This window comes from Gossypium arboreum, chromosome 5, assembly GCF_025698485.1.
Source record: "Gossypium arboreum isolate Shixiya-1 chromosome 5, ASM2569848v2, whole genome shotgun sequence".
NCBI lineage: Eukaryota > Viridiplantae > Streptophyta > Magnoliopsida > Malvales > Malvaceae > Gossypium > Gossypium arboreum.
In genome coordinates this window covers 78,513,341-78,585,429 of record NC_069074.1, presented here as the reverse complement: position 1 = coordinate 78,585,429, position 72,089 = coordinate 78,513,341, and the positions used below count along the sequence as shown (strand labels likewise).

General features: G+C 38.0%; 4 non-coding genes across 4 annotated transcripts; all 4 read left to right on the top strand.

The window, feature by feature from the left end:
* The first annotated feature begins 36,023 nt into the window (after positions 1–36,023).
* Positions 36,024–36,130, top strand: LOC128293495 (small nucleolar RNA R71). The gene has a single exon (XR_008283676.1). It is a non-coding gene; the product is annotated as a small nucleolar RNA R71 (small nucleolar RNA).
* Positions 36,131–48,776: 12,646 nt separating this feature from the next.
* Positions 48,777–48,883, top strand: LOC128293562 (small nucleolar RNA R71). Its single transcript, XR_008283743.1, has one exon. It is a non-coding gene; the product is annotated as a small nucleolar RNA R71 (small nucleolar RNA).
* Positions 48,884–51,308: 2,425 nt separating this feature from the next.
* Positions 51,309–51,415, top strand: LOC128293499 (small nucleolar RNA R71). The gene has a single exon (XR_008283680.1). It is a non-coding gene; the product is annotated as a small nucleolar RNA R71 (small nucleolar RNA).
* A 5,979-nt stretch (positions 51,416–57,394) lies between these two features.
* Positions 57,395–57,501, top strand: LOC128293512 (small nucleolar RNA R71). Its single transcript, XR_008283693.1, has one exon. It is a non-coding gene; the product is annotated as a small nucleolar RNA R71 (small nucleolar RNA).
* Positions 57,502–72,089: the final 14,588 nt, after the last annotated feature.

Below are 72,089 nucleotides of genomic sequence, written 5' to 3'. Positions count from 1 at the left end.
ATCTCGTCTAGAAAAGCCCGAAGTGTCTCTAGACCGGCCTAAGCCATCTCTAAATTTCTTTGATGATCGTGGGAAGGGCTTCCTCAAGACCTCTTCTGAAACTCCCTTGCTCCCACTTCACTTTTCTTTTCTCCATCTTGAGCTCCTCGGCTTTGCACGCTCGCTCGACAAGAGCCACAAACTTTCGGATTTCCAAAATGCCAACATACCGCTTTATATCATCATTCAGTCCATCTTGAGCGTTTACATCACGACTTCGAAGAAATGCATTCAGCAGCGTCTGGCTAAGCCTCACAAATTTTCGTTCGTAGTCGGTAACCGACATGGAACCTTGTTTAAGTTCAAGAAATTCCTTCCGCTTTTGATCCATAAATCTCGATGATATACTTCTTTGAACTCGGTTAGAAAGAACTCCCAAGTTACATGCTCCCTAGGCACTGTGAAGTCGAGTACTCCACCAATAGTAGGCGGAATCGCGTAGCAAGGAGATAGTACACTTTAAGCATTCATCGGTGTACATGATAGCTCATCGAGCACCGGATAGTGTTGTCCAACCAAAATTCAGCTTGCTCGGCATCGTCGCTATCCGTAGCTTTAAATTCAATAGCCCCATGTTTTGAATTACATCATTGGGGCTTACTTGACCTTATTTGGTCGATTCGGAGGTATTGTAGGTCGGGGTTGCATTAGTCGGGAATGGAGGTTGTGGAACAGTAGTGTTAGTTCGAATGTATTGGTTGAACCAATCATTCCTCACGCTATAAAAGGCTTGCTTAGCCTCTTCATTCGGATTACTAGCAATAGGTTGAGAGTCCGTCGTTGTTGTCCCTTGCGCGGAGCAAAGCGCCACACTCTCCACATTATCACTATTGCTCGGTTGGGATCGGGATCCATGGCTATAAACAAACACAATTTCAAAATGTCGAAATAACCACACTATCAATTATCACTTAATGGCATGTATAGCTAGACCCCAAACATATCACGGTAGTCCTAGGATCGACTAAACCTTAGCTCGATACCAATGAAATTGTAACACCCGAACCCGAGACCGTTCTTTGTGTCGGACACGAGGGTTAACAAGCCAAAACCACTTATGGCACCGACCAATTTGACATTTCGAGCAAGTGGAAAACTGCGTTCTTGTCGCCTTTAAAAGTGTATCTCGAGTTTCACAACTCGAAACAAATTCGTAAATTTTCCTGAATTTAGACTCATATATCCATCCATGGATTTATTTCTAGAATTTTTGGTCGGGCCAATTGGTACAGTTTATTAGTTAAAGTCACCCATGTTACAGGGGTCGACTACACTGACCTTCGCGCGTTACAACTTGAATATCTCTCTGTAAAGGGTTTCAATACTGATGCCATTTGTTTCTAATGAAACTAGACTCAAAAAGAAATCTTCACATATAAGGCATGACTATTCATTCTGGATAATTTATGGTAGATTTTCAAAGTCACGACAGGGGACCCAGAAGCCGTTCTGGCCCTGTCTCACGAGAACTTTAATATCTCTCGATATACTGTTCATATGATCATTTCGTTACTTTCATATGAAAATAGACTCGTCAAGGTTCGATTGAATAATTTATTCACTAATTAACACCATTCCTACAAATTTTGGTGATTTTCCACATCCACGTCCACTGCATTTGGCAGCATCTTTTTAAGGTAGACTTTACCTATATTGTAGTTCCCATGGACCAACTATAGTCTAGTCATACTTAGGTCCAACATATGATCATATTTAGCCATTCCAATGGCTGATCATGTGACCAACTCTCTCATTCCAAACCATAATCACATCATGAAACCAAATATAATTACAAACCACATATGGTCAAATTCCATACTCCACTTTTACGAACCATTTTCGCATGGCCACACATATACATCACAAGTACTTAAAACAACCGAGAGTAGTCCTATACATGCCATATCCAAAACTCAACTAAAGGAGTACCAAAAGGGCTTTGATAGTGTGGTTGACTTCAACTTCTATGATCCCAAATCCGATCGCTAACGAGCAAAATCTATAAGCAGAGAAACAAAGAAACGGAGTAAGCAATTTATGCTTAGTAAGTTTGAGCCATAATATACACACAACCAAAACATAGCATTCAAGTAGCTAAACAATAATTCATATGCACAATTTCTCAAAGACATGCTTACTTCACAATCCCAACTCTTATATTCATACACAAATAACGGCCTAGTTAATGCCGATAGCTCATTTATCATTAGAGCGAATATTCATACGCACTTACTCATAGTGTCGAAGCACACACAAAACATACCTTGTTGTTGGGAATTTCACAAGTGCATTAACTGAAAATTTTCCAGCAAGTTCAAAGTTCTCGAATCACATACCTTCGGAGTTTATCCGGATATAGCTACTCGTTCAAACGCCTTGGGACATAGCCCGGTTATGGTAACCGCACAAAGGCCTTGGGACTTAACCGGATATCACAATTTGCACAATTGCCTTGGGCTTAGCCCGTATCACAATTTGCACAATTGCCTTCGAGCTTAGCCCGGATATCACTCGAACATTCATACACATCTTTGTTTCAATTTCATAACACAACTTTTATGCACAATTCCCTTAGCAAAAATATCATTTCTACTCAATGGCCACATACAAAGGCACAAATTGATTGCTTATTACTTCATTCAATCGAATCAAAATCTAAGTTTCGATACTTGAAAACTTACCTCGGACGTGGTCGAACGATTTCGACGGCTATTCGACGACTTTTTCCTTCCCCTTATCGGATTTAGCTCCCCTTTGCTCTTGAGCTTAATTTAACAAATAAATTGGTTTTATCATTTGAGCATCGAAAGAGGAATTCAAGATACCTAGCCAATATATATGCTCATTAGGCATCAAAGTCACATATGTACGAAATCACGAATCGAACTCAACACATTAGTTAATATTCCTCTTAGCCGAATTTTCTAAGCCAAGAATAGGCATCAATATGCTTGCCTCTAACCGAATGCATGCACACCAATTTCCCTCATGTGGCGAATATGCATGTCCATGTTGAGGCCAATTATGCACTTAATACCACACAAAACAGCATGCATTTTACTAACTAACGCATTACATATTGTAGCTCAATACACATCTCTCATGTACTTCATAACCAAACATCATCACAAGCAAATATATACCTTGAAATAGTATATATGTCATGCCAATACATCATGTGCAAACATGTATACACATATAGGTGCAAGGTAGAATCTCAAGGGGTTCATACCCATCCAAACACAAATTTTACCAATCAAGTAACAAGCATAAATCATGCTCATGAATGCACCATGGCCGAATACATCACAACCATACTCTTTCAACTTCGGTCATGGTTAAACAAAGAATTCAATGTCTTACTCAAGATTGCTACAAAGAAATTTCAAGAGTAGTCAATCCATCATTGCATGCATCATTAGCAAGCTTCACATTTAGCATGCAATGGCTTCAACACAATAACAACCTTGGCCAAATACCATTTCCATGGCATAACAAGGATTTGAACCATGGCTAACATGAACATCAAGTTAGCAACTAAAACATGCATGAATCTCATGACACAACCTCATACATACCTTAATCTTGATGCAAGTATAGCCAAAATTTCCTTCTAGATCTCTTCTAAACAAAAAAATGGAGCAAAAATCCCTCCTTCTTCCTTAGTTTTGGCTCAAAGAAAGGATGAACAAAATTTTTCTTTCTTTCTCTACAACTCACGGCAATGGGGGAATACCACACTCACACACATTTTGTTTTTCATTCTTTTCTTACCCATACACCTTTGTTTATTATTTCTCCCTAATGCACCAACAAAACATGTTTCATGACATGTTTTGCCCATCCTCTCTTGCCATGGCCGCCACTTCATGTTGGGGGAAATTTGACATGCAAATCCTTATTTTTGCATGCATGAGCAACTAGTCATCACACATTTCCCCATCATACTTTCAAAGTTCACTACTAGGTCCTTTCTAGTGAAATTCACATTTATAACACTAAATCGAAACATCAAAAATGTCACACACAAATTAACACATATCATAGGCATCAAAATAAATTTTAAATTATTTTTATGCCTCGGTTTTGTGGTCCTGAAACCACATCCCGACTAGGGTCAATTTTGGGCTGTCACAAACACTGATAGAAACAAAATGGACAAACCATCTACGTATGATATAACTGAGCTAACGGATGAATCCAGAAGTAAAACCTAACCCCTTTAAACTGAACTAGAAATTTTGTGCATATTAGTGTATATAATGTCAATGAGTAGCATAAAATTTATTTTTTCTTAAAATCATCTAAATTATTTTCCGAGCACTTTGAAAAACAAAAAAAGGGGCTGAAACAATGTCGGTGTCGCAACACTGAATCTCTATGTAGCGAAACTACCCATAGACTCAAGAAATCAAGAAGTTTTTCTTGAGGTCACAACACAGTACCTCGATGTTGCGACACAGTAGCCAGTATACCCCAGACTCAAAATTTTCAAGGTGTGTCGCGACATCAGCATCCTGTCAGAGGTGTTGCAACACAAAACCCCTGTGTCACGACATTACTGTAAATTTCTATAGGGTCGACCTAACCCATTGTGTAACCCGTCAGCTAAAAACCTTTTTAACCCGGTTTTAAATTCAAAATACCCTATAAAATACCCTAATTTTTAAACCTAAAAACATTTTCAACATAACTCTAAACTACCCCTAAACTTCATACTCTCTCAAACTTCCTTATACACTAAGCCATTCTTCTACTAAAATATTATTTTTGCAATTTCTTTTTGTATTTTAGTGGATGCAGGAACTATCGTGAAACATTAAAAGAAACCACAACAACAAAAGCATTTCAAGAAATCCAAAGCAAACAATCAAGGTTAAGGGTTCCTATTCATATTTTACTATTCCATTGAATTGTTTCCATATCGAATATGCCTTCAAAAAAATCTAGGAGAACTAATGAACCTAAATCATCAATGGTTGTCAACCCCTCTAATTTCGTTATTTTGCTTTATGTTATTTTGTAGATAAAATAGGTATGCATTAGGACATGGATATACCATCACATGAAATGATGCATTAACGACCAAAAAGTTTGGGTTTTTGTAATATCCTAAAATTGGGCTTAGGGTTTTAAGGGTATTTTAAGGATTTTAGTTAAGTGAGCTCGGGAATTTCGTTAGTACGGTATTTAGAAATATTTGTGTCTATGACATTTTAAAAATTAAATCAATATTGAAAAAGGTGCCCAAAAACTTTCAATTTTGAAATGAGGACTGATTTGTAAAAGGGGCAAAATTATGTATGTTTAAGAAGCAATTAAACCAAATTTTAAATTCAACCTATTTTTCTCTTCTTCTACAGTAAACACACCAAAACCCCTTCCCTTTTTATGGTTACTATTGTCCCTTACTCTCCCAAGCCTCCCTTATTCAATTTTGTTTTACAAACCTTAATTCTTTTGATTTCAACCATTCCCCAAGCCATAAATCTTCATAGTGTTTCGAGAAAAACATCCAAAAACACCATAAATTTCTCTATTATTGAATTTTTGGGGTTTTCAAGTTTTCGTCAACTAAGATAACAATTCAATTCTAAATTAGTTTTAAGTGTTATTTGGTCTTTTAAACTGAATTTTTGGCCATTAAATCGCATGTACTGAATAAAAGCTGAAAATTGGGTCATTAATGGTGGATTTTGGGGTTTTGGGTAAAAACATGGTTTCAAAGTGTTTTTCAATTATTTTTGAATTGATTATAAGGTTTCCAAACTTACTTTAAAGTTTCGCTGAAGATTTCCAACGTTTTAATGAATTTTTGTGAAAATCGCCATAAATATGTCAAAAATTTTGATACCATGAATTGGGTAGTTTTGCATAGATTAAAGGTTGAGAATTTTTCGTAGGTGAATAATTAAATGAATGGAATCAATTTTAGACAAAAAGATGAAGTATAGACTGAGATAATTGGAATTCATGTTTGCTATGTCAAAGGTTTCAGTTACATGAAAACTTAACTTAGACTTGTATTTTGATTGTTTGAGGTGAGTCCTTAGTTGATTGTTGATTGTATTATTATGTGATTTATTGGGTTTAAGCTTCGAATCCGTTAGGACCTTCTAGAAGTTAAAGAAAGGCTAGTTTGAGTTTTCAGCATTTTGACAAAAGCTTCATTGGTGAGTGTTTAGAATCGCTGCTTGTGGACATGATTCATTGTGTTAATTGGGAATTTAGAAGTAGCTTAAACCTCTACTCTAAATTCTAAGTGTAAGCTTCCTCATACCCATGTTTAAACTGCGTAATATGTGTTTTTATGTAGTGGAAATGAGAACTAAGATGTGATGTTATGATATGAGTATATACTTGTGATGACTATTGTGAGAGTGAAAATATGGACATGTTATGCATATCAAATGACAAAGATTATGTTGTGCTTCTAATGTGATTATGTGGTGATAAAGTACAGAAAATGAAAAGTAATTATGTGTGTTAATTACGGATATTTTGGCCTTTTGAACTTTGAAACCATTGGATATAGTTGGCATGCCATAGGATTGTAAGTACTCACCTATACATGTTGTGTTTTAGGGGCGTTAAGGCCCGGGACAGATTTGGAGAGATAAGGGAATGTGAGCTAAGCTTCATTTAGCGGGATATGTTTGGTATGTTGAAGAGTGCTAATTATATGCTATACTTTTTGGGATATGTTTGACTCTATGAGTCATTTGGTGTGTTGGAGATCCGTGTATCCGATGAGTGGTGATAGAGCCCATTTTTACGTTTCATAGCTCAAGTGCCAAATTATCAAAAACATTTTTATGAATATTGTGATATGTGCCTATATGATATGTGATTATTATGCAAAGGAATTAAGGAATAATGCATGAATAAATAATTTGACTTTAAATGTTGGGATATTGTAATTGTGCTAAATAGTTGTTTCAATAATGCATGATGACATGTTTGCATGGTAGTTATTCTAATCAATCACTAAGCCTGTAAAGCTTACCCACTCCTTTTTAAACCAGTACATTTTAGTTGTGTTCTAGTGCGAGCAGTGTGGTTCCACGGGAGTGATCCAAGCAAGACCTTAGCATTATTTTGTAGGTGTTATTTCTTCATTTTTGTTTTAGGGAAATAAAGATAATGTGGTAGACTTTTTGCTGGTTTTTGCCATGATGTTTAGGATGTTTTCATGACTTTATTACTTTAGAAATTTTGAATATTAATCTTGCTATATCATCTTCTTTCTTGGACATTATTATGTTGTTTTGAACTATTAATGTAGATGTTTTAATGTTCTGTTGGTAACGTGATGGTTGTGTGCTATATTGGTATAAGTTAGAATGTTCTGAAAGCTTAAATGTCTTGTATTTTTTTGGTTTGGAGAAGAGGTATCGATATTTTGGTTTTAAAAATGATACCTCTGTAATATTTTGATGTGTAGGAAGTCAGTATGGTAAAATAATATTTTGAGGTATCGAGTATCGATACTCAAGGTAAAATAATGATACTTTAATAAATGTACTGATAAATTCTAGAATTTGATTTTTAGATGAGAAACAGAATGCTCTTTTGGTATCTATTTTCCAATTTTTATCGATACCATTTAAAAGAAATATCGATACCTTTGTTTCAATATTGATACCTACGTGACTTCTTTTGGAATTTTATTAAATGGTCCCTATGCATGTTTAGTTATTATTGTAAGAATATTTGATGTATGTTTAGCATGTATTACTAATAATTGGAGTAAGTTTGACTTAAAACTAGTGCATATGCCAAAATAAAAGGGTGTTGCTCAATAATGAAATAATCTATAATGTGTGTGATGTATGACGGTGGTGTGATATCATGATATCTAGGCTCGACGATCGAGTCGGGTACAGAATGTTACATTTGGTGGTATCAAAGTCTAAGTTCAATAACACTCAGACCTAGGTGATTGTTGTGAGAACTAGGGTTATGAAACCCATGTGTCCAAATTTCTCTGTTTGTTTGTAATTGTTTGGAAATATCTTTGACTGAATTTCATGTGGGGTAGGAATGGGAACACATTGCCTTAATCCTAAATTTTTCTTGTAGGAATGTGACTTGGATCATTTCCCAGCACTCACACCCTTGTTTGCTTGTTTGTGTGTTAGATATGCCTCATAGACGTGTTAATGTGAGAGCTAGCACACAAGAGGATGGTATATCATCTACACCTCATTTGCCACCGCGTAGAGTGAACTTGATGAGGGTGTAGGCCCACTGATTGAAACAATAATAAAGCACTCCAGCGGATTACTGGTGCTAACCCTACTCCTAAACCTATCAATCCTACGATTGTTAATCGAAGGTTGTTAATTGAACGTCTGTGGAAGTTAGGCGGTAAAGAGTTTTCTGGGGTAAAATGTACCATAACTGAGTACTGGTTAGAAGGAGTTGAAAGGATCCCTTAAAAGATGTCTTATTCTAATGAGGAGAAGTGTGGTTGTACTGTGTTGTACTACGTATCTACTCGACTGTGAGGCTTATCATTGGTGGAAAACGATTAAGAAAGGTACAACTACTGATCGTTTGACTTGGGGTTACTTGAGGTTTTAAAGAGAAAGTTTATGGGCGAGCAGTATATGAAGGCTCATAAATGTGAGTTTCTAGATCTAGTTCAGGGAGATTTGTTAGTAGCTGACTAAGAAGTGGAGTTTGTGTGACTTAGTCAGTATGCTCCTAAGATGGTTCTGGCTGAGAGGGACTATTGTAAATGGTTTCATTTTTGGCTTAATCATGAGATTTGGGTTTCTTTGGTAGCTCAGAACGCGGAGATGTTTGATGAGTTAGTGGAGAAAGCTAAAGCAGTTGACGAGACTTTGGCTGAGCTATCCCGTTCTATGGTTTTTGAATTTGGTAAAAGGAATTTTTATAGTGCATATGGGAGACCACCTAAGAGAGGGGGTGATAGCCAATGTAGTGTTATGGTTTGTACTGGTGGTTCACTGGTGGTTCTAAATGGCCACTTTGTGCACACTATGAATGTAGGCATCCTGGTGAGTGTAACCAGATGACATGTGGTTGTTTTAAGTGTGGTTTGAAGTAACATTTTCTGAGATTGCCCAAATAGAGTATAGGTTTCACAGACTAAGAGTTCGGCACTTGCTACTGTACCTGCTAGAGGCAGTGGTCGAGATAGAGGTAATGGGAGACTAGTTGGGTAGTGAATTATTGCTTATATTGTTGCCTTACAGGTTAAGTCTAGAGGTCTAACTCAGGTTTATGCAAGGTATCAGGATCGACTGATGTCATTACCGGTACTTTCACTTTATAGTCTACTCCATTGTTTCTTTGGTTGATTTTGGTTCTACGCATTCATATATCTTGAGTGAATTGGCTTGTGAGTTAGGGATTCATGCAAAGCCTATTGATTTGGGTATGACTATTATTAGTTCTTTTTGCAATAGTGTGGTAGTGAATAAAATTATCATAGATGCCCACTTATGATACAAGGGTAGATTTTCTCTATTGACCTTATGGAATTGCATTTCTATGATTTTGATTTTGAAACGAAATGAATTACTTTGAGGAATAGTGATAGGTTGGAAATTGTTATTGGTGGTGAAAGACTGGGATTTATGTCTAATGTGGTTTCAGCCATGAATGCTAAGAAGATGATGGAGAAAGTTTGTGAAGCTTATTTGGCTTGTGAGATGAATTTGGTTAGTAAAGAGTTGAGAGTTCAAGGTACTTGACGTGTTTCCTGAAGAGTAACCTAGTTTGCCACCAAAACGTGAAGTTGAGTTTGGTATTGAGTTTTATCTTGGTACTGCACCAGTGTTTATTGTGCCCTATCTCATGGCATCAAAAGAGCTCAAAAAGTTGAAGATTCAATTGCAAGAGTTGCTTGATAGAGGGTTCATTCAACCTAGTGTATCTTTGTGGGGTGCACTGATTTTGTTTGTGAAGAAGAAGGATGGTACAATGTAGATGTGTATTGAATGTAGATAGTTGAATAAGCTAACCATTAAGAATAAGTATCATTTGCCTTGAATTGATGATCTGTTTGATCAGTTCTAAGGTGTAACAGTGTTTTTGAATATTAATCTTAGATCTAGGTATTATCAGTTGAAGACACATGAGCGCAATTATCCTACTCATGATTTGGAATTGGATGTTGTGGTATTCGCTCTTAAGATTTGGCGCCATTACTTATATGGAGAGTACTGTGTTATTTATATGAATCATAAGCATTTTAAGTATCTCATCACCGCAAAGGAGTTGAATTTAAGGCAAAGGTTTTGGATTGAGCTTTTAAAGGATTATGATTGTGTGATAGAGTATCTTATTTTGGTCATTGAGTTCATTGGTTTTTTATTGCCCTTGATTTCCTGGCAAGGTGAATGTTGTTATTGATGCTTTGAGTAGAACTTCGATGACGGAGTTGAGTTGGGAATTATGTTTGGGCATTTGAGTTTAGCTAGTGATAGTGCTTTCTTAGTTGAACTACAAGTGAGGTCGACTTTGTCACAATAGATTAAGGAGAAATAGTTGTTAGATAGAGAGTTGTTAAAGAGGATTCAATAGGTTAAGCAATGTGTTAAAGGATGTTTTGATGTTGACAGTGAAGGAATATATTGTGTGTGCCACATGATGTGGATTTGAGGCAAGTGATTCTTACCGAGGTGCATAGTAGCCCTTATACTATGCATCCCGATAGTGGTAAAATGTATTATGATCTTCGAGAGATTTACTGGCAACATGGGTTGAAGCGTGATGTTACGACTTTTGTGACTCAATGTTTGGTTTGCCAGAAGGTAAAGGTAGAGCATCAATTTCCTTCAGATTTGTTGCAACCGATTGCGATTCTTGAATGGAAGTGGGAAAGGACCACTATAAACTTTTTTTTAGGTTTGTCATTGACTCCGATGAAGGATTCAGTGTGGGTGATAGTTGATTGGTTCTCAAAGAATGCGCATTTCTTGACTGTGTCTATTACCTATTCTTTGCAGAAGTTGGTAGAGTTGTATATTGCTGAAATTGTACATCTTCATGGAGTTTCAGTTTCTATTATTTTAGATAGGGATCCGGGTTTTACTTCATGGTTTTGGAAGAGTTTGCAAAGAGGCTTTGGGGTCGAAGCTTAGTTTTAGTACGACTTATCACCCATAAACTGATGGTCAGTCCAAATGGGTAATTCTAGTTTTAGAGGACATGTTATGAAGCTATGTGATTGAGTTCAGTGGCATTTACCATTAGCAGAGTTTGCTTACAACAACAGTTTTCAGGCTAGTATTTGTATGGCACCGTTTGAAGCATTGTATGGTAGGAAATGTAGAACTCTTTTGTGTTGGAAAGAATTGGATGATAAGCAACTTGTTGGACCAGATTTAGTTCTTGAGACAGAGGAGAAAGTGAAGTTGATTTGTGAGAGATTGAAAGCAACATCTGATAGGCAGAAATCTTATGTGCAGTTGAAATGTTGAGATATCGAGTTTCAAGTTGAAAATAAGGTGCTCTTGAAAGTTTCACCTTGGAAGTAAGGTTTGGAAGGAAGGGCAAATTGATTTCAATGTATGTTGAACCTTATGAAGTTGTTGAGAAGATTGGTTCGATAGCCTATCGACTCAAGTTGCTACTAGAGCTTGAGTAGATTCATGATATTTTTCATGTGTCTATGTTACGGAAGTATTGTTTGGATTTTTCGTATGTTGTGCCAGTAGAGGAGATTAAAGTCTGAAGAGACCTAACCTATAAGGAAGAGTTGGTTGAGATTCTAGCTCGTGAAGAGAAGGTTCTACAAAACAATAGATTTCTATTGGTTAAGGTTTTGTGGCGCAACCACCAGACAGATGATATGCTCGTCGCGATAAGTTATTGAAAATTTATAATTTACCGTTCTTGAAACTAGCTATTTTCACGACAAAGGCAAGCGCACCTTATCGAACAGTAGTATAGTTTATGGCAAGACCAGAGTGTCGAACCTAAAGGAACCAAGAGTACTAGTATTAACTTTCTTTTTATTATCTAGCCTAAAAATAAAGGGTTTTGTTTATTTAAACTAATTAACTAAACTAAGAACGCACAGAAAGAAAATTGGGAAAAACTTTTGAGAAAACTGATTGATTAAGACAATACCCAAGGAAAAATCCACCTAAACTTCACTTGTTATTTGACTCTAAATCAGACGATTTATTCATTTGACTTTATCCGTAGAAATCCCTAATTTATATTATTATCTCTCTCAAGACTAAAAATGTCTAACCCTAGGTTGATTAATTGAAATCGCTTTCTAATTAACTCCCTAGTGTTGCATTAGGATCTATAGATTCCCTTATTAGGTTTCACCCTAATCTGGCAAAATCTTGTCACCCTATCTCTAGGCATGCAAGCAACTTCGCTTAATTATGTTAGACCTACTGTTAGATAGGGACTTTTCCTCCTCTGAATAAGCACATCAGTACTTGAATCAATATCCTGGAATATTAAAACAAGATTTAATAATTCATAATTAAGAACAAGTCAAATATTTATCATACAATTCAGATAATAATAACAAGATCTATCTTAGGTTTCATTCCACTTAGGTATTTAGGGGGTTTAGTTCATAATTATAAAAGGGAACATCTCAAAAGAATAAAGATAACAAAACATAAAGAAAACCCAAAACTTCTGAAGGAAATTAAAGGGAGATCTTCAGTCTTGACGATGAATCCGGCTTCTGAGATGGATCAATTGGCTTTCCTTGAGTAATTCCTTGCCTCCTACTCTATGTGTCTCTTCTAATCCTCCTCTAGTGTGTTTAAATAGGCTTTAGAATGCCTCCAAGCCCTTAAGAGTGGCCTTTTCCAAATAGAATTAGACTTGGGCTCGATAGGGACACACCCGTGTGCAAGTACTTCAAAACTGTGCTCAAGGCTATTAAATAGACTCGGGTGTGTGGTCTACCCGTGTAATTCATGTGTCGATTCTGTCAAATTAACACGACTGTGTAGTCTACCCGTGTGAGGAATTCCAGGCCGTGTTGATTTTCTACGTTGACCTATTTTCTCCGTTTTCGGCCTATTTCAAGCTCTATTTACTCTCCTATGCTCATCTAAGTATAAAACATGAAGTTAAAGGATTAGGAGCATTGAATTCACCAAATCTAAGGAAAAATCAACCATAAATGTGCTAAGCATGGGATAATAATATGTATAAATTATGGTTTATCAAATACCCCCACGCTTAAGCGTTTGCTTGTTCTCAAGCAAAATCCTCAACTTACAATCAAAATTCATTTTTTTTCAACTTATAATTCCTATCAATAATATCTCAAAATAATCTATAAGTAATCATACATTGAGAATTCAACTAGAAGAATATCAAAGTTTCAAACATTCCAAGTTGAGCATTTTATCCCGAAAACATAGGTGTCTCCCCTCATCTAAGTGATTACCTTTGATCAAAATATCACAGAGTTTAACAGCCTCACAAAGATTCACTCAAATCATTCGAGGTGTTTAAGGACAACAAGTTAAGCACTCAACAGTCAATATGAAAAGTTATTACCATAGGCTTGCATGAAAATCAACTCCCCATCACTATAATTGAAATGGTACACCAATCAAAAGGTCTTTAGAGGGTTGTAATCATGGCTTTGGTTAGGGGGTGTGGTCACAGCTAAAAGAAAAGGTTAGAATCGAGATTGAATTGAAAATTTACTTAACTAGAAAAATAACTAGTCATCACTTGAATACATGTGAGCTTCTTCTCAAAATATGAAATTAAACATTTAATTTCAATAACAACGAAGTACTACTAATGTATGTATGTATTGTAATTTTTTTTTAAGAACAAGTCAAATAATAAAGTCTGACTATCAAAAATAAAACATAGCTAAGCAATTTTTTCAAATCAAATCTCGACAAAAATAGGGATCAAATTAATTTAGGGATTTCAACAATAATGGATTATGGGTTAATATTAAGGGTAAATCAATGAATGGGTTATTGGGCTCAAGGGGGTTTAGTAAGGGTTAATTGTGAAGGTAGGCTTTTATGGAGTAAGTGGGTTAAACCTAAATGCCTTTATCATCTTGACATATCAAATCAAAGGTGTGGTTTTGACATGCATAATCAAGCAGGTTCTAGAATGACAATTCAATATTAACGTACTCAAAGCAACAATAAAAGTGAACATGAAAGAAATAATAGATGCTCTAAAGGCTCAAGATCTCACAAAAAATTGTGGCTTTTTTATGTTTAAACCTGTGAATTTTAACTCAAGATAATACCTAAACTTGGGGAAACAACCTAAAAAAATTTTAATTCTCAAAAATCAACATATCATGCTTGATACTCTAATTCTTTAAAGTTTAAACAATCAATGCATCAACGCCTATGTTTTAATTCAAGACATATGAAAAAATCATAAATTAGTCAAAATTTATTCTAATAGCGATATGAGAAGATCACATGATAATAAGACAAAATTCAAGGATTAATGATAAGTATGCTGAAAAATATAGATATATAATCATAAGATAAGGAGAGAAGTGAAACTTTCTAAATGATGAATGGATTCCTTGAATTGGAGTTACGGAGAATAATTGACCAAAGCAATGATGAGATTGGAGGAGGATACTTTATTGGTGGTAGAGGTTGGGTTCCACAACCACAGTGTTCGGCGAAGAGGTTATCGTGGAGAACCTTTTCCAATGGAGTTGCAAGTTCCTAAGTAATAGTAAGCTTTGGAGCTCTTTATATTTATGATAGAATCAGGAACTTTTTAGGAAATATAAAGAGGCATAATTACTCATAAAGAAATAGCTGAAAGTATAAATTGTTCGATAAAAATTATAAAACCTAAAAATGAAATAGTATTAAAGGAAAATAAAATAAAAAGTACTTTAAGAAGATAAATAAAGATAAAAGTGAAAATAAGAATAATAAATAAAAAGTCTTTAAACATCGTCATCGTTGGACGATTCGCGAGGTGGTGGCGGCGATGAGATGTGAAGGTGCTGACAAATCTAATGTAGAGTAGCATCAATGTGATCAAAGCGCTGAAAACACTGCTGCTCAAATCGAGTAAGGCACTTAGAGATGTCAGAGTATGAAGCCGCCGCATGAACTACACGATGGATGGGTGGTGGCTAAGACGATGGGTCCTCGTGACGTGGAGGGACATCATCAGTAATGTCCTTTGGGTCTTCCTCCTCGACTGACTGGACCAGGCAGTACTGGGGAGGGTCAACTCCACATCGTCGCTCGATCATCCTCATATGTAGCATACTCGAGATGCCCTGTTGGGACATCTGACCAATGATTGTGAGGGAAGATGCTTGTGCCGCCGTGTTGAGAAGACCGAAGTGCCGTGCCAATTGAGTCACATAGGGGCCAATGGAGATGACTCCCTTCCTATGCCGCTCCGTCTGATGGCGAATGGCTAATAAACATAAATTATACATATTTTTACCCCATGTTTAATGCGTTTTATGGATGATTTTCCAATAGAATTGGTGAATTCGATGCTCCTAATGCTTTAATTTCATGTTTTATACTTAGGAGAGCATAGGAGAGAAAAAAGAACGAGAAACGGGCCAAAAACAGAGAAAATAGGCCAGAGTGCGAAATCAACATAGCCTGGACCTCCTCACACGGGCAGACCACATGGCAATGTCAATTTGGTAGGCTCGAGCACGGCCTGAAGTAATTGCACATGGGCGTGTCCCTGCCGAGCCCAAGTTGAGTCCAATTCAGAAAAGGCTAATTTTGAGGGCTTTTAGGCATTCCAAAGCCTATAAATACACCCTAGAGGATGAAGAAAAGGAGACGGAGAATAGGGAGTAAGGAATTACTCCAAGGAAGCCGATTGATCCATCTCAGAAGCCGAATTCATCATCAAGACTGAAGATCTCTCCTCAATCTCCCTCCTAGAGTTTTGGGTTTTCTTTATGTTTTGTATTCTTTATTCTTCTGAGATACTTTCTTATTTAGTTATGAACTAAAACCCCTAAATACCTAAGGGGAATGAAGCCTAAGACGAATGTTGTTATTATTTTTTGAATCGTATGATAAATATTTAACTTGTTCTTAATTATGTGTTTTTAATTCTTGTTTTGATATCCCAGGATACTGATTCAAGATAAGCTCTTATTCAGAGTAGGAATAGGCGCTGTCTAAGAGTACATCTGTCATAATTAAGCGGAGTTGATTGTGCGCCTAGACATAGGGTGACAAGATTTTGTCGGATTAGGGTGAAACCTAATAAGGGGATCCATAGATCGAGTTAATGCAACCCTAGAGTGCTAATTAGAGAAAAGTCTCGATTATTCAATCTAGGGATTAGACGTTATTAGTCTTGAATAGGGATAATAACATAACTTAGGGATCTCTACAGATCAAGTTGAATGAATAAATCGTCCGATTTGGAGCCAGAATAACAAGTAAGGTCTAGGTGGATTTTTCCGTAGGTATTGTCTTAAGTCAATCGATTTTCCCCAAAAGCAATTCCCCGATTCTTTTCTTTTTGAGTTCTCAGTTTAGATAATTAGTTAATTAAAACAAAAACCTCTTTATTCTTAGGCTAGATAACAAAAAGATAGTCATTACTAGTACTTTTAGTTCCTTTGGGTTTGACAATCCGGTTTTGCTAAAACTATACTCCTGTTCGATATGTACACTTGCCTACATCCCGATAATAGTTAGTTCAAGAATGAGTAATTATAAATTTTTAAAACCTATCACGAGATCACGCGATCAATGGCAAGGGAAATGAAATAGGCAAGGTCGAAGATGTGCCCGTTCGCCATTCTCCATAAAAAGAAGGTGTCGTGAGTGTTAATGATGCCGGTGCTCTCTCGCTACCCTGTCAGACTGTGGGCTAAGATGGAGTGTAAGTATCGCAAGGATGGAGGGAGAGCCGATGCCTTGGAGCGGCTAGGATCATAGGTGGCCGAGGCAGGTATGAGGGCTTGCCAGCATTTTGACGGAAAGTAGTGGATGTGGCGATGGAGACTGTCACAATCATCGTCATCATGAACTCCTCTGTGTATAGTCCCAGTGTGACTCCGAACTCAGGGACGCTCAACTGGCGAACTAATCCTCTGAGATGGAACTAGACCGTTCTAGGATCGTCGAACTTTGTCATAACAACTTGGAGGTGGAAGATCGAACAGAGTTCGAGTGTGAGCTAGAGGTACGTCGGCTTGACTATATCAAAGAATAGCCCCCATGGGTCAATGGTCAGAAGGACTCAAACTGCATCAGCCAGTTGGATTTGTTCAAGTGCGGCCTAGTCAATGCAACAGCCCACACCTAGGTGTCGGGCCCGTAGTATCTAAAAAAGTTCCTCCTGTGGTCCCGAGGGAAACTGGAGGAATGGGTGTCTGATATCCGCGGTAGGACCCGAGGATGACACTCCTCCTTTCCTCTTCTTCGAAGTAGGGATAGCAGTTTTCTTACCCCGTGGGTTTGACATGGTATCTGCAATGAAAACATGAAGTTATAAGAAAAATCTACAAGAATGGCAAAACATGCAAGTATGTTAAAACTAAATAACAATATTTCATGGGGGTTTTTTGACTAAGGGGAAAATCTACTAAAAAACAACCAAGTCCTAATAGATATATCAAATCATTATTATGAATATAAATACGAGAATGATGCTAAAGGAAATAACTAGTGGGTGCATGCATGTGGGATTGATAATATGAAATATGGTGTAGGTAAGCATGAGATCCATGGAAACAAGAAAAATAATGGATGAATGTAGCATAATGTATCGACTAAAATGGAAAATTTCTAACAAAAGGCAAAAGCATTAAAACCATGAATATTACTCAAAATAGTTAAATAAAACAATAAAATTAGTAAAATGAAAGAAGATAATAGAGAGGAAAGAGTAAACAAACACAATAGCTTGGTAGAGGGAGGAGTTTGGGTCATCCATAGTGGTGCTGTGGTCAGCGCACGAGCATGGCAGGGAGGGCGTGTGAAAGGACTTCGGTGGCTAGGGTTTGATGTTTGAGGAATGGCATGATGAATAGTGGGGGTTTATATAGATTTCCCACAGCCGTGTGCCCTAATTTTAGCCCGTGTGTATTGTGATTTTCAAATTTGGGCGCATCTGAAATTCAGCCCACGCCCGTGTCCTTTGGGCGTGTTGGTGCACACAGTCGTGTTGCATGGCCGTGTCCTACTTCATTCGCTTCTCCCACACCCGTGTGTATAGGCACATGCCCGTGTTGTTTTATCAGTCTTGAGCATGGGGCGTGGGCACGGGCGTGTCACGCCCGTGTTGTTTTATCAGTCGTATCGCTCGACCGTGTCGCCTCTCGTGGTATGCACACGGCCTATGGCACACCCATGTGCCTGGCCGTGTGGATTAAAAAACTTGTGTTTCATGGACTCAGTTAGTGATTAGATGTTAAAAAATAAAATTTAAAGAAGTTAACACCGTTAGTGCTCGGGTTGCCTCTCGAGAAGCCCTTATTTATAGTCTAAGCTCGACTTACCTCTCTGTTGCGTGGTCATGGTGGTGAATTTACCTTAAAAGGTTTTAAACGAGTATTATTTACCTTAAAAGTGTTGAATTTGGGATGAATTACCTCGGCTGTACCATATGGAAAAATGTTGAGTACCGTAAGAGGGATTGCTTCCTTATTTTCAGAAGTGGCAATGCGAGGGTCTGCTGCATCTAGTAGTACTTTGTCTCCAACCTTAAGTTGATTTGGTGAAATATTGAGCTCGTCATAGCGTGGTTTTGGTTTATCGTGTGATATTGGTGTCTGTGTCTGCTATTCATCTAGTTCCTCGACTTGTAGCCTTCGTTCTTCATAGGTAGTTCCCTTGTCGTTACTCGAACATGGCTCCTGTGTGCTTTTTGAACGTGTTTCCTGCAAAGAAGGTTTCACCACATGATCAGTATTAGTAGTAATATTTATACAATCACCCTCAACGTTTGATATGTTACTTGAATTACGAGCTTAAAGAGTGATTGTTTCCTCACCCACACGAAGTGTGAGTTCACCTGTACCAACATCAATTATCATTCTAGCAGTTGCTAAAAAGGGCCTTCCTATAATTAAAGGTACGTTACTGATACGTGATACTCGTGACAGGTTTTAAAAATTTATAATTAATCATTCTTGAAACTAACTATTATCACGATGAAGGCAAGTGTACCTATCAAACAGTAGTATAGCTTTAGCAAGACTGGATTGTCGAACCCAAAAGAACCAAGAGTACAAGTAATTACTTTCTTTTTATAGTCTAGCCTAAAAATTAAGGGATTTGATTGTCTAAATTAATTAACTAAACTAAGAGTGCACAGAGAAAAATTGGGGAAAAACTTTTGGGAAAATTCGATTGTTTAAGACAATACCCAAGGAAAAATCCACCTAGACTTCACTTTTTATTTGACTCTGAATCAGACGATTTATTCATTTGACTTGATCTGTAGAAATCCCTAAGTTATACTATTATCTCTCTCGAGACTAATAACGTCTAACCCTAGGTTGATTAATTGAAATTTCTTTCTAATTAACACCTAGTGTTGCATGAACTCGATCTATGGATCCCCTTATTAGGTTTCACCCTAATTCAGTAAAATTTACCATCCTATCTTTAGGCGTGCAATCGACTCCGGTTAATTATGACAAATTTACTCTTAGATAGGGTCTATTCCTCCTCTGAATAAGAGTATTAACTTGAATCAATACCCTGGAATATTAAAACAAGAATTAAGGACACATAATTAAGAACAATTCAAATATTTATCAAATAATTCAGATAATAATAACAAGATCCGTCTTAGGTTTCATTCCCCTTAGGTATTTAGGGGGTTTAGTTCATAATTATAGAAGAAAACATATCAGAAGAATAATGAATACAAAACATAAAGAAAACCCAAAAAACTTGAATGGACATTGAAGGGAGATCTTCAGTCTTGATGATGAATCCGACTTCTGAAATGGACCAATCGACTTCCTTTGAGTAATTCCTTGCCTCCTACTCTGCGTCTCTCTTCCTAAGTGCCTACTCAAGTGTTTAAATAGGCTTTAGAATTCCTAAGAGCCCTCAAAATTGGCCTTATCTAAATAGGGCTATACTTGGGCTCGGTAGGGACACACTCGTGTGACACGCCCGTGTGCGATTACTCCAGCCCGTGGTCAAGGCTGTTGAATAGGCATAGGCGTGTAGGCTACCCGTGTAAGTCGTGCTTCGATCCTTCCAAAGGGACACGCCCGTGTGAGGAAGTTCAGGCCGTGTTGATTTTCTATGTGGGTCTATTTTCTCCGTTTTCAGCCCATTTCTCGCTCTTTTTACTCTCCTATGCTCACCTAAGTACAAAACATTAAATTAAAGGATTAGGAGCATCAAATTCACCAAATCTAAGGGGAAACCATCCATAAATATGCTGAGCATGGGATAAAAATATGTATAAATTACGGTTTATCAAATACCCTTACACTTAAGCGTTTGCTTGTCCTCAAGCAAAATCCTCAACTCACAATCAAAATAAATTCTTCTTAATTTACAATCCCTATCAATAATATCTCAACATAATCCATAAGTAATCATACATTGAAAATTCAACTAAAGGTACATAAAAGTTTCAAACATTCCAAGTTGAGCATTTTATCATGTAAACATAGGTGTCCCCCCTCATCTAAGTAATCACCTTTGATCAAAATATCACAGAGTTTAACATCCTCACCAAAGATTCACTCAAATCACTCAAGATGTTTAAGGACATCAAATAAAGCACTCATTAGTCAATATGAAAAGTTATTACCATAGGCTTGCATGAAAATAAAATCTCCACTACTATATATTAAGATGATACATCAATCAAAAAGGTCTTTAGAGGGTTGTAATATGGCTTTGGTTAGGGGGTGTGGTCATAAGCTGAAAAAAAAGGTTAGAATCGAGATTGAATTGAAAAATTACCTAGCTAGAAAAATAACTAGTCATCATTTGAATATAAGTGAGCTTATCTCAGAATATGGAATTAACACTTAAGCTCAAAAATGATGAATTACTACTAATATGTGTTGAAGTATATATATATATATATATATATATATATATATATATATATTTTAAGAACAAGTCAAATACATAGAAGAGCAAAACATAGCTAAGAAATTGGTTCAAATCAAATCTCGACAAAAATAGGGATCAAATTAGGGGATTTCAACAATAGTGGGTTATGGGTTAATATTGAGGGTAATTCAATTAAAGGTTTGTTGGGCTCAAAGGGGTTCACTAAGGGTTAATTATGAAGGTAGGCTTTTGTGGAGTGAGTGGGTTAAACCTAAGTGCCTTTATCATCTTGACATATCAAATCAAATGGTGTGGTCTTGACATGCATAATCAAGTAAGTTCTAGAATAACAAATCAATACTGACACACTCATAACAAAAGTGAGCATGAAAGAAATAAAATATGCTCTAAAGGCTCAAGATCTCACAAAAATTATGGCTTTTTGATGTTTAAACTTGTGAATTTCAACTCACGATAATACCTAAACTTAGGTAAACAACATGAAAGTTTATAATTTTTCAAAAATCAACTTATCATGCTTGATTCTCTAATGACTTAAATTTTAAACAATCAATGCATAAATGTCTATGTTTTAATTCAAGACATATCAATAAAAATCATAAATTACTTAAAATTCATTCTAATAGTGGTATGAGTGATTCACGTGAGAATAAGATAAAATTCAGGGATTTCTAATGATGATATGAAAGAACCCCCACACTTAAGATGTACATTTCCCTTAATGTACAAAGATAGATATATTGAAAAATATAAATAAATAATCATAAGATAGGGAGAGAAGTGAAACTTCCTGAATGATGAATGAACTCCTTGATTTGGGGTTATGGAGAATAATCGGCCAAGGCAATAATGAGAGTGGAGGAGGATACTCCGGTGGTGGTAGAGGTTCATTAGTCCATAAGTCCTACCCCAAAAGAATGTTATATCTAGTGGTAGCTATGGTCGTGGTCGAGCAAGACATGGCAGTTGTGGAGAACATTTGCCAGTAAAGGTTTTAGTTCCTATGTGATGATGAGTTTTGGAGCTCTTTATAACTGTGACAGAACCAGGAACTTTTTAGGAAATATAAGGAAGCATAATTACTCGTAATGAAATAGCCGAAACTATAAATTATTCAATAAAAATTATAAAAACTAAAATTAAAATAATAATAAAGGAAAATTAAATAAAAAGTACTTAAATAAGATAAGTAAAGATAAAAGTGAAAATAAAAATAATAAATAAAAAGTTTTTAAACATCGTTATCGCCGAATGGTTCGCGAGGTGGTGGTGGTGATGAGATGTGGAATGTGATCAAAGCCCTGAAAACACTGCTTCTCAAATCGTGTAACGTGCTTAGAGATGTCAGAGTATGAAGCCGTCGCATGAACTGGACGATGGATGGGTGGTGGCTGAGATGGCGAGTCCTTATAACGTGGAGGGACATCATCAGTAATGTCCTCTGGGTCCTCCTCGGTGGATTAGACGAGGCGGTACTAATGAGGGTAGGAGCCACGTTGTTTCTTGATCATCCTAATGTTTAGTAAGCTCGAGATGCCTTGTGAGGACATCTGGCCGATGAGAGTGAGGGAGGATGATTGTGCTGCTGTGTTGAGGAGCCCAAAGTGCCAAGCCAATCGAGTCACATAGGGCCTGATAGAGATGACCCCCTCCGATGTCGCTCCGTCTGGTGGAGAATGGCGAGGGCGATGAAGTAGGCGAGGTCGAGGACATGCTCGTTCTCCATGCTCCATAAGAAATAGGTGTCGTGGGTAGTGATGACGCCGGTGCTCTCTCGTCGTCACGTCAAAGTGTGAGCCAAGATGGCATGTAGGTACCTCAAAGATGGAGGGAGAGTCGGTGCCTTAGAATGACTAGGATCGTAGGTGGCCGAAGTAGGGACGAGGTCCCTCCAACACTTTGAAGGAGAGTAGTGGATGTGGGGGTGAAGAGTGTCGAGTTCATTGTCGTCCATCAACTCCTCTGTGTATAGCCCTAGTGCAATCCTGAACTCGGGTACGCTCAACTAGGGCACTAGACCACCAAGGCAAAATTTGACCGTTCCAGGATCGTCGAAGTTGGTCATGACGGTCTGAAGATGGAACATCGAGCAAAGTTCCAAAGTGAACTCAAGATACGTCTGCTCGACAATCTCAAAGAAAAGCCCCCACAGGTCATTCGTTTGGAGGGCTCGGACCGCGTCAGCAAATTAAATCTGTTCAAGTGCTGCCCAGTCAATGCAGCAACCCAAACCTAGGGGTCAGGCCCGAAATGTCTAAAATAGCTCCTCTTGGGGTCCCAAGGGGAACTCGAGGAAAGAGTGACGGATCTCACCGGTAGGACCCGAAAATGACCTACTCCTTTCCTCTTCTTCGAGGCGGGGACAACAGTCTTTTTACCACGTGAGGATGACATTGTATATCTGCATTGAAATGTCAAAGTTCAACCAATATGTCCCAAGAATAGCATGGAAAAACAAAACTAAATAGGAATATTTCTTGAGACTCACGTACTAGATGAAGTAAACAAAACTAAAACAACTAAAGTAAATATATTAAGTTATTAAAATAGGACTATGAGAATAATGCTACGAGAATATCTAATGCATGAGTGCACGTGGATAAGCATAAAATCCATGGAAATAAGAAAAATGGATAAATGTAGTATGAAAAATGGCAATATTCTTTAATGACAAGCATGAGTATTATTATTCTACTATGAATATTCACTTAAGATAGTCAAATAGATCAGAGAAATCATGAAATAGGCAAAATATTTAAAGAAAATAGAGAAAAAAGAGTAAACAAACGCAAAAGAGAGAAGCTTGGGTCGTCAGAAACAATGTTATAAGCGGCACACGGGTGTGGCAGGTAGGGCGTGTGAAGTTGCAGTGGCTAGGGTTAGGGATTTTTGGGGACGAAATTTTGAATAGTGAGGGGTTTATATAGATTTTGGGGCACACGACCGTGGGCCATGCCTGTGTGCCCTAATTTTTTCCCGTGGTTTCGCGATTTTTAAATTTAGGTGCATCTAACATTCATCCTACGCCCGTGTTACTTGGACGTGTGGGTTCACACGGCCGTGTCGCACAGCTGTGTCTTACTTCGTTCGCTTCTCCCACGCCCGTGTATGATAGCCCACGCCCGTGTTAGTTTGATAGTGTCGACAACGGAAGATGGGCACGGGCGTGTTGAACACCCGTACTAAATTAACAGGTTGGCCCACGATTTCAAAACACGGTCATGTAGCACGCCCGTGTTGATTTGGCAGTTTCGCCCATGGCCTTATCACACGGCCGTGGAGACTTATCGCATCCAGTGTTGGGGAAAACGTTTTGCCCTATTTTCACACGGCTATATCGCACGGCCGTGTCTCCTCCTATGGTGTGAGCATAGCCTATGACACGCCCATGTGCCTAGCCGTGTGGATGGGAAAACCCTATTTTTCAAGATTCAGTTATTAGGTTAGATGTGAAAAACTAGAATTTAAATAGATCATTACTGTTAGTGCTCGGGCTGCCTCCCGAGAAGCTCTTATTTATAGTCTAAGCTTGACTTACCTCTCTGGTGTGTGATCACGTGGCTCGAGGTTTAAGATGAGTATTGTTTACCTTAAAAGTTTCGAATTTGGGGTGAATTACCTCAACTGTACCAGATGGGAAAATACAGAGTACCGTGAGAGGAATTTCTTCATTAGGTTCAGAAGTAGTAATGCGAGGATCTACTACATCTAATAGTACTTTGTCTCCAACCTTAAGTTGATTTGGTGATGTATTGAGCTCGTCCTGGCTCGGTTTCAGTTTATCGGGTGTTCTCAATTTTTGTGTCTGCCATTCATCTAGTTTCTCGATTTGTAGCCTTCATTCTTCATAGATAGGTCCTTTTTTATTGCTTGAACATGGCTCTTGTAGGTTCTTCAAACTTATTTCTTGCAAAGTAGGTTGCACCACATGGTCAATTTTAGTAAAATGATTTATACAACCACCTTTAATTTCTGATGTGTTACTCGAATTATGAGCTTAAAGGGTGATTGTTTCGTCTCCCACACGAAGTGTGAGTTCACCTGTGCCATTATCAATTATTGTTCTAGCGGTTGCTAAAAAGGGCCTCCCTAAAATTAAAGGAACATTACTATCCTCTTCTATGTCTAGAACAATGAAATCAACTGGGAATATAAATTTGTCAATTTTAATGAGTACATCTTCAATAATCCCCCTAGGAAATCTGATTGTTTTATCGGCTAATTGAATACTCATCCTAGTTTGTTTGGGTTTCCCAAGACTAGTTGTTTAAACATTTTGTAAGGCATGACATTGATACTAGCCCCTAAATCAGCCAAAGCATTATTAACATCTAAGCTACCAATTAAACAGGGAATCGTAAAACTCCCTGGATCTTTAATTTGTTGGCCAGTTTATTCTGTAGTATGGCTGAGCAAACCACATTCAGCTCTACCTGTGACGCCTCATCCAACTTCCGCTTATTTTTTAAAAGCTCCTTTAGAAATTTAACTGCACTTGGCATTTGCGAAAGGGCTTCAATAAAGGGTAAGTTAATATGTAGCTTCTTTAATAATTTAAGGAATTTACCGAACTGTTCTTCTGTGCGGTCTTTCCTTGTCATGTTTGGGTATGGTACACGAGGTTTGTACTCTTTACTTACCGGTTTCTGGTCATTGTGGCCCACCTCACCCTTACCTTTACTTTCCACAATTTCTTGCCTCTATTCTGGTTCAAGTGCAACTAACCCTTCCTCATCTTGAATTTGCATTGATTTGCTCCCTTGGGTTAGATTCAGTGTTACTCGGCAGGCTACCTTGTGGTCGTTCAGATATCAATTTAGCGATATGGCCTATTTGAGTTTCGGGCCCTTGGATCGATGCTTGTTGATTTTTAAGTGTTGTCTTTGTATTCTAAAAATGAGTTTCTGACACTAAGATGAATTTTGTTAGCATCTCGTCAATGTTCAACTTTTTCTCTGTTGGTAGGGTGGTTGTTGGAAGCCTGGAGGTGGTGGTGTCGCTGATTCCGTTGGCCTCCCCATGAGAAATTTGGGTGGTTCCTCCAACCGGCATTGTAAGTATTACTATAAGGATTATTTTGAGATCGAGGATTATTACACATGTAATTTAACTGCTCGTTCTCCATATTGTGGCCATAGGGTGGGTGATACGTGATATTCGTGACAGGTTTTAAAGATTTATGAATGAATCGTTCTTGAGACTAACTTATTATCACGATTAAGGCAAGTGTACCTATTGAACAGTAGTATAGTTCAGCAAGACTGGATTGTCAAACCCAAAGGAACCACGAGTACTAGTATTTACTTCCTTTTTATTATCTAGCCTAAAAATTAAGATGTTTGGTTATCTAAACTAATTACTAAACTAAGAATGCACAGAAAGAAAATTTGGGAAAATATTTTTGGGAAAATTCGATTGATTAAGACAATACCTAAGGAAAGATCCACCTTGACTTCACTTGTTATTTGACTCTGAATCAGACAATTTATTCATTTGACTTGATTCGTATAAATCCCTAAGTTATATTATTATCTCTCTCGAGACTAATAATGTCTAACCCTAGGCTGAATAATTGAAATCTCTTTCTAATTAACACTCTAGGATTGCATTAACTCAATCTATGGATTCCCTTATTAGGTTTCACCCTAATCCGGCAAAATCTTATCACCAAATCTCTAGGCCTACGATGAACTCCGCTTAATTATGACAAATTTACTCTTAGACAGGGTCTATTCCTCCTTTGAATAAGAGCTTAACTTGAATCAATATCCTGGAATATCAAAACAAGAATTAAGAACACATAATTAAGAATAAGTCAAATATTTATCATACAATTCAGATAATAATAACAAGATCCGTCTTAGGTTTCATTCCCCTTAGTATTTATGGGGTTTAGTTCATACTTATGAAAGAAAACATCTCAAAATCATAAAGATAACAAAACATAAGAAAACCCAAAACTCCTGAAGGAACTTGAAGGGAGATCTTCAGTCTTGATGATGAATCTGGCTTCTGAGATGGATCAATCGACTTTCCTTATGTAATTCCTTACTTCCTACTCTGCATCCCCCTCCTAAGTGCCTCATTAGGTGTTTAAATAGGCTTTAGAATGCCTAAGAGCCCTCAAAATTAGCCTTTAACAAATAGGGTTATACTTGGGCTCGGCAGGGACATGCTCGTGAGACACACCCGTGTGCGATTACTCCAGCCCGTGGTCAAGGATGTTGAATAGGTACAAGCATGTAGTCTACCCGTGTAAGTCGTGCTTCGTTCCTACCAAAGGGACACGGCCGTACGACACGCCCGTGTGAGGAAGTCCAGGCCGTGTTGATTTCTCATGTGGGTCCATTTTCTTCATTTTCAGCCCGTTTCTCTCTCTTTTTACTCTCCTATGCTTACCTAAGTAAAAAAAACATGAAATTAAAGAATTAGGAGCATCGAATTCACCAATTCTAAGGAGAAACCATCCATAAAAGCATGGGATAAAAATATGTATAAATTACAGTTTATCAAATACCCTCACGCTTAAGCATTTACTTGTCCTCAAGCAAAATCCTCAACTCATAATCAAAATAAACTCTTCTCAATTTATAATCCCTATCAATAGTGTCTCAAAACAATCCATAAGTATTTATACATTGAGAATTCAACTAAAAGTACATCAAAGTTTCAAACATTCCAAGTTCAGCATTTTATCACGAAAACATAGGTGTCTCTCCTTATCTAAGTGATTACCTTTGATCAAAATATCGCAGAGTTTAACATCCTCACTAAAGATTCACTCAAATCACTCAAGGTGTTTAAAGACATCAATAAAAGCACTAATTAGTCAATATGAAAAGTTATTACCATAGGCTTGCTTGAAAATCAAATCTCCACCACTATATATTGAGCTAATACATCAATCAAAAAGGTCTTTTTAGAGGGTTGTAATGTGGCTTTGGTTAGGGGGAGTGGTCATAAGCTGAAAGAAAAGGTTAGAATCGAGATTGAATTGAAAATTTACCTAGCTAGAAAAGTGACTAGTCATCAATTGAATACGAGCGAGCTTCTTCTTAGAATATGGAATTAACTCTCAAGCTCAAAAACGACGAATTTCTACTAATATGTAATGAATTAGTATTATTTTTTTAAAAAAACAAATCAAATACATAGAAGAAAAAAACATATCTAAGCAATTAGGTCAAATCAAATCTCGACAAAAATAGGGATCAAATTAGGGGATTTCAACAATAATGGGTTATTAGTTAATATTGAGGGTAAATCAATTAATGGCTTTGATACGTGATTTTCATGACAGATTTTAAATATTTATAATGAATCACTCTTGAAACTAACTATTATCACGATGAAGGCAAGTGTACCTATCGAACAGTAGTATAGCTTTAGCAAGACCGGATTGTCGAACCCAAAGGAACTAAAAGTACTAGTAATGACTGTCTTTTTATTATCTAGCTTAAGAATAATGGAGTTTGTTTTAACTGACTAATTAACTAAACTAAGAATTCACAGAAAATAGAATTGGGGAATTATTTTTTGGAAAACTCGATTGATTGAGACAATACCTAAGGAAAAATTCACCTAAACTTCACTTGTTATTTGACTCTGAATCGGACGATTTATTCATTTGACTTGATCCGTAGAAATCCCTAAGTTATATTATTATCCCTCTCGAGACTAACAACGTCTAACCCTAGGTTGAATAATTGAAATCTCTTTCTAATTAACTCCCTAGGGTTGCATTAACTCGATCTATGGATCCCCTTATTAAGTTTCACCCTAATCCGGCAAAATCTTGTCACCTGATCTCTAGGCCCGCAATCAACTCCGCTTAATTATGGCAGATGTACTTTTAGATAGGGTCTATTCCTCCTATGAATAAGAGCTTAACTTGAATCAATATTCTGAAATATCAACACAAGAATTAAGAACATATAATTAAGAACAAGTTAAATATTTATCATACAATTCAGATAATAATAACAAGATCTATCTTAGGTTTCATTCCCCTTAGGTATTTAGGGGTTTTAGTTCATAACCAAAAAGGTAAACATCTCAAAAGAATAATGAATACACAACATAAAGAAAAACCCAAAACTCCTGAAGGGAAATTGAAGGGAGATCTTCAATCTTGATGATGAATCTGGCTTCTGAGATGGATCAATCAGATTTCCTTCAGCAGTTCCTTGCTTCCTCCTCTGTTTGTGTCCCTTTCCTCCTCCTCTAGGGTGTATTTATAGGCTTTAGAATGTCTAAGAATCCTCAAAATTGGCCTTTTCTGAACTAGATTAAACTTGGGCTCGATAGTGACACGCTCGTGTACGATTACTTCAGGTCGTGGTCAAGCCTGTTAAATAAGCACGGGCGTGTGGTCCACCCGTGTGAGTCGTGCTTTGATTCTACCAAATAGACAAGGCCGTGTGGTCTTGCCAGTGTGGGGAGGTCCAGGTCATGTTGATTTCGTACATTGGCCTATTTTCTCCATTTTTGGCCCGTTTCTCGCTCCTTTCACTCTCCTATGCTCACCTAAGTATAAAATATGAAATTAAGGCATTAGGAGCATCAAATTCACCAATTTTAAGGAAAAATCATCCATAAAATGTGGCAAGCATGGGATAGAAATATGTATAAATTATGGCTTATCAAATACCCCCACACTTAAGCATTTGCTTGTCCTCAAGCGAAATCCTCAACTCATAATCAAAATAAATTCTTATCAACTTATAATTTCTATCGATAATATCTCAAAATAATCCATAGGTAATCATACATTGAAAATTCAACTGAAAGAGCAACAAAGTTTCAAACATTCCAAGTTGAGCCTTTTATCATGAAAACAAAGGTGTATCCCCTTGTCTAAGTAATTACCTTTGATTTAAAATATCACAGAGTTTCACATCCTCACTAAAGATTCACTCAAATCACTTGAAGTGTTTAAGGACAATAAATGAAGCACTCAATAGTCAATAACGAAGAGTCATTACCATGGGCTTGCATGAAAATCAAGTCTTCACCACTATAAATTGAGATGAACATCAATCAAAAGGTCTTTAAAGTGTTGTAACATGGCTTTGGTTAGTGGGTGTGGTCACAAGCTGAAAGAAAAGGTTAGAAACGAGATTGAATTGAAAAACTGCCTAACTAGAACAAGTAATTAAACATCAATTGCGTACAACAGAGTTTTTTCTCAGAGTATGGAATTTAACTTCTTTAGCTTAGAAGATCACTACTACTAATATGTATACATGTTTTTTTTTTTAAGAAAAAGTCAAATTACAAAATAAAACATAGCTAAGAAACTATTCCAACTCAAATCTCGACAAAAATAAGGATCAAATTAATTTAGGGGATTTCAACAATAATGAGTTATGGGTTAATATTGAGGGTAAATCAATGAATGGGTTGTTAGGCTCAAATGGGCTCACTAAGGGTTAATTGTGAAGGTAGGCTTTTATGGAGTGAGTGGGTTAAACCTAAGTGCCTTTATCATTTTGACATATCAAATCAAATGGTGTGGTCTTGACATGCATAATCAAGCAAGTTCTAGAATAACAATTCAATACTGATGCACTCATAATGAAAGTGAGAATGAAAGAAATAATAGATGCTCTAAAGGCTCAAGATCTCACAAAAATTATGGCTTTTTGATGTTTAAACTTGTGAATTCCAACTCAAAATAATACCTAAACTTGAGGGAACAACCTAAAAGTATTTAATTTTTCAAAAATCAACTTATCATGTTTGATTCCCTAATGTCTTAAAGCTTAAACAATCAATGCATAAATGCCTATGTTTTAATTCAAGACATATCAATAAAAATCATAAATTAATCAAAATTTATCCTAAACATGATATGAGAGCTTTTCAAGAGAACAAGGCAATCATTCAGGGATTTTTTCTGATAGTGAAATGAATACCCCCCCACACTTAAGATGTACATTGCCCTCAATGTACAAAGATAGATATGTAGAAAAGACTATAAATATAAGGAAGGGAGAGAAGTGAAACTTCCTGAGTGATGAATGAATTTCCTTGAACTGGAGTTTTAGAGAGTAATCGGCGTGAGGGTGGAGAAGGATACTCCGGTGGTGGTAGAGGTTGGGTTCCACGAATGCTGCGTCAAAAGAATATGATATCTCAAGTTGGCTATGGTCGTGGTCGAGCAGGACATGGCAGTCATGTAGAACCTTTCCCAGTGGAGTTTCGAGTTCCTGAGTAATAGTGAGCTTTGGAGCTCTTTATAACTGTGATAGAATCAGGAACTCTTTTAAAAAATATATGAGGAAGAATAATTACTCAATAGGAAATAGCCGAAATTCAAAATTGTTAAATAAAAATTATAAAACCTAATAAGAATAAGCTTAAAGAAAAATAAAAAGTAGTCTTCAAGTAGAATAAAAGTAAAAAACATAAAATAATAAATAAAAACATCTTCACCGCTAGATGGTTCGCGAGGTAGGGGTGGCGATGAGATGTGGAAGTGCTGATAAATCTGGTGTAGTGTAGCATCAATGTGATTGAAGCGCTGAAAACACTGCTACTCGAATCAAGTTAGGCGCTCAAAGATGTCAGCGTATGGAGCCGCCGCATGAACTGGACGAGAGGGTGGTGGTGGCTGAGACGGTGGGTCCTCGTGACGTGGAGGGACATCATCAGTAATGTCCTCAGGGGCCTCCTCCTCAGTGGATTGGGTGAAACGGTATTGAGGAGGGAAGGTGCCACGTCGCTTCTCGATCATCCTCACACTTAGCATGCTCGAGATGCCTTGTAGGGACATTTGGCCCATAAAAGTGAGGGAGGATGATTAGGCTGCTATGTTGAGGAGCCTGAAGTGCCAGCTGACCACATCACATAGGGCCCAATAGAGATGACCCCCTTCCTATGCCGCTTCGTCTGATGTTGAATGGCGAGGGCAATGAAATAAGCAAGGTCTATGACGTGCCCATGCGACATACACCATATAAAGTAGGCGTCGTGAGTGTTGACAACGCTAGTGCTCTGTTAACGTGTGAGCCAAAATGGTGTGTAAGTACCTCAAAGATGCAGGGAGAGCCAATGCCTTGGTGTGGCTAGGATTGTAAGAGGCAGTGCCGAGGGAGAGGAAGTTCCAGCACCGTGAAGGAGAGTAATGGATGTTGAGATTGAGAGCGTGGAGTTCATTCTCCACCACGAACTCCTAAGTGTAAAGGCCCACTGTAGTTCCGAACTCTGGGACATTTAGCTGGAGGATTATACCGCCGAGGTGAAATTGGATTGTTCCCAGGTCATCAAAGCGGGCTATCACAGTCTGAAGATGGAATGTTAAGCAGAGTTCCATCGTGAGTTCCAGATATGTCAGCTCGACAATCTCAAAGAAAAGCCCTCAAGGATCGGTGGTGAGGAGGGCCCGAATTGCATTCGCAAGTTGGACTTGTTCTAGCGCGGCCCAATCTATACAGTGACCCACTTCAAAGGGTCGGGCCCGTAGAATCTGGAAAAGTTCTTCTTGGGGCCCAATGGGGAACTACAGGAAAGGGTGACGAATTTCTGCGGTAGAACCCGAGGAAGATGACGCTCCCTTCCATTTCTTCGAAGCAGGGATGGCGGCTTTCTTTCCTCGTGAAGACGACATGGTATATCTACAAGCAAAACCATTATTTCATCGTGATGAATGTTCAAGGTAAGACGAAAACAAATTCAAAAATGCAAAAGTCATAAATTAAAACTAATAATCTCAGTCACAACTAATAGGAACTTAATCAAAAATGATTAATTTTATGGTGTATCATTAGCATGATAATAGTATGAGTTTCATAAAAAAAAAGAAAAAAAATGACAAATAATTCTATGTAGCAAATTTTATTGATGGAAAGTGTCAACCCAAAAGGTATGAGTATTTCTATTATCCTAACCATAAATATTCACTTTAAACTAATCAAACGGAGCAGATAGGTCATGTAATGAGTAAGAATTTTAATATGAAAAAGATGATAACTACTCTAGATACGAAATTTGAGTGATAGAAAGATGAAAATAACATGAAAAATGTAGATTACTATGATAAATAGCATTAGAAATCAGTAAAATAAAAGAGAAAAGAGTAAACAAACAATAGAAAGAGGAGAATGAGCGTCAAAAATGGGGTTAGGAGCGGCGCACGGGCGTTCTAAGGAGGCCGTGTGGACTGGCAGCGACTAAGGTTAGGGATTTTAGGTGAGGGAGATGATGGATAGTGAAGGGTATATATAGATTTTGAGACACACGGCCAGGGGACACGCTCGTGTTCCCCAATTTTTTCCCTTGTGATTCTCAAATTTTGAATTTGGGCGTGTTTGACATTTGGCCTATGCCCGTGTTCCTTGGGCGTGTGGGTGCACACGGCCATGTCTGTCTTCGTTCGCTTCTCCCACGCCGTGAAAATAGGTCAACGCCGGTGTTATTTTGGAAGGTTTGCCCACGGTTGCTTGGCACGGGCGTGTCGCATGCCTATGTTAATTTGACAGGTTCAGCCACAATTTCAAGGCACGGGCGTGTTACACGTCAGTCTTGTTTTGGCATGTTTGCCCACGGCCATGTCACACGGCCATGTCTGTCTTCGTTCGCTTCTCCCACGCCCGTGTAAGTAGGTCCACGCCTGTGTTGTTTTGGCAGGTTCGCCCACGGTTGCTTGGCACAAGCGCGTCGCATGCCTATGTTAATTTGACAAGTTCGGCCAAGGTTTCAAGGCACGGGCATGTTGCACGCCCGTGTTGTTTTCGCATGTTCATCCATGGCCATGTCACATGGCCTTGGCGATTTATCGTAGCCCGTGCTGGGAAAATCTTTGCCCTGTTTCCATACAGTCCTAAGAATGCCCGTGTTCTTGGCTGTGTGTGCCTTCGAAAGCCTGCGTTCCATGAGTCAGTTAGTATGTTAGATGTCAAAACTAAAATTTAAAGAAATTAATATTTTTAGTGCTCGAGTTGCCTCCCAAAAAGCACTTATTTATAGTCTAAGCTCGACTTACCTCTCTATTGAATGGTCATGGTGGTTCGAGGAGTTTATACTCCTCATTCCTGCTCTCATCAAAACAAGGTTTTAGGCGGGTATTGTTTACCTTAAAAGTGCTGAACTTGGGATGACTTACTTCGACTGTACCGAATGGGAAAATGCTAAGTACCGTAAGAGGAATTTCTTCATTCGGTTTGGCAGTGACAATGTGAGGATCTGCGACATCTAATAAAACTTTATCTCCAACCTTAAGTTGATTTGGAAAGGTATCGAGCTTGTTCTGATGTAGTTTTGGTTTATCGTGTGTTCTCAGTTTATGTAGCCGCCATTCATCTAGTTTTTCGATTCGTAGCCTTCATTCTTCATGAATAGGTCCTCTACTATTGCTTGAAAATGGCTCATGTACTTTCTTCAAACTTATTTCCTACAAAGTAGGTTACACCATAATGTCAGTTTTAGTAGAATGGTTCAAACAATCACCTTCAATTTTCGATGTGTTGCCGGAATTGCGAGCTTGAAGGGTGATTGTTTCGTCTTCTACACAAAGTGTGAGCTCACCTGTGCCAACATCAATAATCGTTCTAGCAGTTGCTAAAAGGACCTTTATAAAATCGAAGAAGTGTTGCTATCCTCCTCTATGTCTAGAACAACGAAGTCAATAGGAAATATAAATTTATCGATTTTAACTAGCACATCTTCAATAATACCCCTAGAAAATCTTATAGTTTTATCTGCTAATTGAATGCTCATCTTAGTCTGTTTGGGTTTCCTAAGACCTAGTTGTTTAAACATTTTGTAAGGCATGACGTTAATACTAGCCCCTAAATCAGCTAATGCATTATTAACATCTAAACTACCAATTAAGCAAGGAATTGTAAAACTCCCTGGATCTTTCAATTTGTTGGGTAGTTTATTCTGTAGAATAGCTGAGCAAACTGCGTTTAGCTCCACATGCGACGTTTCATCTAACTTTCGTTTATTTGTTAGAAACTCCTTTAAAAATTTGACTGCATTTGGCATCTGCGAAAGTGCTTCAATAAACGGTAGGTTAATATGTAGTTTCTTTAAAAGTTTAAGGAATTTACCAAATTGTTCGTATAAGTGGTCTCTCCTTGTCGCAATGGGGTATGGCACACGAGGTTTATATTCTGAACTTACCGATTTTTGTTCATTTTGGCCTACCTCATTTTTATCTTTGCTTACCACCGGTTCTGGCCTTGGTTTTGCAACTAACTCTTCCTTATCTTGAATGCAAATCGCGTTGAGTTTCTCTCTTGGGTTAGATTCAGTGTTGCTTGGCAGGCTACCCTGTGGTCATTCAGAGATTAACTTAGCGAGCTGTCCAATCTAAGTTTCGAGCCCCTGGATTGATGCTTGTTGATTTTTGAGTACTGTCTCTGTATTCTGAAAATGAGTTTCTGACATCGAGATGAATTTGGTTAGCATCTCCTCAAGGTTCGGCTTATTTTCTTGCTGATAAGGTGGTTATTGAAAACCCGGAGGATGTTGTGGCCTTCGATTTCCATGACCGCCCCACGAAAAATTGGGATGGTTCCTCCAACCTGCATTATAAGTGTTACTATATGGGTTATTTTGGGATCTAGAGTTGTTGTTACCCATATATTGGACTTGTTCCTCCTCGATGCTAGGGTTGAAGGGTTGATATTCTGTGCACGCTCCTCCTCCATTCGAATCGCACCTCATCACTAGATGTACCTGAGTAGAACCACACAAACTGTCAATCTTTTTATTTAAGAGCTCTACTTGGTTAGATAGCATAATAACCGCGTCGAGGTTGAAAACACTAGCTGCTTTCATCTGCTTTATTCTCATAACTTGCCACTAATAGTTATTCAGTGACATCTCCTCAATAAATTCGTAAGCCACCTCAGGTGTCTTATTATTGATAGTTCCTCCAGTGGCTGCATCAATCATCTGCCGAGTCGAAGGATTCAGGCCATTATGGAATGCTTGAACCTTAGCCAAAGCGGTAACCCATGGTGAGGGCACCTTCTCAAAAGGTCCTTGTATCTCTCCCATGCATCGTAGAGTGTTTCTAAATCCATCTACACAAAAGAAGAGATATCATTACGTAATTTGGCTGTTTTAGCCAATGGAAAATATTTTAATAATAATTTTTCAGTCATTTGTTCCCAAGTAGTGATTGACCCTCGTGGTAACGAGTTCAACCATTGTTTAGCCTTATTCCTTAACGAAAAGGGAAACAACAGAAGGCAAATGGCGTCATCAAAAATGCCATTAATTTTAAAGGTATCGCAAAATTCTAGGAAATTTTCCAAGTTAGCGTTGGGATCCTCGTCCTACAAACCATCAAACTGAAAAAATTGTTGTAGCATTTGAATTGTGTTAGGTTTCAGTTCAAAATTATTTGCAGCAATAGCAGGTCTAACTATTCTTGACTCAGTTCCTATTAAATTAGGTTTAGCATAATCATACATAGTACGCGGAGCAGGATTTTGATTAACAGCAATCGCAGGAGGTAGCGCTTTTTCTTGGTTTTCAGCCATCTCCTCGGTTGTGGTTTGAATATTGTCCTCTTGCTCGTTCTCTGTGTATCTTAAGCTTCGCCTTATTTCTCTTTGGTTTCTGCGAACTATACCATCGATCTCACTGTCAAAAAGTAATGGTCCTGACAGGTTTCTTCTAGTCATAAACTATAAGAACCTGCCAGAAAAAAGGAAAAAAAAGAATTAGTAATAAAAATTAGAATAAAATTTAAATTGCAGTAAAAGTAAATGGCTAAAGTAATAAAAATCGAGTGTTCCTAATATCTTCGTTCCCCCGAAACGGCGCCAAAAACTTGATACGTGATTTTCGTGACAAGTTTTAAATATTTATAATGAATCGTTCTTGAAACTAACTAATATCACGATGAAGGCAAGTGTACCTATCAAACAGTAGTATAGTTTTAGCAAGACCGGATTGTTGAACCCAAAGGAACTAAAAGTACTAGTAATGATAGTCTTTTTATTATCTAGCCTAAGAATAATGGAGTTTGTTTTAACTGACTAATTAACTAAACTAAGAATTCACAGAAAATAGAATTGGGGAATTACTTTTTGGAAAACTCGATTGATTAAGACAATACCTAAGGAAAAATCCACCTAAACTTCACTTGTTATATGACTTTGAATCAGACGATTTATTCATTTGACTTGATCCGTAGAAATCCCTAAGTTATATTATTATCCCTCTCGAGACTAACAACGTCTAACCCTAGGTTGAATAATTGAAATCTCTTTCTAATTAACTCCCTAGGGTTGCATTAACTCGATCTATGGATCCCCATATTAGGTTTCACACTAATTCGAAAAAATCTTGTCACCCTATCTCTAGGCGCGCAATCAACTCCACTTATATGACAAATATACTCTTAGACAGGGTCTATTCCTCCTCTGAATAAGAGCTTAACTTGAATCAATATCCTGGAATATCAAGACAAGAATTAAGAACACCTAATTAAGAACAAGTCAAATATTTATCATACAATTCAGATAATAATAACAAGATCTGTCTTAGGTTTCATTCCCCTTAGGTATTTAGGGGTTTTAGTTCATAACTAAAAAGGTAAACATTCAAAAGAATGATGAATACAAAACATAAAGAAAAACCCAAAACTCTTGAAGGGAAATTGAGGGGAGATCTTCAGTCTTGGTGATGATTTCGGCTTCTAAGATGGATCGATCGGATTTCCTTTAGTAGTTCTCTGCTTACTCCTCTGTGTGTGTCCCTTTCCCTCTCCTCTAGGGTGTAGTTATAGGCTTTAGAATGCCTAAGAACCCTCAAAATTGGTCTTTTTCGAATTGGACTAAACTTGGGCTCGGCAGAGACACGCCCGTGTGCAATTACTTTAGGCCGTGTAAAGCCTGTTAAATAGGCACGGGCGTGTGGTCCACCCATGTGAGTCGTGCTTCGATTCTGCCAAATAGACACGGCTGTGTGGTCTACCCATGTGGGGAGGTCCAGGCCGAGTTGATTTCATATGTTGGCCCATTTTCTTCGTTTTTGGCCCGTTTCTCGTTCCTTTCACTCTCCTATGCTCACCTAAGTGTAAAATATGAAATTAAGACATTAGGAGCATCGAATTCACCAATTTTAAGGAAAAATCATTCATAAAATGTGCTAAGAATGGGATAGAAATATGTATAAATTATGGTTTATCAGGCTTGTTAGGCTTAAAGGGGTTTACTATGGGTTAATTATGAAGGTAGGCTTTTATAGAGTGAGTGGGTTAAACCTAAGTGCCTTTATCATATTGACATATCAAATCAAATTGTGTGGTCTTGACATGCATAATCAAGCAAGTTCTAGAATAACAAATCAATTCTGGCACACTCATAATAAAAGTGAGCATGAAAGGAATAAAATATGCTTTAAAGGCTCAAGATCTCACAAAAATTATGGCCTTTTGATGTTCAAACTTGTGAATTTCAACTCAAGATAATACCTAAACTTAGGGAAACAACCTAAAGGTTTTTAATTCTTCAAAAATCAACTTATCATGCTTGATTCCCTAATGTCTTAAAGTTTAAACAATCAATGCATAAATGCCTATGTTTTAATTCAAGACATATCAATAAAAATCATAAATTAATCAAAATTCATTCTAATAGTGAAATGAGTGATTCACGTGAGATTAAGACAAAATTTAGGGATTTCTAATGATGATATAAAAGTCCCCCCCCCCACACTTAAGATATACATTGCCCTCAATGTACAAAGATAGATATATTGACAAAGATAGATTTATAATCATAAGACAGAGAGAGAAGTGAAACTTCCTGAATGATGAATGAACTTCTTGAATTGGAGTTATGGAGAATAATCGGCCAAAACAATGATGAGGTTGGAAGAGGATACTCTGGCGGTGGTAGAGGTTGGGTTCCACAAATGCTGCGCCAAAAGAATATTATATCTCATAGTGGCTATGGTCGTGGTTGAGCAGGGCATGGCAGTCATGGAGAACCTTTCCCAGTGGAGTTTCAAGTTCCTAAGTAATAGTGAGCTTTGGAGCTCTTTATAACTGTGATAGAATCAGGAACTTTTTAGGAAATATATAACGAAGAATAATTACTCGTAATGAAATAGCCGAAATTAAAAATTGTAAAATAATAATTATAAAACCTAAAAATAAGCTTAAAGAAAAATAAAAAGTAGTCTTAAAATAAAATAAAAGTAAAAACATAAAATAATAAATAGAAGTTTTTAAATATCTTCATCGTTAGATGGTTTGCGAGGTGGTGGTGGCGATGAGATGTGGAAGTGCTGACAAATCTGATGTAGAGTCACATCAATGTGATCAAAGTGCTGAAAACATTGCTTCTCAAATCGTGTATGGCGCTTAGAGATATCAGATACGAAGCCGTCGCATGAACTGGACGATGGACGGGTGGTGACTGAGATGGCGGGTCCTCATGACATGGAGGGACATCATTAGTAATGTCCTCTGGGTCCTCCTCGGTGGACTGGACAAGGCAATACTGAGGAGGGTAGGTGCCACGTCCTTTCTTGATCATCCTCATGTTCAGCATGCTCGAGATGCCTTTTAGGGACATCTAGCCGATAAAAGTGAGGGAGGATGATTGTGCTCTTTGTTGAGGAGCCCAAAGTGTCGAGCCAGTTGAGTCACACAGTGCCCGATAGAGATGACCCCCACCGATGTCACTCCATCTGATGGTGGATGGCGAGGGCGATGAAGCAGGCAATGTCGAGGATGTGCCCGTTCTCCATGCTCCGTAAAAAATAAGCGTCATGGCTAGTGACGACACCGGTGCTCTCTCGTCTCCTTGTCAGAGTGTAAGCCAAGATGGTGTGTAGATACCTCAAGGATAGAGGGAGAGCCGATGCCTTGGAGCGGCTAGGATCATAGGTGGCTGAGGCAGGGATGAGGTCCCTCTAGCATTTGAAGGGGAGTAGTAGACGTGGAAGTGGAGGGTGTCGAGTTCATTGTCGTCCATAAACACCTCCATGTATAGCCCTAGTGCAACCACGAACTCGGGTACACTCAACTGGCGTACTAGACCACCAAGGCCGAACTGGAATGTTCCAGGATTGTCGAGGTTGGTCATGACGGTCCAAAGATGAGACGTCGAGCAGAGTTCCAATGTGAACTCTAGATAAGTCGGCTCGACGATATCCCAACGGGTCAATCGTTAGGAGTGATCAGACTGCATCAGCCAAATGAATCTGTTCAAGTATGGCCCAGTCAATGCAGTGGCCCACACCTGGGGGTCAGGCCCTTAATATCTGATATAATTCCTCTTGGGGTCCCAAAGGAACCTAAAGGAACGGGTGCCTAATCTCCGTGGTAGGACCTGAAGATGACGCTTCTCCTTTCCTCTTCTTCGAGGCGGGAACAGCGATCTTCTTACCACGTGAGGATGACATTGTACCTGCGTTGAAAAATCAAAGTTCAACCAATACGTCCTAAAAATAGCATGGAAGCACAAAACTAAATAGGAATATTTCATGAGACTTACATAATGGATGAAGTAAACAAAACTACTAAATATATCAAGTTATAGGATTATGGGAATAATGTACCAGGAATATGAATGAATGTATGTGGGTAAGCATAAATTTCATGGAACAAGGAAAAATGAAAGAGTATAGCATAATGTAGTAACTAAAATGACAAAATTTTTATAAACAAGCATGAGTATTTGATAAACATGTTAATTTGCATATTTTTTGTGTTTAATTTGGTTTATTGTTGAATTGAACCCTGCTAATTAAGTGTTTTTTATGATCTAATCTTGTGAGGGATGCAATCGGTTAAAAACGAGAAAAAATGGGCCAAATTGAAAGACAAATCATTGAATAGGGGCTTTTAGTTCTTAGAAAATCATCATTCATTTTGTATTCCTACTTCTATTTGGAATAGAAATACTCTCCTTTTCCCTTTCAAATTGGCGTTAAGCATTCTTCCATTTTTCATTTGGTTTTGTTTCTTTTCTAAAATTAGGCTAATTGCCTTTCAAGTGTTTTTCCTTTCCAATTTCCATCACCATCATCATCAATCTTCTTTCCAAGCTCACAAAGCATGAACAATTTCATTCTTAACTAAATTCTATCTTAGCTTTAGGCCTGTGTTCTTTCTGGTCGAGAATTGTGAGATTCCTACTCACGCCTAAAATCTTTCCAATCGGTATTCACCTTTTTCCTAAGTATCGAGATTGACAACTCATCCCTTAAAGTTAAATTTGATTCCAAGTCAAAGTGCACGTTGGGTTGGAGTTGTGTTTGCTTATAGTTGGAGATTCGAGTCATCCATGCTGTATTCAGATTTCTGAGGACAAATCGAGGAAAAAGTGATTGGGTTTAAACGACCCACGTAGTTGAGGCCGTTAATTTGAGTTGGGTTCTTCAGAATGCAAGGCTACCGGAATCTTGAATCAGGAACGCGTGTATCTCGGTTAGATAGTAGATAAGGGTTGATTTGCAGGTCGTACCAAAACCAGCTACTAGATGAGGAATTAATGGTTTGGGCGTTCTTAACTGCTATAACCAACTTATCGATTGGAGGAGAAGATTAATTTTCGAGGATCGATTCTTGATACGAAATTGACCGAGTCTAAGGCTAAGGCTTATTTTATTTGTTGCAAATTCTGAATTTAATTTCTAATTTATTTAATTAATTGTTTATGCTGTTTCAATTATCTAGTTTCTAGACATTTCAAAAATCCCTGATTTACTTTTATTTCTAATTTTCGCAGGTACAATTGGAGTCGTGGCCACGACCATTGTCGCGACCTTTGACACGATAGACAGTCTGATCATAAGCTATACACGGAAGTCGATTATCGCATCCAATCCTTGTGGACTCGACCCTACTATCACTCTTACTACTAATTAGAGTTATTTTGTAGGAATTATTTTTGGTGGATTCGACGCCCATCAAATTTTGGCGCTGTTGCTGGGGATGGAATATTTTCTAACTTTTGTTTGTCTACCTTATGACCAGATCAGAACCGGGAAATCTAGAGTCTGAGCCAGAAATTGAAAAATTGGCCCGACAACTACGAAGAGAAGACATACGACGTGGTAAACGGCCAAATCCCATATTTGAAACTATATCTTACACCGAAGAAATTTTTGACGAACCAGACAAGATGGCCAAACAAACTATACGCCAGCTCACAGTGGCACCGGATGAACAACAACCCTTATGTATAATCTATCCAGTAGGAGGGATGCTGTTCGAGCTAAAGTCAGGTTTGATCCACGCACTGCCCACTTTTCATGGACTACAAAATGAAAATCTGCACACCCACCTTAAGGAGTTCCATATGGTGTGCACTAGCATGAAGCCTCAGGGAGTAACAGAAGACCAAATCAAACTTCGTGCTTTTCCTTTCTCACTAGCTGACTCTGCTAGAAAGTGGCTATTTTATTTGCCTCTGGGATCTGTCAATACATGGTCTGACATGTCTCGTTTGTTTCTTGACAGGTTCTTCCCTACAGCCTGAGTAGCCGAACTAAGGAGGGACATCGTAGGAATCAGTCAAAAGGAAACTGAATCGCTCTACGATTACTGGGAGCGATACAAAAAGTTGTGTCCGAGCTGCCCACAACATGGATTGACTGAGCAGTCACTCTTGCAATATTTTAATGAGGGATTACTTCCGATGGAAATGAAAATGATAGATGCTGCAAGTGGAGGGGCACTAGTCAACATGACACCTCAAAGAGCGAGAGAGTTGATTTCAACCATGGCTGCCAACTCTCAACAATTCCGATCGGTTACAGAACCCACGAGACGGGTTTATGGGTTAAGTTCTTTGTCTCTAGAAGATAAGATTGATTAGCTGACTAATGTTGTTCAAACTTTGCTTTTAGATAAAATAGGCCCAGCACGGTTATGCAGAATTTGCCCCAAGCCAGACCACCCGACGGACTCATGCCCGATTTTACAGGAGGATTCGACAGAACAAACGAATACTTTCGGGAACTTTCTAGGACCGCTACGACCCCTACTCGAACTTGTATAATATGGGGTGGAAAGATCACCCGAATCTCAGTTATGGGACGAATCCACGATTCAATCAACCGTTCTAGCAAAGGCCGCCACAAAATCAACAGATACCAACCCCAAAGTCATCTTTGGAAGCCATAGTGGAAAGGTTAGCCAATAGTACTGAGAAATTCCAACAAAAAACTGGTATGCATTTGCAGGAGTTGGATAAGCAAGTGAGCAAACTCGCGCTCAAGGTTGGCCGTTTGGAATCCCAAGGTAAGTTACCGTCCCAAACTAAGCTAAATCCTCGACACAATGTAAGCGCTATAACGTTGAGGAGCGGTAAGATTTTAGAGCCCATACTTGGCACAAGTCCTACCCATGATACTGGTCGAGATGAGAAGAAACTTGACACAGAGGCTCCAGTAGAGTCAGCACCACAAAAGTCACTTGCAGTACCACCTTCGTTTCCTGAAAGACTTGCCCAATGCAAGAAGGAGCGAGACGAGAAGGAGATCCTTGACACCTTTTGAAAGGTGGAAATCAACATAGCTCTTCTCGATGCAATTAAGCAAATCCCACGATACACAAAATTCCTAAAAGATTTATGCACAAGTAAAAGGAAACTTCTGAACAATGAAAAGGTAAGTGTCAGAGAAAATGTCTCCGTCGTTTTTCAACGGAAAATACCGCCCAAATGTAAAGACCAAGGTATGTTTTTCATATCCTGTAAAATAGGTAGTGTTAGTATTAAAAAAGAAATGTGTGACTTAGGCGCATCAATTAATGTTATGCCTTTGTCAATTTATAAACTACTTAACGCGGGTCCTTTAAAGGAAACAAGTGTGATTATTCAACTTACAGATAGATCTGTAGTGCATCCAGAAAAAGTACTAGAGGATGTTCTTGTTAAGGTAAACGAGCTAATATTTTCTGCAGACTTCTACATTATCGATATGGAGGATGACAACTAGGCCAATTCATCTGAGATACTTCTCGGGAGACCATTCTTGAGTACAGCGCGAACGAAAATTGATGTTTGGAATGGAACACTCACCATAGAATTTGACAATGAAATGGTTAAGTTTAATGTTTATGAGGATATAGGACATCCCAATGATAAGTCACAAATCGTGCCTTGCAAGAATGTAGATCTCGATGTTAAGCAAGAGGAATTATCGATGATCCAAAAACCAATACGTGAAGATGTAATGAAGGCTTCGAAAGTAGAGTTGAAATTGGTTCCAGAACGTATAAGAATTCTGACAGAGAATAATGCAAACTTGAACGGAGAAGCTCAAAGACAACTCAATCCACTAATGATAGGGGAATCCAGGAAGGGTTTCAAAGATAATAGGCAACGGTCGAAAATTTTCTGCAAGAACATCCAAGTACACGAGATGGAAAAATTAAGTCTCAATGAGCCAAACGGATAACATTTATGGTCATCGAGCTAATGACGTTAAACAAAAGCACTTTTTGGAAGGCAACCCAAATTTATTTTCATTTATTTAATTTGCATATTTTTTGTGTTTAATTTGGTTTATTGTTGAACTGAACCCTGCTAATTAAGTTCTTTTTATGATCTAATCTTGTGAGGGATGCAATTGGTCAAAAACAAGCAAAAAGGGGCCAAATTGAAAGACAAATCATTAAATAGAGGCCAAATCAAAAGGATGGAGAAAGCCAAGGATTTATCATATATTTTGACTTTGTAAAAAGCTAAAAATAGAAAGATTTTATTTTGTATTATTTTATTTTATTTTTTATTTTTATTTTATTTTATTTTATTAATTTAGGTTAGGCTATTTTTAGTAAACCCCATGTATATAAATAGGGGCTTTTAGTTCTTAGAAAATCATCATTCATTTTGTATTCCTACTTCTATTTGGAATAGAAATACTCTCATTTTCCCTTTCAAATTGGCGTTAAGCATTCTTCCATTTTTCATTTGGTTTTGTTTCTTTTCTAAAATTGGGCTAATTGCCTTTCAAGTGTTTTTCCTTTACAATTTCCATCACCGTAATCATCAATCTTCTTTCCAAGCTCACAAAGCATGAACAATTTCATGCTTAACTAAATTCTATCTTAGCTTTAGGCCGCTGTTCTTTCTGGTCGAGAATTGTGAGATTCGTACTCGCGCCTAAAATCTTTCCAACCGGTATTCACCTTTTTCCTAAGTATCAGGATTGACAACTCATCCCTTAAGGATAATTCGATTTCAAGTCAAAAAGAGCTTGTTGGGTTGGAGTCGTGTTTTCTGACAGTTGGAGAAACGAATCGGCCGTGCTGTATTTGGATCTCCGAGAACAAATCGAGGAAGAGGTGATCGGGTTTAAACGACCCATGCGGTTGAGGCCGTTAATTCGAGTTGGGTTCTTCAGAACGTAAGGCTACTGAAATCTTGAATCGAGAACATGTGTATCTCAGTTGGACTATCGGTAAGGGTTGGTTTGCAGGACGTACCGGAACTAGCTACAAGAGGAAGAATTGGTGGTTAGGACATTCTTAATCACTATAACCAGCTTATCGTTTAAAGGAGAAGATCAATTTTCGAGGACCGATTCTCTACACGAAATTTACCGAGTCTAAGGCTAAGGCTTATTACATTTGATTACAAATCCCAATTTAATTTCTGATTTATTTAATTATTCATCTTAGCAGTTTTAATTATTTAGTTTCTACTCAATTTCAAAATCCCCTGCTTTACTTATTTATTTGCTTATTTTTCAGTAGGTACGTTTTGAGTCATGGGCACGACTCTAGCCAAGACCCTGGACACGACATTCTGTTTATAAGCCAAACTCGAAAGTTGATTAGAGTACCAATCCATGTGGACTCAACCCTACTATCACTCTACTACTAATTAGACCTATTTTGTAGGAATTATTTTTGGTGGATTCGACGCCTATCAGTATTTTAATATTCTAGCTATGAATATTCATTCAAAATAGTTCAATAGAGTAGAGAAATCATGAAATAAGCAACATATTTAAAGAAAATAGAGAGAAAAGAGTAAACAAACACAAAAGGAAAGAGCTTGGGGTGTCGGAATCGGTGTTGTTGGGGGCGCACGGGCTTAGGGGTAAGGCGTGTGAATTTACAGTGGCTAGGGTTAGGGATTTTTAGGGAGGGAGATGATGAATAGTGAGGGGTTTATATAGATTTTAGGGCACACAGCCGTGGGACACGCCCATATGGCCTAATTTTTTCCCGCGTATTTTGCGAATTTTAAATTTGGGCACGTCTGGCATTCAGCCCATGCCCTTGTTCTTTGGGCGTGTCAGTGAACACGGCCGTGTCTCACGGCTATGTCTTGCTTCAATCGCTTATCCCACGCCCGTGTATAGCCCACACCAATGTTCGTTTTGACAGTGTCGACAACGGGTGGATGGCGCGGGCGTGTCGCACGCCAGTGTTACATTCTCAGTTTCAACCATGGTTTCAAGGCATGGGCGTGTCTCACACCCGTGTTGGTTTGGTAGTTTCGCCCACGGCCATGTCGCACGGCCGTGGCAACTTATCTCATCTCGTGTTGGGGAAAAATCTTATCCTGTTTTCACATGGCCGTATCACACGGCCGTGTCTCCTCTTATGATGTGAGCACAGCCTAAGGCAAGCCCATGTTCCTGGCCGTGTGGAAGGAAAAACCCCGTGTTTTAAGATTTAGTTAGTAGGTTAGATGTGAGAAGCTAGAATTTAAATAAATTATCACTGTTAGTGCTCAAGTTGCCTCCCGAAAAGCGCTTATTTATAGTCTTAAGCTGGACTTACCTCTCTTCTGTATGGTTAAAGTGGTGCGAGGAATTTACACTCCTTATCCCTACTATCAACTTTATCAACATAAGGTTTAAGACGACTATTGTTTACCTTAAAGATGTAGAATTTGGGATGAATTACCTCGACTGTACTATATGGAAAAATATTGAGTACCGTAAGGGCAATTTCTTTATTAGGTTTAGAAGTGGCAATGCAAAGATCTGTTGCATCTAATAGTTCTTTGTCTCCATCTTTAAGTTGATTTGGTGAGGTATTGAGCTCGTCCTGGCTCAGTTTCGGTTTATCGGGTGTTTTCAATTTTTGTGTCTGTCATTCATCTAGCTCCTCGATTTGTAGCCTTCATTCTTCATAGATAGGTCCTTTGTTGTTGTTTGAACATGGCTCATATGCGTTCTTCGAAACTGTTTCCTGCATAGAGGGTTTCACCACATGATCAGTACTAGTAGCATGATTTATACAACCACCTTCAATTTTTGTTGTGTTACTCGAATTACAAGCTTGAAGGGTGATTGTTTTGTCTCCCACACGAAGTGTGAGTTCACCTGTACCAACATCAATAATGGTTCTAGCAGTCGCTAAAAAGGGTTGTCCTAAAATAAAAGGTGTGTTACTATCCTCTTCCATGTCTAGAATAACAAAGTCTACTGGGTATATAAATTTATCAATCTTAACAAGAACATCTTCAATGATACCCCTAGGAAATCTAATGGTTTTATCAGCCAATTGAATGCTCATCCTAGTTTGTTTGGGTTTCCCAAGACCTAGCTGTTTAAACATTTTATAAGGCATAACATTAATGCTTGCCCCTGAGTCAGCCAATGTATTATGAACATCTAAACTACCAATTAAACAAGAAATCGTAAAACTCCCTGGATCTTTCAATTTGTTGGGTAACTTATTCTATAGAATGGCTGAGCAAATTGCATTCAACTCCACATGTGACGCCTCATCCAACTTTCGTTTATTTGTTAAAAGCTCCTTTAAGAATTTGACTGCATTTGACATTTGCGAAAGAGCTTCAATAAACGGTAAGTTAATATGTAATTTTTTTAATAATTTAAGGAATTTACCGAATTGTTCTTCTGTACGGTCTTTCCTTGTCACGTTTGGGTATGGCACACGAGGTTTGAATTCTTTACTTACCGGTTTCTAGTCATTATGGTCCACCTCACCCTTACCTTTACTTACTCCAGTTTCTTGCCTCGGTTCTGGTTCAAGTGCAACTAACCCTTCCGCATATTGAATGGTAATTGCATTGATTAGCTCCCTTGGGTTAGATTCAGTGTTACTCGGTAGACTACCTTGTGGTCGTTCAGAAATTAGTTTGGCGAGTTAGCCTATCTGAGTTTCAAGCCTATGGATTGATGCTTGTTGATTTTTAAGGGTTGTCTCGGTATTCTGGAAGCAAGTTTTTGACATCGAGATGAATTTTGTCAAAATCTCCTCAAGGTTTGGCTTCTTTTCCTGCTGGTAAAGTGGTTATTGAAAACCCGGAGGATGTTATGGCCTTTGATTTCCTTGACCGCCCTACGAGAAATTGGGATGGTTTCCACCAACCTGCACTATAAGTGTTACTATACGAGTTATTTTGGGGTCTAGGGTTATTGTTACCCATAGATTGGACTTGTTCCTCCTCGATGCTAGGGTTGAAGGGTTGATATTCTGTGCATGCTCCTCTTCCATTTGAATCGCACCTCATCACTAGATGTACCTGAGTAGAACCACACAAACCGTTAATCTTTTTATTTAAGAGTTCTACTTGGTTAGATAGCATAGTACCCGCATCGGGGTTGAAAAAACCGGCTGCTTTCATCGGCTTTGTCCTCATAAATTGCCACTAATAGTTATTCAGTGACATCTCCTCAATAAATTCGTAAGCCACCTCAGGTGTCTTATTATTGATAGTTCCACCAGCAGTTACATCAATCATCTGCCGAGTCGAAGGGTTCAGGCCATTGTGAAACGTTTGGACCTATAGCCAGAGTGGTAACCCATGGTGAGGGCATCTTCACAAAAGGTCTTTGTATCTCTCACATGCATCGTAGAGTGTTTCTAAATCCATCTGCACAAAAGAGGAGATATCATTACGTAATTTGGCTGTTTTAGCTGGCGAAAAATATTTTAATAAGAATTTTTCGGTCATCTGTTCCCAAGTAGTGATTGATCATCGTGGCAACAAGTTCAACCACTGTTTAGCCTTATTCCTCAATGAAAAGGGAAACAACCAAAGGCGAATGGCATTATCAGAAACACCATTAATTTTAAAAGTGTTGTAAAACTCTAAGAAATTTTCCAAGTGAGCGTTGGGATCCTCGTCCTGCAAACCTTCAAACTGAACAAACTGTTGGATCATTTGAATGGTGTTAGGTTTTAGTTTAAAATTATTTGCAGCAATAGTAGGCCTAACTATGCTCAATTCAGTTCCTGTTAAATTAGGTTTAGCATAATCATACATAGTGCGTGGAGCAGGATTCTAATTTAATGGATCAGCAGCAATCGCAAGATGTAGCAGATTTTCTTGGTTTTCAACCATCTCCTCGGTTGTGGTTGAAGTGTCGTCCTCTTACTCGTCCTCTGTGTATCTTAGACTTCGCCTTCTTTCTCCTCAGTTTTTGGAACTGTGCGATCGATCTCATTGCAAAAAAGTAGTGGTCCTGACGGGTTTCTTCTGGTCATAAAATAGAAAAACCTGTCAGAAGAAAATAAATGAAAATTAGAAAATAAAATAAAATTTTAAATTGCAATAAAAGTAAAATGGCTAAGGTAATAAAAATCGAGTGTTCCTAATATCCTAGTTCCCCGGCAACGGCGCCAAAAACCTGATACATGATATTTGTGATAGGTTTTAAAGATTTATGAATGAATCATTCTTGAGACTAATTTAGTATCACGATTAAGTCAAGTGTACCTATCGAACAGTAGTGTAGTTCAGCAAGACCGGATTGTCGAACCCAAAGGAACCACGAGTACTAGTATTTACTTCCTTTTTATTATCTAGCCAAAAAATTAAGAGATTTGGTTATCTAAACTAATTACTAAACGAAGAATGCACAGAAAGAAAATTTGGGCAAATACTTTTGGGAAAATTTGATTGATTAAGACAATACCTAAGAAAAAATCCACCTAGACTTCACTTGTTATTTGACTCGAATCGCATTTATTTATTCATTTGACTTGATCTGTAGAAATCCCTAAGTTATATTATTATCTCTCTCAAGACTAATAACGTCTAATCCTAGGTTGAATAATTGAAATCTCTTTCTAATTAACACCCTAGGATTGCATTAACTCGATCTATGAATTTCCTTATTAGGTTTCACCCTAATCCGGCAAAATCTTGTCACCCTATCTCTAGACGTGCAATCAACTCCGCTTAATTATAACAAATTTACTCTTAGACAGGGTCTATTCCTCCTTTGAATAAGAGCTTAACTTGAATCAATATCTTGGAATATCAAGACAAGAATTAAGACACATAATTAAGAACAAGTCAAATATTTATCATACAATTAAGATAATAATAACAAGATCTGTATTAGGTTTCATTCCCCTTAGGTATTTAGGGGTTTTAGTTCATAACTAAAAAGGTAAACATCTCAGAAGAATAATGAATACAAAACATAAAGAAAAACCCAAAACTCTTGAAGGGAAATTGAGGGGAGATCTTCAGTCTTGATGATGAATCCAACTTCTGAAATGGATCAATCGGCTTTCCTTGAGTAATTCCTTGCTTTCTACTCTGCGTCCCCCTCCTAAGTGCCTCATTAAGAGTTTAAATCGGTTTTAGAATGCCTAAGAGCCCTCAAAATTGGCCTTTTTCGAATAGGGTTATACTTGGGCTCCACAGAGACACGCCCGTGTGTGATTACTCCAGCCCATGGTCAAGGCTATTGAATAGGCACGGGCGTGTAGTCTACCCGTGTAAGTCATGCTTCGTTCCTACCAAAGGGACAGCCCATAGGACACATCCGTGTGAGGAAGTCCAGGCCGTGTTGATTTCCCAAGTGGGTCTATTTTCTCTGTTTTCGGCCCGTTTCTCTCTCTTTTTACTCTCTTATGCTCACCTAAGTATAAAACATGAAATTAAAGAATTAGAAGCATCGAATTCACCAATTCTAAGGAGAAACCATCCATAAATGTGCTAAGCATGGGATAAAAATATATATAAATTACTGTTTATCAGTGGGTATTCTAGATTGCTTGATCCACCTCCACTTGCTTCGCACTGCATTACTGGGCGACCCTGTGAAAAACTAAGAAAACCATCAATTTTCTTATTCAAGAGTTCTACCTGATTAGAGAGCATGGAGACCGAATCGACGTTATAAATACCAGCTGCTTTTGTTGGCTTTGTCCTCATGACTTGCCACTGATAATTATTCAGTGACATCGCTTTTATAAATTCATAAGCATCTTCAGGTGTCTTATTATTGATGGTTCCGCCAGCAACTGCGTCGATCATTTGTAGAGTCAAAGGATTCAGGCCATTATGAAACATTTGAACCTGTAGCCAAAGTGGTAACCCATGGTGAGGGCACCTTCTCAAAAGGTCATTGTATCTCTCCCATGCATCGTAGAGTGTTTCTAAATCCATCTGCACAAAAGAAGAGATATCATTACGTAATTTGGCTGTTTTAGCCGACGAAAAATATTTTAATAAAAACTTTTCGGTCATTTGCACAAGTAGTGATTGACCCTCGTTGTAACGAGTTCAACCATTGTTTAGCTTTATTCCTCAACGAAAAGGGAAACAACCGAAGGCGAATGGCGTCATCAGAAATGCCATTGATTTTAAAAGTGTGGCAAAACTCTAAGAAATTTTCCAAGTGAGCGTTGGGATCCTCATCCTGCAAACCATCAAACTGAACAAACTATTGGATTATTTAAATGGTGTTAGGTTTTAGTTCAAAATTATTTCCAGCAATAGCAGGCCTAACTATGCTCAATTCAGTTTCTGTTAAAGAAAGTTTAGCATAATCATACATAGTACACGGAGCATGATTCTGATTAGCAGCAATCGCAGGAGTAGCGGATTTTCTTGGTTTCCAGCCATCTCTTCGATTATGGTTGAAGTGTCGTCCTCTTACTCGTCTTCTGTGTATCTTAGGCTTCGCTGTGACAGCCCAAAATTGACCCTAGTCGGGATGTGGTATCGGGACCACAAAACCGAGGCATAAAAATAATTTAAAATTTATTTTGATGCCTATGATATGTGTTAATTTGTGTGTGACATTTTTGATGTTTCGATTTAGTGTTATAAATGTGAATTTCACTAGAAAGGACCTAGTAGTGAACTTTGAAAGTATGATGGGGAAATGTGTGATGACTAGTTGATCATGCATGCAAAAATAAGGATTTGCATGTCAAATTTCCCCCAACATGAAGTGGCCGGCCATGGCAAGAGTGGATGGGCAAAACATGTCATGAAACATGTTTTGTTGGTGCATTAGGGTGAAATAATAAAATAAAGAGCATGGGCAAAGAAAGAAAAAAAATGGTCTCATCCATGCTTCCCCCTTGGCCGTGAGTTGAGAGAAAGGAAAAGAAAAATTTGGTTCATCCATTCTCATTTTCTTTGGGCTGAAAATTCTAAGAAGGAAGGAAATTTTGCTCCATTTTTAGTTTAGAAGAGATCTAGAAGGAGATTTGGCTATACTTGCATCAAGATTAAGGTATGTTGAGGTTGTGTCATGAGATTCATGCTTGTTTTGGTTGCTAACTTGATGTGCATGTTAGCCATGGTTCAAATCCTTGCTATGCCATGAAAAATGGTATTTGGCCAAGGTTGATATTGTGTTAAAGCCATTGCATGCTAAATGTGAAGCTTGTTGATGATGCATGTAATGATGGATTGACTACTCTTGAAATTTCTTTTAGTATTCTTGAGTAGGACATTGAATTCTTTGTTTAACCATGAGCGAAGTTGAAAGAGTATGGTTGTGATGTATTCGCCATGGTGCATTCATGAGCACGATTTATGCTTGTTACTTGATTGGTAAAATTTGTGTTTGGATGGGTATGAACCCTTGAGATTCGACCTTGCACCTATATGTGTATACATGTTTGCACATGATGTATTGGCATGACATATATACTATTTCAAGGTATATATTTGCTTGTGATGATGTTTGGTTATGAAGTACATGAAAGATGTGTATTGAGCTACAATATGTAATGCGTTAGTTAGTAAAATGCATGCTGTTTTTGTGTGGTATTAAGTGCATAATTGGCCTCAACATGGACATGCATATTCGGCCACATGAGGGGAAATTGGTGTGCATGCATTCGGTTAGAGGCAAGCATATTGATGCCTATTCTTGGCTTAGAAAATTCAGCTAAGAGGAATATTAACTAATGTGTTGAGTTCGATTCGTGATTTCGTACATATGCGACTTGGATGCCTAATGAGCATATATATTGGCTTGGTATCTTGAATTCCTCTTTCGATGCTCAAATGATAAAACAAATTTATTTGTTAAATTAAGCTCAAGAGCAAAGGGGAGCTAAATCCGATAAGGGGAAGGAAAAAGTCGTCGAATAGCCGTTAAATCGTTCGACCACGCCCGAGGTAAGTTTTTGAGTATCGAACTTAGATTTTGATTCGATTGAATGAAGTAATAAGCAATCAATTTGTGCCTTTGTATGTGGCCATTGAGCCGAAATGATATTTTTGCTAAGTGAATTGTGGATAAAAGTTGTGTTATGAAATTGAAACAAAGATGTGTATGAATGTTCGAGTGATATCCGGGCTAAGCCCAAGGCAATTGTGCAATTGTGATATCGGGCTAAGCTTCAAGGCAATTGTGGGAGTTATGATATCCGGCTAAGCTCAAGGCAATTGTGCAAATTGTGATATCCGGGTTAAGTCCCAAGGCCTTTGTGCAGGTTACCATAACCGGGCTATGTCCCAAAGGCGTTTGAACGAGTAGCTATATCCAGATAAACTCCGAAGGTATGTGATTCGAGAACTTTGAACTTGCTGGAAAATTTTCAGTTAATGCACTTGTGAAATTCCCAACAACAAGGTATGTTTTGTGTGTGCTTTGCACACTATGAGTAAATGCGTATGAATATTTGCTCTAATGATAAATGAGCTATCGGCATTAACTAGGCCGTTATTTGTGTATGAATATAAGAGTTGGGATTGTGAAGTAAGCATGTCTTTGAGAAATTGTGCATATGAATTATTGTTTAGCTACTTGAATGCTATGCTTTGGTTGTGTGTATATTATGGCTCAAACTTACTAAGCATAAATTGCTTACTCCGTTTCTTTGTTTCTCTGCTTATAGATTTTGCTCGTTAGCGATCGGATTCGGGATCATAGAAGTTGAAGTCAACCACACTATCAAAGCCCTTTTGGTACTCCTTTAGTTGAGTTTTGGATATGGCATGTATAGGACTACCCTCGGTTGTTTTAAGTACTTTGTGATGTATATGTGTGCGGCCATGCGAAAATGGTTCGTAAAAGTGGAGTATGGAATTTGACCATATGTGGTTTGTAATTATATTTGGTTTCATGATGTGATTATGGTTTGGAATGAGAGAGTTGGTCACATGATCAGCCATTGGAATGGCTAAATATGATCATATGTTGGACCTAAGTATGACTAAACTATAGTTGGTCCATGGGAACTACAATATAGGTAAAGCCTACCTTAAAAACAGATGCTGCCAGCTGCAGTGACGTGGATGTGGAAAATCACCAAAATTTGTAGGAATGGTGTTAAAGTTCTCGTGAGACAGGGCCAGAACGGTTTCTGGGTCCCCTATTGCAACTTTGAAAATCTACCATAAATTATCCAGAATGAATTAGAAGTCATGCCTTATATGTGCAGATTCCTTTTTGAGTCTAGTTTCATTAGAAACAAACGGCATCAGTATTGAAACCCTGTACAGAGAGATATTCAAGTTGTAACGCGCAAAGGTCAATGTAGTCGACCCCTGTAACATGGGTGACTTTAACTAATAAACTGTACCAATTGGCCCGACCAAAAATTCTAGAAATAAATCCATGGATGGATATATGAGTCTAAATTCAGGGAAAATTTACGAATCAGTTTCGAGTTGTGAAACTTGAGATATGCTTTTTAAGGCGACAATGACGCAGCTTTTCAACTTGCTCGAAATGTCAAATTGGTCGGTGCCATAAGTGGTTTTGCTTGTTAACCTCGTGTCCGACACCGGCAACGGTCTCGGGTTCGGGGTGTTACATTCGCCTTCTTTCTCTTCGGTTTTTGCAAACTGTGCGGTCGATCTCATTTCCAAAAAGTAGTGGTCCTGATGGGTTTCTTCTGGTCATAAACTAGAAAAACCTGTCAAAAGAAAATAAAATTTTAAATTGCAGTAAAAGTAAAATGGCTAAAGTAATAAAAATCGAATGTTCCTAATATCCTAGTTCCCTAGCAACGGCCCTAAAAACTTGATACCTAATATTCGTGACAGGTTTTAAAGATTTATGAATGAATCGTTCTTGAGACTAACTTAGTATCACAATTAAGGCAAGTGTACCTATCGAACAGTAGTATAGTTCAGCAAGACCAGATTGTCAAACCCAAAGGAACCACGAGTACTAGAATTTATTTATTTTTATTATCTAGCCTAAAAATTAAGAGGTTTGGTTATCTAAACTAATTACTAAACTAAGAATGCACAGAAAGAAAATTTGGGAAAATACTTTTGGAAAAATTCGATTGATTAAGACAATACCCAAGAAAATTGAAGGGAGATCTTCAGTCTTGATGATGAATTCAACTTCTGAGATGGACCAATCGACTTCCCTTGAGTAATTCCTCCTACTCTGCGTCTCTCTTCCTAAGTGCCTCCTCAGGTGTTTAAATAGGCTTTAGAATGCCTAAGAGCCCTCAAAATTTGCCATTTTCAAATAGGGCTATACTTGGGCTCGGTAAGGACACGCTCATGTGACACGCCCATGTGACACGCCCATGTGCCATTACTCCAGCTCGTGGTCAAGGCTGTTGAATAGGCACAAGTGTGTAGTCTACCCATGTAAGTTGTGCTTCGATCCTGCCAAAGGGACACGACCGTGGGACACGCCTGTGTGAGGAAGTCCAGGCCGTGTTGATTTCCATGTGGGTCTATTTTCTCCGTTTTTGGTCTGTTTCTTGCTCTTTTTACTCTCTTATGCTCACCTAAGTATAAAACATGAAATTAAAGGATTAGGAGCATCGAATTCACCAAGTCTAAGGAGAAACCATCCATAAATGTGCTGTGCATGGGATAAAAATATGTATAAATTACGGTTTATCAGTTACTATCCTCCTCTATGTCTAGAACAGCGAAATCAACTGGGAATATAAATTTTTCAATTTTAATGAGTACATCTTCAATAATACCCCTAGGAAATCTTATTGTTTTATCTGCTAATTGAATGCTCATCCTAGTTTGTTTGGGTTTCCCAAGACCTAGTTGTTTAAACATTTTGTAAGGCATGACATTGATACTAGCCACTAAATCAGCCAAAGTATTATTAACATCTAAGCTACAAATTAAACAAAGAATCGTAAAACTCCCTGGATCTTTTAATTTGTTGGCCAGCTTGTTCTGTAGTATTGCTGAGCAAACCGTATTGAGCTCCACATGCGACACCCCATCCCACTTCAGCTTAGTTGTTAAAAGCTCCTTTAAAAATTTGACTACGTTTGGCATCTGCGAAAGAGCTTCAATAAACGGTAAGTTAATATGTAATTTCTTTAATAATTGAAGGAATTTACCGAATTGTTCATCTGTACAGTCTTTCCTTGTTGAATTGGGGTATGGAACACGAGGTTTGTACTCTTTACTTATCGGTATTTATTCACTGTGGTCTACCTCACCTTTGCTTTTACTTACCACGATTCCTTGCCTCGGTTCTGGTTCAGGTTCCACTAACCCTTCCTCATCTTGAATGATAATCGCATTGAGCTGCTCCTTTGGGTTAGATTCATTGTTACTCGGAAGGCTACCTTGTGGTCGTTCAGATATTAATTTGGCGAGCTGTCCTATCTGAGTTTCGAGCCCTTGGATCGACGCTTGTTGATTTTTAAGTGCTGTCTTGGTATATGAATTTTGTTAGCATCTCCTCAAGGTTCAGCTTTTTCTCTTGTTGGTAAGGTGGTTGGTGGTGGTCTCTTATTCCCTTGGCATCCCTATGAGAAATTTGGGTGGTTCCTCCATCCTGCATTGTAAGTGTTACTATAGGGATTATTTTGAGGTCAAGGATTATTACCCATACAATTTAATTGCCTATTTTCCATGTTGTGGCCATAAAGTGGGTATTCTGAATTGCTCGTTCCTCCTCCACTTGCATTGCATTGATTTACTAGGTGAACCTATAAAGAACCAAGAAAACCGTCAATTTTTCTATTCAACAGTTCTACCTGATTAGAGAGCATGGTGACTGAATCGATGTTAAAAATGTCAGCTACTTTCGTTGGCTTTGTCCTCATGACTTGCCACTGATAATTATTTAGTGACATCTCTTCTATAAATTCATAAGCATCCTCAGGTGTCTTATTATTGATAGTCCCACCAGCGGCTGCGTCAACCATCTTTCTAGTCAAAGGGTTCAGGCCATTGTGAAAAGTTTGAACCTGTAGCCAGAGTGGTAACCCATGGTAATGGCACCTTCTCAACAGATCCTTGTATCTCTCTCATGCATCATAAAGTGTTTCTAGATCCATCTACACAAAAGAAGAGATGTCATTTCTTAACTTAGCCATTTTAGCCGGCGGAAAATATTTAAGTACAAACTTTTCGGTCATTTGTTCCCATGTAGTGATTGACCCTTATAGTAACGAGTTCAACCACTGTTGAGCTTTGTTCCTCAATGAAAAGGGAAATAACCAGAGACGAATGGCATCATCAAAAACGCCATTGATTTTAAATGTATCGCAAAACTCCAGAAATTTCTCCAAATGATTTTTTGGGTCCTCATCCTACAAACCACAAACTGAACAAATTGCTATATCATTTGAATTATGTTAGGTTTCAGTTCAAAATTATTTGCAACAATAGTAGGCCTAACAATACTTGACTCAGTTAATCATACTTAATGCACGGAGCAGGATTCTGATTTACTGGATTAGCAGCAATTGTAGGAGGTAACAGATGTTCCTGATTTTTAGCCATCTCCTCAGTTGTGGTTGTAGTATCGTCCTCTTACACTTCCTTTGTGTATATTAGACTTTGCCTTATTTTTCTTCGGTTTCTGCGAGCTGTGCGATCGATCTCACTATCGAAAAGTAATGGTCCCGACGAGTTTCTTCTAGTCATACACTATAAAAACCTACCAGGAGTGAATAAAAGAAAAATTAAAAGAAAATAAAAATTTAAATTGCAATAAAAGTAAAATGGCTAAAGTAATATTAAAACAAAGACTTTTGCTTAATTATGTTAGATCTACTCTTAGACAAAGACTTTTGCTCCTCTGAATAAGCACATCAGTACTTGAATCAATATCCTGGAATAGTAAAACAAGATTTAATAATTCATAATTAAGAACAAGTCAAATATTTATCATATAATTCAGATAATAATAACAAGATTTGTCTTAGGTTTCATTCCTCTTAGGTATTTAGGGGGTTTAGTTCATAATTATAAAAGGAAACATCTCAAAAGAATAAAGATAACAAAACATAAAGAAAACCCAAAACTCTTGAAGAAAATTGAAGGGAGATCTTCAGTCTTGACGATGAATCCGACTTTTGAGATGGATCAATCGGCTTTCCTTGAGTAATTCCTTGTCTCCTACTCTGTGTGTCTCTTCTATACCTCCTCTAGTGTGTTTAAATAGGCTTTAGAATGCCTCCAAGCCCTTAAGAGCGGCCTTTTCCTAATATTATTAGACTTAGGCTCGACAGGGACATGCCCGTGTGACACGCCCGTGTGCAGGTATTTCGAAACCGTGCTCAAGGCTGTTAAATAGACACAGGCGTGTGGTCTACCCGTATAAGTCGTGTGTCGATTCTGTCAAATTAACACGGGCGTGTAGTCTACCTATGTGAGGAAGTCCAAGCCGTGTTGATTTTCCACGTTGGCCTATTTTCTCCGTTTTCGGCCCGTTTCTCACTCTTTTTACTCTCTTATGCTCATCTAAGTATAAAACATGAAGCTAAAGGATTAGGAGCATCGAATTCACCAAATCTAAGGAAAAATCATCCATAAATGTGCTAAGCATGGGATAATAATATGTATAAATTAGGGTTTATCAACAGAAGAGGCTACTTGGGAAGCCGAAGTTGCAATGAGGTAGGAATATCCTTATTTGTTTAGGTCAAGTAAATTTTGAGGACGAAATTCTTTTTAGAATAAGAGAATTGTAGTACCCCAAATTTGGACCTAGGAGTTTTAGGGGTATTTTAGGGATTTCAGTTTTAGTGAGCTCAAGAATTTCGTTAGTATGGTATTTGGAAATATTTTTATCTATGGAATTTTGAAAATTAAATCTGAAACACCCCTAACCCGTATAAGTCATCGGAATAGGGTTACGGAGCATTACTGTACAAACAGAACATTAAATCATTCATTTCATACATCAATGCTAACATAATCTAATTACACTCAATCACATGCATAACATCCCTTAATCAAGCCCTCGAGGCCCTAAAAGTACTTAAGAAACAATCTGGAACTAAATTGAAGACATTTGGAAAGTTTAAGAAAAAGTTAGAAAATTTAGACTGTAGTGGTCACAAGGCCTTGTGACTCACACGGCTGAGACACACGCTGATTGGACAGCTAGTTGTGTGTCTTATTTCGATTACACGGCCGAGACACAAGCGTGTGTCTCGTGCCGTGTAAAAATCGAAATAGGGACACACAACCGTGTCCCAGGCTGTGTCCCTGCCCATGTAACTTTTAAAGTTGGGTCACACGGCCAAGCCACACTCCCGTGTGCCAGGCCGTGCAACTCTCGAAACGGCCACACATGTCCATGTGCCAGGCTATGTGCTAGGTCCTATAACTATCTCACTTGCTAACCTTAAAACCTACATGGGACACATCGTCGTGTCACCTGACACACAGTTGAGTCACACGCTCGTGTCTCTAGCCGTGTGGACATGAAATTGGCCAAACTCAAGCCATTTTCATCACTCAAATCAAGCATGTACCTAAAAACATTTTGTGTTCAATCTTAAAGCTTCATTACCTTACCAAAACATGCATAAAATGACTAATTCAATAGACCATTTTCATACAACCAATATGCCATATAAGGCACCTTAAATGCATTCATCCTCAGCTTACCTAAACATGCCAAAAACCTATCACAATTCAAGCACCATATCTCATTACTTACTAAGCTAAAACACACAACACAATTGAAGCATTATTACTGCAAAACTTTGCACCAAAAAGATTTATACATCTACTACATATAAGTGTTCCAAAAGGCTTTCCTAGTTGTGCAACACAAGTCCAAATACCATTCAATAACAACAAGCATAAACATGTCAACTTTTAATATTTACATATTCATCAAAATATCGTATTACTAAGGTCCTTTCCTAATACATGCCACTTTAACCAACTACAACAAGAACCAAACTGACAACTAAGATGATGATGATAGTGTGTGAGCTTTCAAATTGATCTAATCAAAGCAACTATTCCAAGAGTCTTACAAAAACAAATCAAACTAATAAGCACAAGGGAGCTTAGTAAGTTTGATAATAGACTTATTCGCTATCAACTACAAGTTTCCAAATGGATGTTAACTTTTTAATACACCGGAACTAAGCCTGCTAGGCACAAAGCTTGAATAACACCAGCACAATGCCTGCTATGCACAATGCTTAATAAAACTAGCATGAAGCCTACTAGGTACAAAGCCTGAATAACACTGGCACTAAGCCTGCTAGGCACAAAGCCTGAATAACACTGGCACTAAGTCTACTAGGCACAAAGCCTGAATAACAATATAATTCTGCATTTAAACATCATTCTTAATAGAATTCAAAGATTAATCACTAATAAAGTATTCAATTAAACTAAAAATAAACATATAATGAACTTACCGAACTAGATTGTAGAAATTGCAAAGCACGTGACTTACTCCGAAATCTTTCCTTTTCCATGATCATCACCTTGTTCGTGATCTAAAACAATAGTTTCATTCAATTGAGTACTTCTAAACGTCAATTTAATCCATATTTCATTTTTATACAAAAATTACCATTTTGCCTAGCATTTTAATTTCTCACAATTTAATCCTTAATCTCATAAATTTAAATTTAAGCATTTTAATCCTTTTCTCAAGATAGCCAAATTCTCTAGGGACCTCAATCAATCCATACACACCATCATTTCACAAATTTACAATGAAATTTTACTATTTTTTACAAATAAGTCCCTAAATACAATGTTCTATTAGTATAAGTTAGAATGTTCTGAATGTTTAAATGTGTTGTATTTTTGTGGTTTGGAACAGAGATATTGATATTTGGGTTTTAAAAATTATACCTCTGTGATATTTTGATGTACAGGAAGTCAGTATGGTAATATGGTATCGATACCTTATCTTGAGTATCGATACTCGGGGTAAAATAATTGATACTTTAATAAAGATACCTTTAAATTCTGGAATTTGATTTTTAGACGAGAAATAAAATTCTATTTTGGCATCAATTTTCCAATCAGTATCGATACCATTTAAAAGAAATATCGAGACCTTTGTTTCAATACCGATACCTACGTGACTTATTTTGGAATTTTGCTAAATGGTCCCTATGCATGCTTAGTTATTATTGTAAGACTATTAATTTATGCTTAGCATGTCTTAGTAATGATTAGAGAAAGTTTGACTTAAAACTCGTGCATATGCCAAAATAAAAGGGTGTTGCTTAATAATAAGACAATCTATAATTTGTATGATGTATGACGGTGATGTGATCTCCTGATATTCAGGCTCGACGATTGGGCTAATTATAGGGTGTTACAATTTTCTTCCCCCACTCAATAAAAACACTGCACAGAAGAGTTGGTTTACCAATGACAACTACCGAGCAATCTATGAAGCCTTCCTAAAGTATTATAGGAGATACATTCTACACATATTACAGGGAGCTTCGCATGAAACAGATAAAGGATTGGAACAAATGCCAAAAAGAGAAGAAGGATACTCTGACTTCATTTAAAAGGAAAGTAAAATCGACAATGCAACAAGAAATTCATGAAAGCAGTACTTTAAAACTAGATTGGATGATAAAATGGATGTAAGAGACAAGCCCAGTTTTCCAAGAATTTGCACGACAAAACAATATAGAGTACCAAATTATTCATCATATATGTTCAGCCCAATGCATCCTGAGCATGAAGAAGAGGAGCAAGGGAAAGAGGAACAAGATGATAGTGAGAACGAGGAAGAAGAAAAAGGGAATAAGATGGATTTTTAGGAGAATGACAGTTGAACTGAAATATTAATTTTGTTATTAATAATTGTATTAATTTTGGGATAATTTTCATTTTTTTTTCATTTTAAAAGTAGGATTAATAGTAAGGGTTTATTTTTTTGTTTTTTCTCTTAAGTTTTCTGTGTAGGAACCCCACATGAAAGAAGCACGACAATTTCAAACTTATAACAAACAAGGAAGGGAGCATCCACCATTAGACAACAATATTATCACGATCAATCGGGTAACTTCTTTCCTTATCTTGTCAGGGCTGCACGTTAGAGACAATATGCTATCTACAGTTTAGGGGTAACATAGGAAATTTGTTTTTAATTTTTATTATCAAATGTGTGCTTGAGCATGTTGAAGTACAAATGATTGGTTAGGCGCATGTAAATAGTTTCGTTGTATTACTATAAATTTCGCATGATAGTGAATGATTTTAATTTTTTTATTATTAGACTGCTAAGTTCTATATATTACACTTTAAACAGGCACTAAGTAATCAAATATACCAAATGATATAGAGAATACATAGAAACGAGCATGCTAGTCTGTATAATAAATAGTTGAATTTGTAATTATTTGATTGATTAAATTTATGAATATTGATATACCTAAGGATGACCTAAGGCATTGTTTGGTCTAGACCCAAAGGCAAAGAGCTAACCCTATTATCAATTTGTAGTACCTATTTTTTAGCCAAAAAACTCTTCTTGATGAACCTTCATGCAAAACCCAAGCCAAAATGTTAATTTGTACTTACCCTTTTTCTTTGGTCCCGAATTGCACGAATATAGACATCTAGCCATGGGTATTGAGGGTTAAGTAGATACATCGCAGCAAATTTTATAAAAATGGATTCAAATTGGAAGAAGCAGTGTGATAAAGGAATTATAGGTTAGCTAACTTGTGCAAGACAAAAGAAAAATTCAAAAAGAAAGTCAAAATGACTAGAAAAAGTACATGAAAAACAAAAGTATTGTGAGTGAGATATGTTGAAAAAGATTAAAAAATGACAAAGTCACAAAAGTAGAAAAAACTTAGTTATTAGTGCACAAAACCTTGTGAGCTACTCGTAGTTGTTGTATTATGCTATGACTTCCTATGTGGAGAAATAAGGCGGTGAGTGGGTAAAGGTTATTAAGGGGAAAGAATAGGGAACAATATAATGTGCCAAACAACTTTCATGCTTGAAAAAGTATTTTGATGCTTCCTGTTCTTGAATTATATACCTGTCTTAAGCCTCAAAACATTACAAGCTAAAAAGCCCTATGTGACCTAGGTAAACTTATTCATGAATTGACATTACATTGAGTGATTGTAATAAAGAGTGTTTGTATGCTACAAGGATAATCAAATTACCAATATGATTTCTTAATGGATTCATATATTTGAAAAACTTAATGTTTGTATCCTTCATAATTTACTAAACTTACGTGTTTGATATTGAAAGTGGTAAGTCATCCATATGTCATGCTAGGATTATGTGTAGATATGAATATGCCTAGTTATGTACTTCAAAACCAATCTTTGTACTATACTTTGTAACACCCCTCTCCCATATCCGACGCCAGGACATGGTTCAAGCTGTTACATGACTTAACTCAATCAACTATATAAAACTGGGCTGTAAAATTTTGATAAATTTTAAAACTTTTACTTTCATAAGCAATTAGTTCCTTGAATGGGCTTACGAGGCCCAAAACATACATTCGAGATGATTTAGACTTAACTGAGAATTTTAAAAAACTTGGTGAAATTCATGCTTTAGGGTTCCATACGCCCGTGTGACTCAGGACACGCCCACGTCCTCAGCCCGTGTGCGACACTAACTTTAGGGCACGGCCATGACACACGCCCGTGTGGCCTACCCGTGGGCAATACTAACTTATAGACACAGCTATGGCACATGCCCGTGTGGCCTAACCGTGGACAATACTGATTTAAAAGTTTAAGTGCAGGGGGACACACGGCCATAACACACACCTATGAGGGTGAGCAGTGTGTCACAGACGGTCTAACACGCCCGTGTGCCTTTCCCGTGTGGACAAACTAGGCTATCTTCCAAGTCATTTTGTTACCCAACTTGCACAACCTAAACCAGATCATTTCAATATGCTAATTCCATCCCAAAAGACATCAATTCATCCATAAAAGTAACATCATATACATTTGCCAAAATGAATAATAGCCATTATCTAGGCTTAATACAAAATGAAGGGCTTTTATCTGAAGCCAATATACATAAACAATTCTCAATAATACAACTCCCTAATCTAGCCCTATACATGCCATAATCAAAAATATAAATCCAACTATACCGGGTATTACGGCTGACAGTGTGATCGATATCTCTGACTTCAACGGATCCTTGAGCAAAATGGCAGTACTGAAAGAAAAAGGAAGGAAAGAGAGTAAGCAAAAAGCTTAGTAAGTTGCATATAAATATATATAGAACAACAACTTCACCATTTATCAATTATGCTCATAGCTCAAAGGTAAATATAAACTAGACTTACTCATTACCATAAACTCAAATCATATTTTCTAATCGAGCACATTACTCATACCTACCAAATAGGTACCTATAACACTTACAACATTATCATACTTTCCTTATTAAATCACTTTCCTAACTCTCAAAGTTGAACCTTTTGGAATACTACCGAATATTCTATAAGCCTTAAACATGGGTTAAGTTGCCGCTGCCATGTCCTAGACATGGTCTTACGTTGGCTATCTCCATCGAGGCTGATGCCATGTCCCATACATGATCTTACACTAGCTCTCGTGTATGCGTGCTGATGCATGTCCTAGACATGTCTTACACTAGCACAAAATTTAGCCGATGCATGTCCTAGACACGTCTTACACTCGCTATCATCATCGAGGCCGATGCATGTCCCAGACATGTCTTACATTAGCACTCATCTCTACGCCGATGCCATGTCCCGGACATGGTCATGCACTGGCTATCATAATGTGGCCGATACATGTCCCAGACACATCTTACACTAGCCCTTGTCTCAATGCCGATGCCACGTCTTAGACATGGTCTTATACTGGCTCTCACATAACCCAATGTCATGGCATGAATATCCGGTTTGTTTCCTGGAGTTCTTATTGGATCTTTCAACTTTCTCAATCATAAATACATAGTTCAAATCTTGGAAACCCATGCTATATCAAATCAATAACAATCGAATACATGTATTTAACGATATAGTTGTATTATTTACATACAACTTACCTCGGTTTACAAAAAAGTACTTGACTAGTCGGCTTAATCGGATTGCTTAGCTTTGCCCCGGTCTAGGCTCGATTTTGGCAAATCTTGATCTATAATAACAAAATGCACTCATTCAGTCATTAAACACAATTAGGCTATCTAAAATTTACATCTTTGGTAAAATGACCATTTTGCCCCTAGACTTTAGCAAAATGACCATTTTACCCCTGCTCAAAATTTGATTTTTATCGAATTTCCTCGTATTTCAAGCCTAGCTAAACTCTTTTTACTACTAGAGAAACTCCAAATTCTAACTATTTCACACACTTATTACTTAATTTGCGACTTATGCAAAATAGTTCCTTTAGGTGTTTTCATGCTAACAACCTTCATAAAAGTTGTTTATAACACAACTAGGACTCATAATCCTCCACAAAAACTCAGCATATACCACAAATACATCCATGGAAAAATCTTAAACTCTTGAACATTTTGGAAGATATCACCCTCATTTGAAAGCTCATGCTTCAAGAGTCTCAAAAGTGTAAAAATCTTGAATAAAACTAATTAAAATAACTTACTTATGAGTGCTTTAAGTTTCTATAGATTTTTGAGCTTTCAAACCTCAATATTTGATGATATTTTTGGCCAACAAGGAAGAGGGAGTGAGGGAAAAATAAAAACTAGGCTTTTAGGCATTAACTTATTACATATGAGGTCATCAAAATACCTAACATGTTGACCACCTATTTTCTTGTCTTATGGCCGGCCAACCTATTCCAATAGGGTCTAAATGCCCTTTAAATACTTCTAATTTTAATTCTCTAGCTACTTGGCACCTTTGGGTACTAAAATGTAACTTTTGCCTTTTTATGCGATTTAGTCCTTTTTCGCAATCAGGCTTGAAAATATTAAAATTAACTCACCAAATTTTTCATGCACTAATATAATTGTACTATAACCTCATAAAAATAATAAAAATAATTCTTTTATCTTCGAATTTATGGTCCCGAGACCACTATTCCGACTAGGCCCTAAATCGGACTGTTACATTTCTCCCCCCTTAGGGATTTTTGTCCTCGAAAATTTTACTGATGAAAAAGCTTGGGTACTGTTCTCTCAGAGACTCCTCGGGTTCTCATGTGGCTTCCTCGACTCCATGTCTATGCCACAAAACCTTCACAAGTGGTATATTTTTATTTCTTAGCTGTTTGACTTCTCGAGCTAAAATCTTGACCGGCTCCTCACTATAAGTCATGTCTGGAAGAATCTCAACTTCAGTTGGCGCAATTATATGTGAAGGGTCTGATCAGTATCAGTGTAACATAGACACGTGAAGCACATCATGAATATTTTCAAACTCTGGCTGCAATTCCAAACGGTAGGCAATAGGCCCTACTCTCTTGGTAATCTTATAAGGTCCTATGAAACGAGGACTCAACTTGCCCTTTTTACCAAATCTGAGGACTTTCCTCTACGGGGAAACTTTCAAAAATACCTTATCCCTGACTTTAAATTTAATCTACCTTCGTTCCAAATCTGCGTAGGATTTTTGTCTATCTGAGGCAGCTTTCAAACAGTTACGAATCACCTTAACTTTTTCCTCAGCCTCTTCAATCAAATCCACCCCATGAATCTGATTCTCTATCAACTCGGTCCAGATTAAGGGTGTTCAGCACTTTTGCCCATACAAAGCTCCATAAGGTGCCATTTTCAGACTCGACTAATAGTTGTTCTTGTAGGCGAATTCAACCAATGGTAAGTATTTTTCCCAACTTCCTTGAAATTCAAGAACGTAGCACCTTAACATGTCTTCTAAGATCTGTATTACTCTTTCTGACTGTCCATCAGTTTACAGATGAAATGTCGTAATGAAGCTCAACTTGGTTCCTAAAGCCTCTTGTAACATTTTCCAAAGCCTCAAGATGAACCTTGGGTCTTGATCAGATACAATTGATAACTGCACACCATGGAGTCTCACAATCTCAGAAACATACAAGTCGACTAACTTTTCAAGGGAGTAGTTGACACGCACTGGTATGAAGTGTGCTGACTTACTGAGTCTATCGACAATAACCCATACTAAATCTTTCTTTTTCGGGGTTAGAGGCAAACTGGTCACGAAGTCCATGGTGATACGATCCCATTTCCACTCGAGAATCATAATAGGTTGAAGTAAATCTGAAGGCACTTGATGTTCAGCCTTTACTTGTTGACACACTAGGCACTTAGAAACGAACTTTGAAATTTCTCTTTTCATTCCCAACCACCAATACATTTTTTTTAGGTCGTGGTACATTTTCACGCTACCTGGCTGAACTGACGAACAACCACTGTGTGCCTCTCATAAAATCTTCTGAATGAGCTCACTATTTTTGGGTTCACAAACTCTGTCTTTGAACATTATACACCCATCAGTACTAATACGAAAATCTGACTTAACCTCTGATTCACACTGAGTTCTCTGGGCTTGTAGTTTCTCATTATCTTTCTAAGCTTCACGGATTTCATGAAGGAAAGTTAGTCTAGCTCTTAACTCTTCTAGGACTGATCCATCACTTGATGTAGTCAATTGAGCATTCAAGGCTCTCAAGGCAAACAACGACTTCCTACTCAAAGCATCAGCGACTACGTTCGCCTTTCCCGGGTGATAGTCGATAATCAACTCATAATATTTTATTAGCTCTAACCATCGTCGTTGCCTCAAATTCAACTCTTTCTGAGTCATTAGATATTTTAGACTCTTGTGATTGGTAAATACTCGGCATCTCTCACCATACAAATGGTGTCACCAAATTTTTAGTGCGAACACCACTACTGCTAGCTCTAAATCCTGGGTCAAATAATTCCTCTCATGAGGTTTTAGCTGTCTCGAGGCATAGGCTATAACCTAGCCTTCTTGCATTAGCACACACCCTAAACCGTTTACGGAGGCGTCACTAAAAACTACAAATTCCTTGCCCAACTCAGATTGCACTAAAATTGGGGCTTTGGTCAACAAAGCCTTTAATTTCTCGAAGCTCTCTTGGCACTCTTCTGTCCATTCGAACTTGACATCTTTCTGCAATAGCCTTGTTATCGGTGTAGCTATCATAGAGAATCCATTTACAAATCATCTGTAGTATCCCGCTAGCCCCAGAAAACTGCAAACTCTGTCACATTCCTCGGCGGTTTCCACTCCACAATGGCAAATGTCTTATTTGGATCAACTCGGATTCCATCACCCGACACTATATGTCCTAGAAACCCGACTTCCTTAAGCCAAAACTCACTCCTACTAAACTTGGCATAAAGTTTTTTATCCCTCAAGATCTGCAACACGGTTCTCAAATGCTCCATGTGTTCACTCTCGTTACGCGAATAAACCAAAATGTCATCAATAAAAACGACGACGAACCTATCTAAATACAGTCGGAAGATGCTGTTCATCAAGTCCATAAATACCGCTAGGGCATTTGTCAATCCAAAAGGCATAACAAGAAACTTGTAATGCCCATATCTCATCCGAAAAGCAGTCTTTAGCACTCTTGTTCCTTGACTCTTAACTGGTAGTAACCCGACCTCAAATCTATTTTAGAAAATACAGTGGCTCCTCCTAGTTGATCGAAGAGATCATCAATCCTCGGCAAGGGATACTTGTTCTTCACTGTTACTTTGTTCAGTTGTCTATAGTCGATACATAATCTCATCGACTCGTCTTTCTTTTTCACAAAAAGTACTGGAGCACCCCATGGCGAATAACTCAGTCGAGCAAAACCTTTATCTGTTAACTCTTGCAACTGCACTTTCAACTCCTTCAACTCAGTGGGGGCCATTCTATATGGTGCAATCGAGATTGGTGTTGTACCGGGAACTAACTCTATACCAAACTCAACTTCTCTTTCTGGAGGTAACATGGGAAACTCTTCGAGAAAAACATTTCTAAACTCACAAACCACTAGTACTGACTCAATCTTCGACTCGGACACTTGGGTATTCGGCACAAAAGCTAAATAAGCTTCATAACCTTTTCTTAAATATTTTTCGGCGACTAAAAAAGATATTACCACAGGCAGGTTATCTGACCCAACTTGAAGAACATCACCATCCTCACATCTTAACTGAATTTCTTTTCTTCCACAGTCTACAACAACACCATCGGAGGTCAGCCAATCCATCCCAAGAATTACATCAAATTCATTAAATGGAAATAACATCAAGTTGGCCAGAAAGTAATGGCCTTTAATCATCAAAGGATAGTTTCTACATACTTGGTCCACTAATACATGCTTGCCTAACGGGTTAGACACTTTTATTACAAACTTAGTGGACTCTACTAACATGTTTATATGGGGCATCAAATCCATACATATATAGGAGTGGGTAGACCATGTGTCAATCAAAGCAAAAAGTACCCGTAATCAAGTCAGGAGATTCGGCCCCTTACGGGCACGAATAGCATAAGTCCTCGCATGCGCTCTGCCCTCGGACCTCACCACTGCATCTCTAGTCATGCCTCTACTATTAGCTCCACTGCCCGTATTCCTTTGGGGTCTGCCCCTCAAAGGAGAACTACTCACCCTCACCTCTTGATTTTTCTCTTTGTCACTTATTTCGGGACAATCTCGGACAAAGTGATCTAACGACCCACACTTGAAACAGCCCCTCTCATTTACTCCGCATTTGCCCAAGTGGCGTTTCCCATATTGCAGACACTTCTGCTATTTGGCCGTATACTGCCGACACTAGCAACCGAAGTGGTCTGGGCTTTAGACGTCATATTCTATCAATTTTTGTTATTCCGCGAAAATCCCATTGAAGCGTTCGATCAGGTATTAATTTCTTTCGACCTCTTAGATGAGGACTGATGCGTCTTCCTCATCTGTCTTCTCTTTAAATCTCGCGACTCAATGGTCGCCTTTCTCCTCTCCTTCACCAGCTCTTCTTCATTATATGCTCTCTTAACGAGCACCACAAATTCTTTTAACTCTAGGATGCCCACAAACACTCGAATATCTTCATTGAGGCCATCCTCAAACCTCTTACACACAGTAGCTTCAGTGGATACGCATTCTCGCGCATATTTGCTGAGCTTCACAAACTCACGCTCATACTCTGTCACAGCCTTACTACCTTGCTTCAACTCTAGAAATTCCTTCCTTTTCTGATCCACAAACCTCTGGCTAATATACTTCTTTCGAAACTCTTCTTGGAAAAATTCTCAAGTAATCCTCTCTCTTGGTACAACAGACACGAGAGTGCTCCACCACTGATAAGCCTAGTCTTGTAGGAGTGACACGGCACACTTTACACACTCATCGGGTGTGCATGATAGCTCATCAAATACCCTCATGGTATTTTCTATCCAGAACTCCGCTCTCTCCGGGTCATCATCTACACTAGCCTGAAATTCCTCAGCCCCTTGCTTCCGGATCTTGTCTACCGGAAGCTTTTCTCTCCTGAACATGTCCGCACCTTGCGGAGCCATCGGGGCATACTAAGGAATCGGAGGAGGTGGGGGAGGTGGAGTGTTCGGGTTTGCACGAATGAACTCTGTGTACCAAGCATCCATCATTCGGAGGTAGGCTTCTCTAGCCCCTCCACCTTGGCCCATACTTACGGGCTCACTCTCTATCGGCGCGGTCCCTTCTACGGGAGCCAGTGCATTACTTTCCACGTCATCTGCCATGGTACTATCAGGATCCATTTACTATATAAGAAAAACACAATTTATAATTGTCAGGAATCGTCACACTATCAATATATATATGGCATGTATGGCTAGACTCGTACTTTAGCTAGGTTAGTCCTAGAACCGACTAAATCATGTTCTGGTACCACTAAATGTAACACCCCTCACCCATATCTGACGCCGGGACATGGTTCGAGGTGTTACCTGACTTAACTCAATCAACTATACAAAACCGGGCGGTAAAATTTTGATAAATTTTAAAAAATTTTCTTTCATAAGCAATTAGTTCCTTGAATGGGCTTACGAGGCCCAAAACATACATTCGAGATGATTTAGACTTAACTGAGAAGTTAAGAAAAACTTGGTGAAATTCATGCTTTAGGGTTCCACACGCCCGTGTGACTCAGGACATGACCACGTCCTCAGCCCGCGTGTGACATTGACTTTAAGGCACGGCCATGACACACGCTTGTGTGGCCTACTCGCGGGCAATACTAACTTATAGACACGGCTATGGCACACACCAGTGTGGCCTAACCGTGGACAATACTAATTTAAAAGTTTAAGTGCAAGGGGACACACGGCCATAGCACACTCCCATGGGGGTGAGCCATGTGTCACACACGGTCTCATCACACGTCCGTGTGTCTTGCCCGTGTGGACAAATGAGGCTATCTTCCAAGTCATTTTGTTACCCAATTTGCACAACCTACACTATATCATTTCAATATGCTAATTCCATCCCAAAGACATCAATTCATCCATAGAAGGAACATCATATACATTTGCCAAAATGAATTATAGCCATTATCTAGGCTAAATACAAAATGAAAGGCTTTTATCTTAAGCCAATATACATAAACAATTCTCAATAATACAACTCCCTAGTCTAGCCCTATACATGCCATAATCAAAAATATAAATCCAACTATACCGAGTATTACGGCTGACAGTGTGATCGATATCTCTGACTTCAACGGATCCTCGAGCAAAATGGCAGTACTGAAA